Genomic DNA, 72,089 nt, shown 5'->3' on the forward strand with positions numbered 1-72,089 from the left:
CTCTTTAACCTGTGCTTAATGCTCCCTTCACTCACATTGTCTGTATCTTTAAGACCTGGTTGGCTGAAGAGATTCGCATTCTAATCAGTATTCTGTAACTTGATTTTGTGTCTCTGTATGCCCTGTTTGAGAGCAGATTTCCACTCCATCTGACGAAGGAGCAGCACTCCGAAAGCTAATGGCATTTGCTACCAAATAAACCTGTTGGACTTCAAACTGGTGTTGTTAAAACTCTCACTGTGTCTTCCTCTAAAAGGCATCGGTCACCTCGCTTACGCAGCGATGTCTCGCCAACTAGGAAATGCCACCCAGGTCCTTGGTTGGTCCCAGGAAAGACCCAGAGGCAAGGAAATTGAGCGCTGATGTCACCTTCAAAGCCACTGGCAGAAGGAGGAACTCTTCAACCCTACATGACATCAGGTCTTCACGAAGAATGTGGTCAATGTGATTTACGAGGTCTCTGGACAATCACAGCCGTGCTCAGCACTGCTTCTCACTCATCTTTACATCGGAGAGTCATTGAAGATAAACCCTCAGCGAGGTCGAGTCGCCTCCGCTGTCTGGGCCTCTCCTCCTCAGCCTCCTGTTAATATTCAGGCTCCCCCTGGCCATGTCTCCCAGGCGGCAACTCTGACTGGAGCTGCGCGCACGGCCTCCCTGCCTCCTTAAGGTCCTGCATTGAATGAGGAGCCAGAGAAACGCAACCCCCGGAGCCCTTGCCCCGACACTGCCCAGGCCATGCCCTGACACTGTTCACAGTACTGCCCCTGGCACTTCCCAGGCCCCGGGGTGGGGGACCTCCATGGTGGGGGTGGGGGAACAGAGTTCTGTGGGGTAAATGTGGAAGGGGGGAAGGTCCGTGGGTGGGAGGGTTGGGGCTTGAGTTCCGTGATGGGAGGGAGAAGGGGTAGGGAGAGTGGGGAGTTCTGTGGGGTGGAGGGTGCCTTTAAAAGCAGCATCCTGACCTTTTAGAAACCTAACCTGACTGGAGCTGCCCGCCAGCGTGACATTGTGGATTCCGCCCCTGACATTTACTTTGTCCATCAGTTTAAAAATACGGCAGGAAAACTACCAATGGTGCCAATGGGCTAGCGTTCACTTTCCCTGCCCAAGATGACATTTTGCACAGAATGGCAAAATTCCACCCCCTTGGCTTCAGCGGAGATGGTAATCAGTGTTCGGATGCTTTTGGAATTACCTTAGCTGGAAACACAGGGTGAGGGATCCCATTGTCCTTTAGCCAATCCTATCAGCGGCTAACTGCTCATTCTCAACAACTTTCAGTACTTGTGTCTATTTTAAAATATAAAACTCCGGTCTTTTTTAAAGTCCAATAATTCTGTGGGGTTTTTTTGTCCATCATCATAACAAAGCAAATAGGGAGCTGTCCTATAGCAGCAACTTTCCACAAGTGATCGGTTAAGTTGGCTGATGAAAGAATATTGCATGGTAGCATAGTGGTTAGCACTGCTGCCCCACAGCGCCAGGGACCTGTGTTTTATTCCCAGCTTGGGTCACTGTCTGTGTGGAGTCTGCACGTTCTCCCCGTGTCTGCATGGGTTTCCTCCGGGTGCTCCGGTTTCCCCCCACAGTCCAAAGATGTGCAGGTTAGGTGCATTGGTCATGCTGAATTCTCCCTCAGTGTACCGAAACAGGTGCCAGAATGTGGTGACTAGGGGATTTTCACAGTAAATTCATTGCAGTGTGAATAATTGTGACGAATAAATTAACTTTAAAAAAAGACGCCAAGATTTTCAGCACTGATCTGAATTTCCAGAACAGAAAGGTGGGACTTCGATTTAACATCTCTCACAAACTGATATTTTTTCTGACAAAGGTGGAGCTTTGTTTTAAATAGAAATCTAAGTTAATTTGTTTTTTATCACTGCCTTGACAGAGGGGTCAGACGCAAAAGGAAAATACTGCAAAGGCTGGAAATGGGAAATAAAATCAGGAAATGCTGGAAATACTCAGCAGGCCCGGTAGCATCTATGGAGAGAGAAACAGAGGCCAGGATGTTATGGCCCCCCCCCTCGGCCTGTCCGGTGGAATATTCCAGTACCGCAGCACTGAATGGAGGTTTAAATGGCTTGCTGCATCCATCGGGGTGGAGGGGGCCGGGCTGACGCAGCGGGACCGTGAAATCCTAGCCAGAGTTAATGTTTGAGGTTGTGATCTTTCATCAGAACTGGAGAAAGTTAGGAATGTGAGTAAATGAAAGGGGAGAGGGGAAGGAAGAAGAATAAAAGGAAAAGGGGTGGAATTTTCTTAAGAAATGACTGAGGGCGGAATTTAACGAAGAACAAAGAAAATTACAGCACAGGAACAGGCTCTTCGGGCACCAATCATGCTGCCCGATTGAAGTAAAACCGCTTACCTTTCCGGGGACCAAAAGAACAAAGAAAAAAGACAGAAAAAAAAAACAAAGGCAGTATGTGTTAAGATTTAATGAAAAGAATTCTATGGGGGTGATCTTACCGGCTCATCCCACCGGCCGATCAGTGAGGCGAGCCGGTAAGATCGTGCCAGAGATGAAAAATCAGGATTGCGCCCGGTTTTTCGCCTCTTGCCAGCACTGATTTGTCGGCGAAATCAGCTTCACTCCCTTTCTAGGCACAAAGCCAATTTCAATATGCATGACATAATTTAAGTGTCATTAGAGAGTCCCCCACACTACCGCCTGGACTCACTTGCATTTACCTCCTCACTTGGTCGAGGTCCTCACCAGCGAGGATCGGGTATGGTCCCCACTAACGGGGATCATATGTTATGGCCTCGGCAGTGGGACCGTAGGTCATTGAGGCCTTCTGAGTGGTTGGGGGCAGGGCCTAACCACTGTGCCCCCATGCCACCCTCTTATCTGAATGTAGTCCTTGATTATTTCATACTCACCAGCGAGCACATCGTAAGACTTTCACAATCCATGGAAAATAAACTAGCCAATAAAAAAATTATGACCTAACTAACTAACTTGTTTCTATGGTTTGTGTATTTTAAGGACTTCTTCCACAATAGGCTGGATGGTTTTCCTGAGCTTGTGAATTAGAAACAAGGAGGCATAATTTAAGGTTAAAACTCCAATTGACGGAGCCCATTTGGACAGTGTCAGCCTGGCAGTGCCTGCCTGTCACCCTGGCACTGCCCACCTGGCACACTGGCACTGCCCACCTGGCACAAGCCTGACACTTGAGTTTTCAACTCTTCTCCGTAGCGTTGAGACTGTCGGCAGCTGACATTGGTGAGGCTTAAATAATGATGACCAATCAGTTAGACAAGTAGGTCTCTCAGGGCTGTTAGAGGGCATAATTATTCTCTAAGGCAGAGACAAGGAACACTAACAGACACTGTTCACACACAGGCTTTGTCACCCCGTGATCTAATTGCTTTCATGCCTTTATACTCATGACTCCTGGGCAGCAATTACATTGGGCTGGATTCTCTGATCAGATACACACTGCCACGGCTGCCAGCAAGAAGGGAGAATTTGGCGCTCAGCCAAAACTCCATTCACTGCAGCGGAACCGGAGAATCCCAGCCACAGGTAAAGCTGGACACTGAATCCTGGTCTAACAGGTGATGCCCACATCCCATGAATGAATAACAAGGAAAAATCACAGATAACAACATTGAACTTGTGACTGTATTGGTGCCTCATTTCATGGCTAACAGTTGGATTATCAGAAACCTGAGGATTGGACTCATGTTGGTATTGGTACCAATGTGCTGATATTGAGCCTGTGATTAAGTGACCTGCTTCAAGTTTCAGAGGTAATGAAGTACATTGAAAAATTGATCTTAGCAAATTTCTCGCTATGATGCAGCATTCAAAAATATGGTGCCTTGAGAAGTCTGTACTGCAAGAAAATCATCTTCATCAGTTAAGATCCAGTAAGTGTGAACAAGCTTTTGATACAGCACACACATTGGTTCAAAATTAGGAAACTAGTGGGGGATGAAGGAATGTCAGGTGAAACAAAATAGATTTATGCAATAAATTACTGGGAAGGCCATTAGAGCATAGTGTACAAAGAGTTCAAAATCAAACTGCAGTAAGGACACATGCCTGGCACCCTGGCACTGCCCACCTGGCACCCTGGCACTGCCCACCTGACACGAGCCTGACACTTGAGGTTTGAACCCTTCTCCTTAGCTTCGAGACTGTAGGTAGCTGACATTGGTGAGGCTTAAATGACGATGGTCAATTAATTAGACAAGTAAGTCTCTCAGGGCTGTTACTCTCTGAGGCAGAGACAAGGAACACTAATAGGCAACGTTCACACTCAGGCTTTGTCAACCTGTGATCTAATTGCTTTCATGCCTTTATACTTATGCGGACGCATGAACAATATAGTGGGATTGGACTCAGTGAGAATGAGACAGGCTTATTAGACTTATATTTTTCCTGATTTAAAAATGAACATGTTCTTGCATTGTTATAGAGAGTAATATTGTATTGACACTGGGATCACAGGCCCTTTATTTGTGTCTGAACTGGAGTTGGTACCATTAGAACAGGACTCGCTCCAGTCTCACTGGCCCTGCTCAGGCATTTCAAGTTGGTGTTATGAATGGTAGACCTGGACCCAAATTAGAACTGGTAGATCGATACCAGTATTCGACCCATTCCAGCTACCTGCTATGGGTGCTGCATATTAGATAAGTTTGATCTTTATTCAATTCAATACTTCCATATCCTTCCCTTCAGGAAGGGTAACTTTGTAAAACAAGCAAACTGGGAATATTCAACTTTGCTGAGCTGAAAAGTCATGTAACAAATTACCAGTGGAGCTTCTTAGAAGTTCAGCATTGTGCCCAGAGCTGGTACAGAGCAATCGATCAGTTGGTAACAGTCTAGCCTTGGTTTAAGCCTCACTCCAGGGATATGAACACTTCATTGCTCCACTGAGACAGCACTGAATGAAATGGTGTCTTTCAGATTAACTTTCATATTTCAGGAAATTGCTCACCCAATCCCAGTGATACCCATTAAATCCACGTGTGTTCTGAGAGTTAAGAGATAAACAAAACAAACATTCAAGTTTTTAGGTGTCCAGATCACCTGCAATCTGTCCTGCTCCCTCCATGCCAACACTATAGTTAAGAAAGCCCACCAATGCCTCTACTTTCTCAGGAGGCTAAGGAAATTTGGGCATGTCCGCTACGACTCTCACCAACTTGTACAGATGCACCGGAGAAAGCATCCTTTCTGGTTCTATCACAGCATGGAATGGCTCCTGCTCTGTCCAAGACCACAAGAAACTACAAAGGGTCGTGAACAAAGCCCAGTCCATCACGCAAACCAGCCTCCCATCCATTGACTCTGTCTACACTTCCCGCTGCCTCGGAAAAGCAGCCAGCATAATCAAGGATCCCACGCACCCTGGACATTCTCTCTTCCACCTTCTTCTGTCGGGAAACAAGATACAAAAGTCTGAGCTCATGTACCAACCGACTCAAGAACAGCTTCTTCCCTGCTGCCATCAGATGTTTGAATGGACCTACCTCATATTAAGTTGATCTTTCTCTGCACCATAGCTATGATGTAACACTACACTCTGCACCCTCCCCTTTCCTTCTCTATGTACGGTATGCTTTGTCTGTGTAGTGCACAAGAAACAATACTTTTCACTCTATACTAATAAATCAAATCAGATCTTCCAAAGTAGTCATCAAAACACCATTTTATTGATATCAATACCACCAGAAAGCTGAGAAACATTAGTGCAACTTGTTCTATAAATGTATGAAACCTGCTTTTCAACCATCAGGAAACAATGTATAAATAACAACATAGAAAAAGCAGAAAGAACGCACATTAACCACAAACATGAAAAATGTCACTGCCCAAAAAGATCCAAAAGGATTTTCTCTTTGTTATATAAAGATGATAAATAACTTAAATACATTTTAAGATTTTTATTTACCTACAAGCTGTACACGTGAGGTAGAAAAATAATTTTATTTTCCCTTAGAGCATCAACAGATAAATTAATAAAGCCATGGGTTCTGCCCTGGAATTCTTAATGGCAATTTTGTTTTCATCTGTAAAATGTGGCAAACAGATCACGGTGCATGACGAGACTTATTTTCTGAGGACCCACAATCGCAAAGAGATAGACAAACAAGCTTTGACATGAAGTGCGTCGCATTTCATAACTCTTTGGTGTTGGCGTTCTAACAGCGAGTTAACCCCGATATCACACTGCCTGCCCTTGTGGTTCTAGGTCGTGTATTTTACTGCATGGAATCTCTCACTGTTACAATAGCATGCTTGGCATGACGCACTGCCAGTGATCCACTGCGACCTACCTTATTCCATTTACTGTTTATTTCAATGGGAAATAAATCAACTGTGTTTTAAGCATCGGGGGCCGACTTTCTTATCTGCACTGCATTAAGCAAACTGTGTTTGCATTAAATTCCCATCTGCACTATTGTAACAATAGTCCTAGGATATTTCAACATGGCAATAGTGCTACATAAGTGCATATTGTTGTTGTTGTAGTTGCATCCAATTTATTTCAGATATATAGTTCATTCTAAATAGGTTAAATACTTATTAAAGTAACGGACAGGAATTTTGCTCAAATTTATTAACCAGCAATCTAAAAATATCACAGAGAGGGGATTGTGTGGCTAATCATAAAGCCCTTTGCTCAGCTAAGTGTAGAAATCCCCCTGTGCCAGGTTCAAAGCTGGCCTGCTGTGTTACATCTCTCCTCTATTCTTGAGCATATCAGAAGCACTTTGAAAGATGCAAGTCTCATCATGGAGTACTTCACAACCGACTGCTGAGCCAAAGACTACACCTTGCCAGACCTGCTGAGTTCTGCAAGCATTTCAAAGTTTATTTATTTGTGTCACAAGTAGGCTTACATTAACACTGCAATGAAGTTACTGTGAAATTCCCCTAGTCGCCACACTCCAGCACCTGTTCGGGTACACTGAGAGAGAATTTAGCATGGCCAATGCACCTAACCAGCACATCATCTAGACTGTGGGAGGAAACCGGAGCACCCGGAGGAAACCCACGCAGATGCAGGGAGAATGTGCAGACTCTGCGTGGACAGTGACCCAAGCCGGGAATCGAACCCGGGTTTCTGGGCACTGTGAGGCAGCAGTGCTAACCACTGTGCCACTGTACCACCCAAGATGAGTTAGTCTTGAAAGCACAAGTCCCAATGTTCCAATGGTTCACAGTGTAGATGAGGATCAGACAATTTATCAGGTCAGACCTCTTTCTGCTTCTACCAGTTGGATGGATATTGTGCTGCCTTGTTCTTTACTGCTCTTGTTTCAGGCTTCCAGTATCCGCAGTATTTTGCTTTTATCATTTAAAGGAGGATTTGAGAGGTATTTGAAAAGAGGAAACATTAAAGGATATGGAGAATTAATTGGAATTTGACCTTGAGGAGCCAATGCCAGCACAGGCAATGATGGAACAAATGGCCTCCTTCTCATTGAATCACAAAATCCCGACAGTGCAGAAGGAGGCCATTTGACCCATCAATTCTGCACCAACCACAATCCTACCCAGGCCCTATTCCTGTAACCCCTCATATTTCCCTGCTAATCCCCCTGACACTAAGGGGCAATTTAGCATGGCCAATCAATCTAATCTGCACATCTTTGGACTCTGGGAGGAAACCGGAGCACCCGGAGGAAACACATGCAGACACGGGGATAATGTGCAAACTCCACACAGATAGCCACCCGAGGCTGGAATTGAACCCGGGTCCCTGGAGCTGTGAGGCAGCAGAGCTAACCACTGTGCTACCATGCCGCCCCAATGTTCAATGAATTTATGGCATTTTGTGGGAGACCTATTTGCCTTTTGGTTTCATCAATCGATCGGTCTGATGACCAAAATTGCTAGCATGTAGCAAACACAGATTATCTTTATAATTTCTCATTTACAGAATTGCTCACAATAAAAAGAAGAATGACGCTTATTTAAAACTGTGTTAGTCAAGGAGTGGCATAAATTCCTAAGACCCGGCACAGGTATAGGGGAGTCAATCAGCCCACCTTAGTTTGTCCATTCAGAATGAGAAATTTACATTTCTCCATCTCATTGTCTGATTAAAAAGCAACAAAAACAGAAAATGCTGGAAAATCTCAGCAGGTCTGACAGCATCTGTGGAGAGAGAATAGAGCCAACGTTTTGAGTCAGGATGTCAGAGTTGGTTCATTCCAGCATCCGTATTAATTGATTTTATCTTGCTGATTAAAAGACATTTAGTCAATGTTTTTTCTCTTTTACACTGTCCTTCCCGGAGACCAGCATTCCTCATCCTATTGTGAATAAGTTTTTCCCAGAATCTGCCCTAAATTGTCCTTTCATCATCTTTAACCTAGGCTCTTTGCTAATAAAGTGCTATTAAACCCGAATAAATGTTTCGCTCAGATAGTTCTCCGTGCTGAATGGTACTTATTCAGAACGGTGGGTTGAACAGTAATTGTTTCTGAACTGCATTTGTGTTCACCTGCAGTGGGTTCTACCTGACAGTGTCAATAGGCAAACAAATGGGTGAACAAGGTCTCCACAGGATTTTCATCTATTGCTAACCCATTGTACAGGTGAGAAATAGGTGGTGGAGCAGTTACTTGAGCAAGTTCTGCCTCCAATCTGGGAAAACTTCACGCCATCACTTGTGAATGATGTTAACACAATGACTGGGTCTCCCAAGCCCTTTCCTTCCCTAAATAAGGATCTAAGAACATAGGAATAGCAGGAGGTCATCCAGGCCTTCGGGCAGGTTCATCATTCAGTTGTATCTTAACTCCAATTACCTATCTTGGTTCTGTAATTTTTAATAACCTTACCAAAAAAAATACAATGGCCGGAATTCTCTGACGCTTTATGCCCCGCCGTCGCTACCAGCGAGAACGGAGAATTTGGCGCTCCATTCATAACAACAGGACCAGAGAATCTCGGCCACAGACGAGGTCGGAGAATCCCGGCCTGTGAGTTTCAGTTCCAAAACTGTGTTAGACGTCTCAACCGCATTTAGGAAAGGGAGTTCCAGATTCTCTCTGTGTAAAGAAATTAATTGGGACAATGGATTTTTGAAGGATTGAACTCACTGGTAAAATTACATCAGTGGAAATTTTGGGATCTATTGAAGAATATCCATTTATCGTAATCTATCTTCCTGAAATCTAAAATAAGACACTCCACTGTAACCATTATTTTCACCTGTCTCTCTCCTCTTTGTTGAACATTGTTGGGTCCAGGTCCATCTCTACATAACTGAAAATAGTATCCAAAACTCAGTTAGCAACTGAAGATGAAACTTGAATGCTCATCTGCAGAATCAAACAATCCAAATGTGCAGAGTGCAACTAATACTGCACATGTCACTGATGTATGAAGAAGTCCTCATGAAATATTTTTCACATTCTATGCATCTCCGCCGCATGCCAGAGATAAATTCAAATAAAAGCGCGCTTTGACGCAGATTTTTTTCAATGTTACCATTAGAATTCAGGGGCAAAGTTATTCACTAAACCTAGATGTGTTAGTAGAAATGCATCTATTCCAGTTTAGATTAAAAAATAAACTTTAAGCTTCTTACAATAGTCTGTAAAAACTTGTAAAATAAACATCAATATTTACATTATAGACATGCACCAATTACCATATTTTAAATAATATATCTTAATTTTCAAAAAGAGGCTGGTATCTCTCCATTCCAGTCACTAGCTTTGTCAGCTTGCCTCTATCTTTGATAACCGTGATTTACGAAGGCTCTCACCTCAGCCTCAAGGAAATCGCGCATGAATAAATTTTCCCACTTTTATTCCAAATATTATTTGCGACAAGAAAAGGTTCACCAAGTTAACCTCAGCTTCTTGGAAAAACAAGAAGTCCTACTTTTTTTTCCAAGATTAAGGAGAAAATCGATAAAGTTGACCTCAGCAAATTGCCCGTTGCGGTGATTGACTTGATTATCAGGAGACGCAGATTTAAAAATGTGCAAGCTTATAGGAAATTCAAGCAGAACATTTTCTCCCACATAATGTGGAATAAAAGACATTTCAATGCAATTCTTAGGAACAAGGGATTGACAAATAAGGTGTGAAGGTGGCTGCTATTGGGTTGATTGATCAAGAAAAGGGCAGCTTGTGTTTACCAGGTCATTTCTGGGTGTTTCAATGCTTGAGAAAATGGCCCAGATTTTGTGGTTTTAATGATGAGAAAACTACCAACTCTCTCTGTGATTAAACGTGAGACTGACAGCAACTTCTCTGGACATGCACAGTTAAATACAGAAATCCAGAAGTTGATGTCAGCGGTTCCTGTTGCATCTCAGGGTGCCCTATTGAACCCCAAAGATGTAAATCATTATAAATGATTTGAATTTACACAAACCTCCATTGTTTTACACTATAATCTCAACATAAAACCCCTTGAAGAAGTTACGTTTTGTTGAATGAGATGAAATTAGGTTTTTAACAGCATACTAAATCATAATTACTTCTGAACAACTTCTTTGGTTCTGAAAAATACATCCTACAGTTTAAATTTATCATTGCCCCAAGTAGGTTTACATCAACACTGCAATGAAGTTACTGTGAAAATCCCCTAGTCGCCACACTCCGGCACCTGTTCAGGTACATTAAGGCTGAATTCAGGCTAGGCCATTGCACCGAACCAGCACATCTTTTAAGATTGTGGGAAGAAACCCACACAGACATGGGGAGAACGTGCAGACTCCACACAGATAGTGACCCAAGCTGGGAATCGAACACAGGTCCCTGGTACTGTAAGGCAGCAGTGCTAACCATTGTGCCATCGTGTTCACCTTCCTGCTTTCATTAAAATTTTCCTTACAAATTTTTGATCCTTTATCTTTGGTTTGAATTATTATTGTCACATGTATTGGGATACAGCGAAAACTATTATTCCTTGCGCGCTATACGGACAAAACATACTGTTCATAGAGTACATAGGGGAGAAGGAGAGCCAATACGAGAATTTCCCTATTCTTCTTCAAGATAATGGCATGGGATATTTTAATTCTACATGAGAGGGCAGACGGTGGCACAGTGGTTAGCACTGCTGCCTCACAGCATCATGGGACCTGGGTTCGATTCCCGTGCTTGGGTCACTGTCTGTGTGGCTTCTTAGTTTGCTTGATGACATCCCTGATAGCTGGATCCAGAATCAAATAAATACAGGATGGGTGAAATTCATGCCTCGGAGATCGCTAGATCTTTTTTGGATAGCTTTGTTTAAGGTTAATACTCAGATATTCCCCTGCTGATTACAAAAACCTAGGCTCAATATCCCTCTTCTACAGGCAGAACAACTGCAGTACTGCCACAAGAACAAGATTTGGATCAAACAAGTTTTATAGGTAGATTTTGATTCTTGCGACAGTAAGATTTCTGGGGGGAGGGGAGGGGAGGGGAGGTGAGGGGGGGGGGGGCGGCGCTTTCCTCCAGAGGTTTTCTTATCTTGTTCTACGTTTTCTTACTTATGATTCTTTTTCTAAAGACTTGTGAGGATCTGTTACTGTGCAGTCATTTCATCCTCGTGAATTTCTGATTTTGCCCAGGAATCTGTGGTTCAGAAAACATTGGTCACGGTGCATGCATTTCATTCACAGAAAGCTGTGCAGGTGACTGAGTGGCAGAACAGGAGAAGAAGGACAGGGGCAAACCTAGATAAAGGTTAATGCTGTCCTGGGGGCATGTTGGGTCAAAACCTGCGCAGACGTTAAACAACAAACCTCCATCAATCTGATTGCAAGATGAAGGCTCCTTTGAACAATGATGGGCAGAGGAAGTTGCATAGTCCCTCTCACACCCTATACCATAGGAAGTTTTGTTTGCACTCCTTATGGGATTGCTCCAAAGATCACAAGCCGTTCCCCCGATCCCCAGCACTGTGCCCACACGTTCAAAGAGAACCTGCTCAATCATTCAGACTACCTTTGTGGGTCATTATTTATTTACTGGTCACTTTTTAACTGAACTGAAATGATCTTGTGTGGCTTCTTTCACTTTGGACACTTCTTGAAATCCCAGAGCCTGTTTCTGACTGCTCTAAAGCTTGGACAGATCTGGATTTCCCAAATAAAGTTACCTGTGTAAAAAATTCTGAACCAAGATTTTCTAAACTGAAAGCACACCCCATTTCAGCAATGGGATCAGCGGGATTTAGCACTGAGCTGCCCCATGTGTCTGTCCTGGGCTTACACAACTTTGTCTTCTAATTACAATGGACCACAAGCCACAGCTGAAGTTACGGATATATTTTCTTATTCTCTCCTTCGCTGTCGCATTTCTTACTGTTAGTGTTTGCAAGTGTAAATTTCTTCTCTTTGCGAACACTGCTGACACTCCACGTAGCAGCACCACTGCACTTGGCAGTGGCAGGGTCTGTGCACCAAGAGGCTCTGGGTGTTATAGCCCTGCCCACAGCACATACTTTCACAGTTTGTCTCCCTTGAGCAGACTCTGCCCGCAGTGCCAGGCGAGTATTTACTTGGTCGACAGAAATTCGGGGAGTCCTCTATGTAAACCAGGTCTGTAGTCCTTGGGATGTGATTCTTTAAGGTATAACTGTGCTTCTTGGGGCTGATGAGTTCGGTCTCGCCTGTGGCATCATTGGTGATGCTGTGGACTCTAACAGCAGTTTCATATTTGAGCTTGAGAAGCTTGCCTGTTTCGTGAAAAGATGAGAGTTGCTTCCAGCAGGTTCGAACGGCACAGGACCCAGATACACCATGACATTTACACGTGGTCTTCAAACCACTTTTCACAGCCTGAAAAAGAGACAACGACAGTGAGCAGACAAATATACAACACCATCTTGTATGCCAGCCATTAGTGCCCTATGCTATTGTGTGCTCCATATTTATTTGTATGAGGAGCTCCTGCCTCACAGTGCCAGGGACCCGGGTTCGATTCTGGCCTCAGGACACTGTCTGTGTGGAGTTTACATGTTCTCCCCATGTCTGCGTGGGTTTCCTCCGGGTGCTCCGGTTTCCTCACACATTCCAAAAATGTGCAGGTTATGTGGCTTGGCCATGCTAAATTGCCCCTTAGTGAAAGGGGATACTAGCAGGGTAAAGGGGATAGGACCTGGGTGGAATTGTAGTCGGTGCAGACTCGATGGGCCAAATGGCCTCCTTCTGTTCTGTAAGGATTCTATGAGACCTCATTGCAACTCCAGAATTAAGGGAACTGTAGTATTGAATTATGTTACTGCAATCTCAATCCAGAATCCTAAACTAATGATCCAGAGGCATCAGTTCAAGTCTCGACATGGCAGCTGGCAATTCAAATTCCACTAATAAATCAGAAGTTAGGATCAGTAATGGTGACACAATCGCAGCCACATTGCTGTTACATCTAATTCACCGACATCCCTTGGCTGAAAGAAATCAGTCTGGTGACTGTGGACTGACAGCACTGTGGTTACCTATTAATTGTCTTCCGAAATAGTTTAGCAAGCCACTGAGTTCGGGATGGGCAACAGGCCTTCCTATTGGCAAAGCATCGAGAAATGAATCAGGGTTCTTTTGAGAGTAGAATGCTCAAAACAACATGGCAACCTCGCTAATTAACTAACTTTATACAAATAGCCACCTTTGCAACTAGAAACATTTCTCATTGGCTCCTTTCATATATGCTTTTCCAATATGTTGGGACATGGAATCTGATCGGGGTGGGATTGGATTCTGTCAGGTAGCTAGCATGGAATATCACTGGGCCATCATTGGGGCCAGGGAAGAATCTCACCAAATTCCTGTTCTTGGAAGTGTTTTTGGAAATGTTCCCCTCCCACAGATTAAATTAACTGAGTTGAAGACAGTGTAGACTGTCCATGGCCTATATGAAGGGGTAAGCTCAGTCAGTCAGGTGGGCTTCCCTCATTCAATTCTTTCTTCTATCTACACGATATAACATTTAGGGCACACCCAGTACAATATCATGACAACAGGACAATTAACCATCTTGTAAAATGGCACTTCAGAAATGTACACATTTTGGAAGTTGTGTTGACTTGATGCAATAGTGCCGAACACATGACAGCAACTTGGCATCCTGTTTTACATTTCTCCCCTTTAATGGAAATAATAATCAGAATGTCACGATCATCCATTCTACATTATTATATAAAGTTAAAATTATCTCCTTGTCTGCACACTGCTATTCCAGATCATGGGGAGTTGGCTAGCTCAGTTGGCTGGGCATGTGGTTTATGATACAGAGAGACATCAACAGCGCAGGTTCAATTCCCATACCGGCTGAGGTTATTTATGAACGCCCTGAGGTTAAAATTACCACCAGTCAGCGCTCCCCCTCAAAGGGGAGAACAGCCTATGGCCATCTGGGACTATGGCGACTTGATCATGAATCTATACTCTGGATTTCTATAGAATAGTTATTGGAAAATATACATTTAATTAGATTTTGTATAGTTGATGAAATAAGGGTGTGTCTGTCAGCCAGAGGATTATTTGTTCCCCTAACCAATAATTGGAGAAGAACAAATAAAGACTGATAATGAAATGTGAGCACAATGTTGCGGCGTTAACACACAATGTGCGGGACTGAAATAGAGAAGGTGTGGTCTCCTCTTGTTTTTGAGACAGTTTTCTCTTTTTTTTCCAAGGGTCATAATTACAATACCAAACTTGGATACTGAAAAGAATTCCAATTCAGTCGAGCTAAACCCTGAAGCTATTTGCCTCGATTGATGCAGCCAAGTTAAACGTTCCTGTCCTATCACCCGGGGGCCTGTGTTTGAATCCAGCACACATGAAATTATTCTCGCTCTTGTCTGTAAGGGTCATCAACTAAATTGAATCAGGGCAATTCCAACCCTAGTTTAAGCCATCACACTTGTTTGAACCAACGCGCCTTCAATTGGGAATCAGATGTCCCCTGATGATAGGTCTGCAAAATGGAAAGGGTGTGGTGAAGCAGTGGGGAGATGCAGGGTTATGGTTATGGTGAAGGGTTATAGGGAGCACATGTAAAGTAGTTTACACAGTGTTGTACAGTACATCTGATCTCAAAGATCATGGCCTTGACAGTGTCTAGTCCAACATTAATATACTTCACCCTGATAAAAACACAATAGACACCCACAAAGAAACTAACATGGTAACATTGAAAATTCCATGCATCTGATAATTGAGCGTTTTTAATTTTAACATGTAAATGACTTATAACACGTTTCTGCACTACTGTAACAGAGACTTTAACTTGCTCTGATTAGAAGGCACAGAGCGATACTTTCGAGATTCTAGAAACATTGAAAATAGGAGCAGGAGAAGACCATTCGGCCCTTCAAGCCTGCTCCATCATTCATTATGATCATGGCTGATCATCCAACTCAATGGTCCTGCATTCCCCCCATAACCTTTGATCCCCTTCGCCCCAAGTTTAGAAGAATGAGGGGGCATCTCATAGAAACATATAAAATTCTAACAGGGTTAGACAGGGTAGATTCAGAAAGAATGTTCCCAATGGTGGAGGAGTCCAGAATTAGGGGTCACAGGTTTGAAGATGAGGGGTAAGCCTTTTAAGAGTGAGGTGAGGAGAAATTTCTTCACCCAGAGGGTGGTGAATGTGTGGAATTCACTACCACAGAAAGTAGTTGAGGCCAAAACGTTGTGTGATTTCAAGAAGAAATTAGATATAGTTCTTGGGATTAAAGGGATCAAGGGATTTGGGGGTGGAAAGGGGGATCAAGATATTGATTTTGATGATCAGCCAGGATCAAAATGAATGGCAGAGTAGGCTTGAAGGGCCGAATGGCCTCCTCCTGCTTCTAGCTTCAATGTTTCTATGTCTGTTTCTTGAAAACAATGTTTTGGCCTCAGCTCCTTTCTGTGCTAGCGAATTCCAAAGCTGACCACTCTCTGGGTGTATAAGTGTGAATCATTGACCTTTCTCCCCACTCTGAGATTAAATCCACATACAAATGTTCCTGCCTGGTTTCGAACTGGGGACCTTCCGCACGCAAAACCAAATGTGATAATCATTAGACTACAGCAGCCCTCATCCTAAGTTATAATTTACATGGGATTCCAAAAGGTTTACTCGTTTTTTATTTTAGCTGAGCCCACTTTGAACAGGTATAGCTTTGATAAGGCAGCGCGCAAAACCTATCCCAGTCAATGGTGGATTAGAGGGGCTTCAGATCTCAAAGTGACCATCTCCAGTTTCCTAAAAGCATTGTAATGCTTTACTCTCTTTGCATAAACATGCTTTATCCTGACTAATGCCTTATTTGCAGTCCTTTGCAATCAGTCAGTAAATACACTTCAGGCAATGTTCCTTATCAGACTGACAGCTAACCTGCTAACCTCTGCTCCCAGACTCCTACTATATTAATACTTGGTACCTGGTAGCTGCAATTAAATCACAAAGAACCAGGGCTGGAATGTACTATTAGCATACAAACTTTTAATATTTTCCGGTATGAAATTCCTGTTGCCAGTAATTTAACAGACAGATTCATCTCATGGGCATATTGTCCAAACTTCATACAGCATTATTTCACTCTGGGAGAAATTTGCTGGAATTGATAATCCTTTACAGTCAGAAGATCTCGGTGTTGGTCTTTTTTTAAAATTACTCCCCTTTATAAAACAAAACTGCCTGTACACAGTAGAGGTTTGAACTGGCCATGAGGCTGCATTGATTGACGAAACCGTAGCTTTCTCGTAAGGCAGTGCGCGTTAAGCACAAATAATTCAAGTTGCAGCAAATATCAAGCAAGGATCTGAGGAATTCTCTATGATTTACTGACAATTGTCTTCAGTGCTTTTGCTGTTTTACTTTTTAATGCTGCGCACTGTGAGTAAAACGGTGGCACATAGAATTAAAGAAGTCCGTGCAGGCTCGCACTTGTAATTCCCCACCAAGTGAATTCCTGATCTCAGCCTGGGGGTAACAGCAAGCTGAGCGCTAGCATCTCCTGCACACAGAGGCTTTGAAGGAAGGGCAGGAAAATCTTTTCCAAGCCATCATCTCTTCATACAGCAGCAGCTCCTCAATTTCAACAAGTTACATCGATCAGAAACCCTGTTTGTACGCTATATTATGTTTCACCCTTAAAGTACAGCCTGTCTGAAGTTTGAACGGAAGGTCTTATGAGTGCATACAGGTGGATTGGAGCTACAGATAGCAGCAACACAAATCAGGAATTCCATTCCAGAGGTCAACAGGCTCAACTCATTGCTCCATTCATTCATTTTAATGGAACAATGCGTTGTACGTTGCACCCTATACTTTTCTTTCTCCGCTTTGTACTCTATGAATGGTATGTTTTGTCTATATAGCGTGCAAGAAACAATACTTTTCACTGTATCCCAGTACATGTGACAATAATTAATCAAATCAAGTCAAGTGCCCAACTCCTCAATAATACCAATAGACTTGCAAAGCTCTTCATCACAAATTTATCAAAGCTACCCTACAAACAGCACAGCAGCTGTGGGATGGAAGGAGAGGATAAAAGGAACTTGTGCCTCAGAACCAGCGGAGTTCACATGATCACAAATAGTATAAATTAAACTTTGTGTTTTTGAATGTAAGTGGAAGAGTGGGGAAAGGGGCGGGTTCAGAATGGATAGGATTAATGACCTCACACTGAGACTGATGAATTTATTGCACAGACTGGTCAGAGTAAGTAACGTCCAGATTCAAATTCAGAAAGGACTTGATAGTTTCTTGTCAAATGGAATTGACTGGGGACCTCGGCAATACTTTAATTTTAATTCATTCATGGGATGTCGGCATCATTGGCTGGCCAACATTTATTGCTCATCCCTAGTTTGTCTTGGAGGGCAGTTGAGAGTCAACCACATTGCTGTGGCTCTGGAGTCACACATAGGCCAGACCAGGTAAGGACGGCAGATTTTCATCCCTAAAGGACTTTAGTGAACCAGATGGGTTTTTCCAACAATCAACAATGGTTTCATGGTCATCAGTAGATTCTTAATTCCAGATATTTTTATTGAATTCAAATTCCACCTTCTGTCGTGGCAGGATTCGAATCCGGTCCCCAGAACATTAGCTGAGTTTAACGATAATACTACCAGGCCATCGCCTCCCCTTGCAGCTTAATATAGGAGGAAATGGTAAGGTAATACATTGGGCCAGATGGATAACAGTGGTCATTGCCTTTTGGAACAGCCCTAAGCCCTGTTTTATACACTCTTGAAGACTCACATAACAAACTTAAGAGCATGAGAATCAGCACAGCAAGTGTAGTAAAATACTGCTGCAAACTGGTCCAGTTTGGGTTTAGGCAAGTGGTATGAAAGTGCTCACTGGGATGGCTCAAGGAAAGAGTAGAATAAACTTTATTACCCAGGTGCTTTCCCAACTGACAGCCAGGAATTTTATACAATTTATTTTTCACTATTATTAATAACTTGCTAAATTTAACTCTGCACGCAACTTCCCAGAAAGAGTTTTGTAAATATGTAAATACATTACCCAGCCCAATCTCCCTGATCAGAAAGAGAAACACTGTTGACATGATAGCTTCTAAGGGGGCAGCAGTCTCAAACTAGTTGTATTACAGTGCTTGCAGTCTCCACAGGAAAGAGGGAATGTCTCACCTTGATGCCCACATTGGTATTGTGCATATCGACCCTTGCTCTCAGGTCCTTGCTGGCTTTCCTCTGTCCCAGGAAGTGCTTGATAAATTTAATGCTGTATTTGAGGTTGTCCCCACAGCCACCCCACTGCCACGCTTCTTTGTTCTCCAGGTCTGGCGACTCATCACAGGTGCAGCGCTCCATGCGACCTGAGCTACAGGCCTTGGCCAGTGAATGCGTGAGTCCAGCTGAAGAGATAGCAAACAGGAATGCAGTCTCCTTAAACCCTGAAAGCCAAGGAACAAAATGTTTAAATGACGCAAAGGCATGGATAGGTTCATATATTTCAGCTCATGGTGTGACAGGTTCAATAGAAACTGCAGTCATCCAATTTGTTACAAATTCCACATCATTTACCGAGAGATTTTACTCTGCAAACCTGCTGGTCAAGAGGAAGCTTCGAAACAACCCATCATTCACTTATACTGGCTCCTGATCCAGCAATGCCTCAGCTATATTCTCATCCTCATATTCAGATCCCTCCATGGTCCCACTCTTCCCTATCTATTTAATCCCTTCCAGCCCTTCAACCCCTTCGAGAATTCTGCACTCATCTAATTCTAGAATCCCTACAGTGCAGAAGGAGGCCATTTGACCCATCAAACCTGCACCGACCACAATCCCACCCAGGCCCTATCCCCAAAACCCCACCTATTTACCCTGCTAATCCCCCTGACACTAAGGGCAGGATTTTATGGCCTTGTTTGTCCCGAAACCGTAAAATCCTGCCTGAAACCAATGGACCTTTCCATGGTCCGCCCCTCGCCTGCTCCGATTCCCGTGGTGGCGGGGCAGTAAAATTTCGGGCGAAGGGGCAATTTAGCAGGGCCAATCAACCTAACCCGCCCATCCTTGGACTGCGGGAGGAAACCGGAGCACCTGGAGGAAACCCACGCAGACACGGGGAGAACATGCAGACTCCACACAGCCAGTCACCTGAGGCCACAGAATTGAATCCGGGTCCCTGGTGCTGTGAGACAGCAGTGCTAACCACTGCACCACCATAGTCTGACCAGGATCTGGTCCGAACATTCCTGATTACCTTTGCTCCACCACTGGCAGCCTTGACTTCAAAAATCCAGTTCGTAAGTTCCAGAATTCCCTCCCGAACCCTCTCTAACTGTCTACCATTTTTCAAGATGCCTCTTTAAACCTACCACTTTGACCAACTTTTTGGTCACCTGTCAAGTTGTCTCTCAAATCGCATCTGTGCAATGCTTTGGGACATTTTATTATTTAAAAGCATTATATAAATTCACGTTGTTATTGCTGAGACCAATGCAGAGACACCAGAAATACCATTCCATAATCTCATCAATAATAGACTGCGGATCACACTGGCCATTCAAAATATTAGAGTGAACCTCCGTGGTGTCATTGAGTAGAAACATTTGCTGCTGGACTGCTCTTGGTAAACAGATATAAAGCAAATAAATACAGATGCAAAGGGTTGTTGAAAGAGATATTTACAGTTACACTCATATTTTGAAGATATTAGAAAGAGCAGGAAGAATGATGGGTGTTTGATACAATCTACCAAACAGGGAGCTTGAGCTGAACATGTCCTGCGCATTCAAAATTCGGTTCACAAAGATTGCACGGCTAAGTATAGAGGAGTGAGGCCATTCAGCCCAACTAACTGTGGGAAGCCAACTGTTTTATTTTTCCTTGATGCTTTTTGTAACATGTTCGACAGTGTATTTGCATTAACACTTTCTCATGGGATACATCATGCTGAGGTTTCACGTCTCACTTGCAGCTGGGGCATGTTACAAGGTTACAACATGCTGAGATGTATTGTGCACATTCCCAGCTCGTGATCTTGGCAGAGGCCACTATCTTGTGAACAGGGCATGATCAGAGGTCAGAACTAATTAGTATTAGCCACCTCTGCAGATGTGTTGAATTAACCAGTGAATGTGAATGGGTGTTTTCTATGATGATGTCTAGGAAAACTTGTTAGAGAGAGAACAATAGTGAACATCTTGTAAGAAACACAGAGGAAGAACTCTTAATAAACGCATATGCTTGTACCAAAGATTTACCACGAGGTGTCGACGAATTCTTGAATCTAACATGCCTCATCTACCCATAGAAACCTACAATCTCCCCATTACAAAATCCAGCTGCCTTGTGCTTTATCCAAAAAAAACCTCATTCAGAACACCATTCTACCTACAATCACTCTTTACACAAAGAAATACTTCCTGAAATTAGTCCTAAGCCTGGCTTTTGTGTTTTTTTTTCCCTTTGCAGTTGCAATGATGACTGCACAGTTGTGGCTTAATTATCAAGATTTCTCTAAATTAATCTTTACTATTTGACTTCTTGGCCTTCATTCTTTTCCTTAAGGACATGACATGATCTGAGCCCTGGGTCAAACACAGGCCAAATCAGATTTGGTGACAAGTTAAAAGCAAATTATTGCGGATGCTGGAATCTGAAACCAAAAGAGAAAATGCTGGAAAATCTCAGCAGGTCTGGCAGCATCTGTAAGGAGAGGAAAGAGCTGATGTTTCGAGTCCAGACGACCCTTTGTCAAAGCTGCTGAGGTTTTCCAGCATTTTCTCTTTTGGTTTCAGATTCCAGCATTTGCAATAATTTGCTTTTAGACTGTCACCAAATCTGATTTGGCCTGTGTTTGACCCAGATGCCTTTCCCTGAAGAACATTCATGAACCAGTTGGATTTTTACAATAATCCAACAGTTTTTATGGTCACTTTCAGCGTTGGCCTAAAAATTACCAAATATATCAGATTCAATTTCCCAGCCTGTCTCAGTGGCATCTGAATTCACAACCCCTCAGTTGATAACTTAGTATTAAACTCAATACGAAACCATACCCATATATAAAATGTACTAATTGTACTGTTACTTATTGATTGTATTACCACGTGGAAGCATGCTCCTTTTAAGGGGTGAGTTCTCATAGGGTCATGTGACCCATTTAGCCAATTGGGGCTGAGTGCATGAATCCTGGGGCTGAATGTGGGTTTTTCTTCTGCTGGGAATCTGGAGTTGGGAATCTGGAGTTGTGGAGTACAGAAATCTTTATATCACTCTCTGTAAATAGTTATTTTCCTCTGATAAACCATTTATTCATTAATCTACTTGGTGGTCACCTATCTTTGAAGATACTACACCATTAAGTATCACTCAATAATCTTGCAACACTAACACTCCAATAATTAAAGTTGCAAGCTCACAAAAAAAAATGCAAACACAATTCATTTAAAATTCGCCTACCACTATGATCTTGTATAACAAATTCACCCTTCACCTTTTCAAACCTTCAGTCTTTTCTGACAAAAGCTCACCAACTTTAAACATCATCTCTTGTTTCTCTCTCAGGTGTGGCTTGTATTTTCAGCATGTTCTGCTTTGATTAAATATTAGGATCGTTTACTATGCAGGTGTTTAGTGACCGTTGACCGCATGGTAATAAGACCCAGCCCTCTGAATGGACAAGGTACTACCAGATAGCCAGAGGGAACACTCTGCCAAGCACTGCTGAACAGTCCAAACTACACAGAGACCCCACGGTCTGGTAGTTTGTCACTGGATTTATGCTACCAAGGGGCAGCACAGTGGTTAGCACTGCTGCCTCACAGTGCAATGAACCCGAGTTCAATTCCAGCCTTGGGTGGCTGTCTGTACGGAGTCTGCACGTTCTCTGTGTCTGCATGGGTTTCCTCTGGATGCTCCGGTTTCCTCCCCCAGTCCAAAGATGTGCAGGTTAGAAGGATTGACCATACTAAATTGCCCCTTAAGTGTCCCAAATGTGTAGATTAGATGGATTATCCAGGATAAATGTGTGGGGTTACAGGGATAAGGCAGGGGAGAGGGCCTGGGTAAGGGGCTCTTTCAGAGAGTCAATACAGACTCGAAGGGCTGTAGGAATTCTATGATACATTATTTCAATCTCATCCTACCACCATAACTTTCTATTCCTTTCTCCCTCTTTACTTTTCCAGCTTTCCCTTACAGGGATCTATGCCATAAAAACAGCAAGTGCTGAAAATACACAGCAGGTCTGACAGTATCCGTGAAGAGGGAAACAGAGTTAATGTTTCAAGTCAAATGTGACTCTTCTTCAGAACTGAAGGAACATAGGAATTAGGAGCAGAAGTAGGCAATTCAGCCCTTCGAGCCTGCTCCGCCATTCAACCAGATCATGGCTGATCTCTCCCTGGCCTCGGAGGCAGAAGTCCCTTCACCAAAATCCCTTTATTTAACAAGTCTGACAACAGCATACACAGTGCTTTCAGTTAGCAGCCTACACTCGGAGTCCCAGAGGAACTGACAGGCCTGGTTAAGTACAAAGCAAGAGGCTCCCTGATTGGTCCATCAATTTTGCCCTTAATCAGGGAGTTCATATTCTAACAGGCCCAGCTCAATTGCCTGATTAAAGCCATTACACAACCGTACTCCATATCTCTCTAACCCGTTTGTTATCAGAAATATATCTATCTCCTTCTTGAAACCATTGAGTGATTCAAACTCCACCGCGCGATGGGGCAGCGAGTTCCACAAATTCACCACCCTCTGCGAGAAGTAGCTCCTCCTCATCTCAGTTTTAAATCTACCGCCTCTCAACCTATCCTGTGACCTCTTGTTCTAGATTGCCCCACAAGGAGAAACATTTTGTTACATTTACTTTATCAATCCCTTCGAGTATTTTATATACCTCGATCAGATCCCCTCTCATAAGAACATAAGAAATAGGAGCAGGAGTATGTTCTTATGAATAGGCCATCTAGCCCCTCGAGCCTGCCCCGCCATTCAATAAGATCATGGCTGATCTGATAGTGGTTTAGTTCCACTTACCCACCCGCTCCCCATAACCCTTAATTTCCAGGGGTGGTGGTCTCGGAGGAGGGGATGCACAGATTGATCTACCTGTGACTTAAACATATTTAACAAGGTAGCCTCCACCGCTTCAGTGGGCAGAGAATTCCAGAGATTCACTACCCTCTGAGAGAAGAAGTTCCTCCTCAACCCTGTTCTAAATTGACTCCCCCTTATTTTGAGGCTATGTCCTCTAGTTCTAGTTTCCTTTCTAAGTGGAAAGAATCTCTCTGCCTCTACCCTGCCTAGCCCCTTCATTATCTTATATGTCTCTATAAGATCTCCCCTCATCCTTCTAAAGGTCAAAATGTGCTAGATTTTCAGCCATTGAATTAAAAAGGGAATTTCTGGGTTAGGATAGAAGGCTGGAGAGATTAAACGACAAAGGTGCCATGGAACAAAAGGCAGAGGAAGCGGTAATGGTTGTGGTGAAGAAACAAAGGCCTGGATTTTCCACTCCCACTCGCCTTGGGCAGCTTCAGTGATGAGAGTGGAAAATATCGCGAGAAATGCACAGTCGCGTTTTACTTCAGCGTGAACGCGTGACACGATTGTCCACTTCCCCAACAGTGATAGGGTGTGTTTAAATACATTACCAGGTCCATATACCAGAATCAAACCCACCCCCATCAAAAAATTCCATCCATGGCGGCATGATGGCAGAACGGCGTGAAGCTTGAAGAGTTTCCGAAGGAATGAACCTGACGAGCAAACCACCCAGGAGTGCTCAGGTGAGCACAGAGCTCTGGGAGCAGAGGCTCATGTCACAGGTACTGCCTGGGTAGATACTGGAAACTACCCTAGCACCTTCAGGCACTGTCCAGGCGCTACTCTAGTACTGCCCTGGCATTTCCCCGGTATCGCCCAGGCAGTGTCCAGACAGGTGCCGGGGGTGGTGGTCTTGGAGGAGGGGATGCACAGATTGCTCTCTGTGCACTAGGGCAGCCTTTCAAAATGGCGCCCTGGACGATTGACAATTGACTGTGCCTCAGGAGTCGGTGCTGGGCCCACTGTAATTTGTCATTCATATTAATGATTTGGATGAGAATTTAAGAGGCATGGTTAGTAAGTTTGCAGATGACACCAAGATTTGTGTCTTAGTGGACAGTGAAGAAGGTTATCTCGGATTGCAACAGGATCTTGATCAATTGGGCCAGTGGGCCAATGAATGGCAGATGGAGTTTAATTTAGATAAATGCAAGATGATGCATTTTGGTAGATCAAGCCAGTGCAGGACTTACTCAGTTAATGGTAGAGCATTGAGGGGAGTTATAGAACAAAGAGATCTATGGGTACAGGTTCATAGCTCCTTGAAAGTGGAGCCACAGGTGGACAGAGTGGTGAAGAAAGCATTCAGCATGCTTGGTTTCATTGGTCAGAACATTGAATACAGGAGTTGGGACATCTTGTTGAAGTTGTACAAGACATTGGGAAGTCCACATTTGGAATACTGTGTACAGTTCTGGTCACCCTATTATAGAAAGGATATTCTTGAACTAGAAAGAGTGCAGAAAAGATTTACTAGGATGCTACCGGGACTTGATGGTTTGAGTTATAAGGAGAGGCTGGATAGACTGGGACTTTTTTCCCTGGAGCATAGGAGACTTGGGGGTGATCTTATAGCAGTCTATAAAATAAAGAGGGGCATAGATTAGGTAGATGGTCAACATCTTTTCCCAACAGTAAGGGAGACTCAAACTAGAGGGCGTGGGTTTAAGGTGACAGGGAAGAGATACAAAAGGGTCCAGAGGTGCAATCTTTTCACACAGAGGCTGGTGAGTGTCTGGAACAAGCTACCAGAGGTAGTAATAGACATTTTAAAAAGCATTTAGACAGTTACATGGATAAGATTGGTATAGAGAGCCTGTTTCCATGCTGTAAATCTCTATGACTCTATTGAGTTTCTAAGCTGCAGGCGAGACGGGCAAATCAAATGCCCCCCCCCCCCCCCCACGCCCCCCACCCCCAGCGATTCATCGTGGGACCAGTCACTTGAAGTTTTTATCTCAATGTCCTGCCATTGTGGGCAGCACCCCTTTTCCCACCCGACATCGGCCTTCGCTGATATCCAGGAAAATCCCAGCCAAAGCATTTGTCCAGAGTGAGCACCAATTGCGGAATAATGACCAGCTGTCTACATAAGCAAAAACATGAAAAATAAGATTCAGGTCGGCGCGTGGCAAAAATAAACCATAATGTGGGACAGAGTTCATGGAGATTGTTAAATTGAATGTCAAGTTCAGAAGGCTTTACACCTCATTAGTAAATGAGGTGCTGTTTATCGAGCTTGTGTTGAGCTTCACCGGAACATTGCAGCAGGCCAAGGACAGAAATGTGAGTGTGAGGGCAAAGTGGAGGATTAAAATGGGAAGTGACGGGAAGTTCAGGTCAAACTTGCGGACTGAGCGCAAAACGGTCACCCAATCTGCATTTGGGTCCCCCCAGCCACCATCCTCCACGCGCCCCCCCTTCCCCCCCCCCTCCCCGCCCAACCCCGCCAAGGAATCGTCAGTGTTCAATACAGTCGAGTAAATTGAAATATGTACAAGTAAATCGCTATTTTACATGGAGGCCATGTCTGGGGCCATGATCAGTGAGAGCAGAGGAGGTAAAAATGGCAGGCGTTAGTTACACCTCCTGCGATTGCATAGGAAGGTGCCGCAGGAAAGGGACAATGTTCTATGGGTGTCTGAGGAGTGGACCAGCATATCATAGAGGGAATAGTTCCTTCAGAAGGGGAGGGGTGTTTGGTGGTGGCATCATGCTGGACTTGGCAGGAATGGCAGAGGCCGATCCTTTGAATCGAAAAGCTGGTGGGGTGGAAAGTGAGGGCAAAGGGTTCTGGGAGGGAGGGGATGGGGTGAGTACAGAGCAGAATTTTGGGAAATGAACTAGATATGGTTGAGGACCCTGTCAACCACACTGAGGAGGTGGCTCTCAGTTGAGGTAAAAGGAAGTCACGGTGGTTAGCACTGCTGCCTCACAGTGCCGCTGACCCAGGTTCAATTTCAGCCTTGGGTCACTGTCTGTGCGGAGTTTGCACATTCTCCCCATGTCTGCGTGGGTTTCCTCCGGGTGCTCCGGTGTCCTCCCACAGTCTGAAAGACGTGCCAATTAGGTTGATTGGCCATGCTAAATTCTCCCTCAGTGTACCCGAACAGGTGCTAGAGTGTGGAGACTAGGGGATTTTCACTGTAACTTCATTGCAGTGTTAGTGCAAACCTACTTGTGACACTAATAAATAAACTTTTAAAAAACCTGAACTAGTTGATTGGATAATACTGAAAAAAACAAGCAGTCAGTTGCTGATCGACCATCAACTCATTCTCAATATCATCCTTTTGCGTAATATTTGTGTAGATGAACACATATTTGCTTAAATCTTTACTGCAATATTACCTCAAGGAGATTTGTGACAAAAATATGATGCAATTTAAATGATCCCCACAGGGCAGCAGGGTGACACAGTGGTTAGCTCTGCTGCCTCACAGCGCCAGGGACCCAGGTTCAATTCCGGCCTCACGCAATTGTGTGGAGTTTACACATTCTCCCCGTGTCTGCATGGGTTTCCTCCCATAGTCTAACGATGTGCAGGTTAGGCTGATCGGCCATGGTAAATTGTCCTTGAGTGTCAAGGGGATTGGCAGGTAAATACATGGGGTTATGGGGATGGGGCCTGGGTACGGTTGTTGGTGGTGCAGGCTCGATGGGCCGAATGGCCTCCTTCTGCACTGTAGGGATTCTATGATGCTATGATTCTGAAATAATCATCTGATTAACATCAGTGTATTGAAAGTGTACACACAGAACACCAGTCACAAAACACAAAAGCAAGACTTAGAAGCACAGAAAGAGGCCACTCAGCCAGCCAAAAAATCCTATCTCATCTTCCAGCATCCAGGCCTTTGCCTTGCAGGTTACAGCATTTTAGATGCAGGTCCAGGTACCTTTTAAATGAATTGAGGGTTTCTGCTTCCACTTCTAAACCAGGCAGTGACTTCTAAACACCTGCCACCCCTTGGGTGAAGAGGTTTCTCTTTGTGTCTGCTCTAATCCTTCTACCAATCACCTTGAATCTGTGCCCCCTGGGAATTGACCTCTCCACTTGGGGAAACAGAGCATCCCTGTCTACTCTATCTAAGCCCCTCATAAACTAATGCAGTTCAACTGGGGAGATGATGGCCTTGTGGTATTTCACTCGAGTATTAATCCAGAAACTCAGCTACTGTTCTGGGATCCCGGGTCTGAATCCCGCCACGGCAGGTGGTGGAATTTGAATTCAATAAAAAAAATATCTCGAATAAAGAATCTACTGATGACCATGAAGTATTTGTCAATTGTCGGAAAAACCCATCCAGTTCATTAATGTCCTTTAGGGAAGGAAATCTGCCGTCCTCACCTGGTCTGGCCTACACGTGACTCCAGAGCCACAGAAACATGGTTGACTCCCAGCTGCTTTCTGAACTGGCCTAGCAAACCATTCAGTTTCAAGGGCAACTACAGATGGGCAATAAATGCTGGACAGCCAGTGACGCACATGTCCCCGAATGAATAAAAAAAAGTCAGATCACCCCCTCAGCCTCCTCAGTTCCAAGAAAAACAACCCCAGAATATCCAATCTTTCCTCACAGCTGCAGTTTTCATTTATATCGCACCTTTAATGAGGCTTGGACGTCGCAAAGTGTTTTACAGCCAATGAAGTATCTGTACGATCGAAGTGTAGTCAATTTGTTACAGCAAATTCCCACAAACAATAATTTGATAGTGATCAGATTTTCGTTTGTTGATTCATTCATGGGATATAGGTGGCACTGGAAAGGCCAGCATTTGTTGCCCATCCCTAATTGCCCTTAAACTGAGTGGATTGCTAGCTGGGCCATTTCAGAAAGCATTGAGTCAACCACATTGCTGTGGCTCTGGAGTCACATGTAGGCCAGACCAGGTAAGGACAGCAGATTTCCTTCCCTAAAGGACATTAGTGAACCAGATGGGTTGTGACAACAATCGATGATAGATTTATGGTCACCGTGACTGAGATTTTAAATTCCAGATTTTATTAACCGAGTTTAAATTCCATCAGCTGCCACAGTGAGATTTGAACCCTTGCCCTTAAAGGATTAGCCTGGGCCTCTAGAATACTAGTCTGGTAACATCACCAGGATTCCACTGTATCTGTTTTTGTGATGTTAATTAAGTATAATGATTCACTAGGACACAAGGGATAACTCCCCTGACCTTCTTAAAAACAGTGCCACGGGGCCATTGACAACCATCGGAAAGGGCAGACGGAGCTTTGGTCAAAGATCTCATCCAAAAGATGACCCCCTCCTCAGCAATGCTGTATTGACGCTTGTGCTTAAGTGGGACTTGAACCCAAAACCTTCTGACTCAGACGCACGAGTGCTGCTAACTGAGCCACAGTGGACACACAAACATTCAACTCATTTATGTAATTGGAAATATCGGAATTACTGGGGCGAATTTTCCCATTTCGCCCGCCACAGAAATCAGAGCGGGCGAGGGGCGGACCATGGAAAGGCCCATTGACCTCAGGTGGGATTTTCCAGTTTCGGGGCGAGTGCGGCTGGAGAATCCCGCCCTCTGTTCAATTTCACTTTCTTATATTTGAAAATGGCACTGTATTCACGAAAAATCATTCAGCAAATTCTAATTTAGTGATAACCATGTCAAATCTTTTTAACTTATCACTGATGCAAAAAATCAACATGAGAGGAAGGCAAATTGTTACTGGAAACAATGTCCCTTTAAGGTTTTCAATCTTCTATTTAACTGTGCCCAAAAATCTGGAGACGGTGGACCAGTCTTTGACCATTAGTCCTGAACTCCTTCTCCAAACCTGGAAATTTAAATGTTTTTTTATTATAATGACTTGTGTTTACTGGAGCTTTGTAAGTGCATGTTGGGGGTCTTGTTGAATACTCCTGTACGTGCATTGACTGTTGCAGCGCTGGGGTATCCTCCAGCCTAGAGAAGTTCCACATTGCATTCTTAGTTGTAGCTGATCTCGGCCAGGTGTGTGGGAATGTACCAGTTGACCTCAGCACCCCCAGGCTATGCAGTGGGCAATAAAACACACAGGGTTCCTGAACCTGATCACTATCCAGTGACCCCCCCCCCCCCCGCCCCTGATGGAAAGCACACCTGTGTAAGGATTTTCAGAATGGCCAATGGTCACATGTCCAAATAAGCTGCAGAAATTCTTCCCTGGGGATTGTTGAGGGTCTGCTCTGCTGTCACTGATGGAACCCCACCTAAGGCCAGAGACCCTGTCCCACATCCCAGAGTGGATTGATTTCCATAATCAGACCGGTCTGTCAAGGACATACCAGCTGTAGTCATTCCTGTCCAAAACTGCTTACCCTTTTAAGTCGCTGAGGCTTATAATGGCCAAAGTATTATTTTCCCCAGACACTTCCGTCTCTACAGGAGCCAATCCCGACTAGAGCATTCAGGATCCAATCATATTCTGCGCACCACTCACCAAAAAGAATTTCCTAAAACTAATTTTCAAACAAAATCAGAATCATGTTTTGGAATCGTTCCAAATTAGCAACTTGAGCCTCAACAACACAAGGAGCAGGGTTTCAACACTGCGTGTTTTGCGGCAGCAAAGGGGGGCAGTCATTGGTTGGCAGTGGAATATTCTGCTCCTTTCACCTTCAACAGTGTTCCCCATTCCCGCCAGCAAGAAACCCATGGCAGGGGATCTTCCAGTCCCGCCGATATGAACAGCTGTAAAGTTCCAGCCAGAAATAGGAGCAAGAGTAGATCATATAACCCACCAAGCCTGCTCCACCATTCAGTATGATTGTGGCTGCTGTTGGGCTTCAACTCCACTTTTCCGCCCACTCCTCATATTCCTTGACTCCTTCTGGGATCAAATATTGATCCATCTCAGCCTTAAATCTGAGGCGGCAAGGTGGCTCACGGGGATAGCGCGGTGGCACAGTGATTAGCACAGCTGCCTCAAAGTTCCAGGGGCCCGGGTTCGATTCCCAGCTTGGGTCACTGTCTGTGCGGAGTCTGCACATTCTCCCCGTGTCTGTATGGGTTCCCTCCGGGTGCTCCGGTTTCCTCCCGCACTCTGAAAGATGTACTGGTTAGGTGCATTGGCCATGCTAAATTCTCCCTCATTGTACCCGAACAGACACCAGGGGATTTTCACAGTAACTTCATTGCAGTGTTCATGTAAGCCTACTTGTGACACTAATAAATAAACTTTAAACTTAAATCTATTCAATGAAGGAGTTTTCACAATGCTCTGGAGTAGAGGATTCCAAAGATTCACAACCCTTTGACTGAAGTAGTTTCTCCTCATCTCAGTCCTAAATCTCTTATCCTGAGACAGTGCACCTGTGTTTTAGATTCCCGGATCAGTGGAAACAACCTATCAGCATCCATGTTGTCAAGCCCCTTTAGAATCTTGTATATTTTAAGGAAATTTCCTCATTCTTTTAAATTCCACAGAATCCACAAAACCGACACATCCCTGAACTTTGGGAAGAAACCAGAGTTGATGGATGATTGATTTTTGCACAAAATATTTATTTATTTTTGTTTGCTAAGAGATTAGGAGATATAGCTTCATCCCTGACATTGGAACACATTCAGCAATAGGGGATCATCTGCAGGTTGTACGCAGTGACTGGTATTTAATCCATTGGCTATCAGGCACTGGGTATAATGAGTGATCGATCACATACTGTCTGTTCTGTGCCACTATCCAAAATGAATCTCTATTTTATTCACACAATCAAACAATCATAAGATGTAGGAGCAGGAATAGGCCACTTGACCCATCAACTCTGCTCCGCCACTTGATAATGTACAAGGACACCCAGATCCCTCTGTACTGCAGCATTCTGCAGTCTCTCTCCACTTAAATAATAATCTTCTTTTCTATTCTTTCTGCCAAAGAGAACAACTTCACATGTTTCCACATTATACTCCATTGGCCATTTTTATATCCACTTACGAAACCTCTCTATATTCCTTTACAGACTCTTTGCATCCTCCGCACATCTAACTTTCTACCTATCTCTGTATCATCAGCAGATTTGACTACAATACAGTCTGTCCTCCACCCAAGTCATTAATATAGATCATAAACAGCTGAGGCCCCAGCACGGAACCCTATAGCGCCATTCATTACAGTTTGCCAGCCTGAAAACAACTGATTTATCCCAACTCTGTCTCCTGTTCATTATTGAATCCTCTATCCATGCTAATAAATCAACCCGAACACCATGAGCTCTTATCTTGTGTCGTACCCTTTGGAGTGGCCTTTTGGAAATCCAAATGCACAATAGGCATGGTGGCACAGTGGTTAGCACTGCTGTCTCACAATGCCAGGGACCCAGGTTCAATTCCCAACTTGGGTCACTGTCTGTGTGTGGTCACTGCACATTCTCCCAGTGCCTGCAAGGGTTTCCTCCGGGTGCTCCGGTTTCCTCCCACAGTCCAAAAGATATGCTGGTTAGGTGCATTGGCCATACCAAATTCTCCCTCAGTGTACCCGAACAGGCGCCGGAGCGTGGCAACTATGGGATTTTCACACTTGTTGCAGTGTTATTGTTAGCCTACTTGTGACACAAATAAATAAACATCTAGTGATTCTCCTTTTTCTACCCTGCTTGATACATCTCCAAAGAACTCCAATAAATTTGTTAAAGAAGATTTTCCTTTCATAAAACCATGCCGACTCTGTTTGAATGTGTTGTGAGTTTCTAAGTGTTCTGCGCTACTTCCATAATAATGGATTCTAGCATTTCCCAATGACACATAATTGGCCTACAGCTTCCTGCTCTGATGCCCTCTCCTTTCTTTATATTTATATTATATTTGCGGTTTTCCAATCTGCTAGGACCTTTCCAGAATCTCACAAATTTTGGAAGATTACAATCAATGCATCCACTCGTCACTTCCTTTAAGACCCTTGGATGCAGGCTATCTGGTCCAGGGGACTTGTCAGACATTAGCTCTCCCAATAGTTTTTCTCTGGTGATCATAAAGTTTGAAGTTTAAAAGATTATTTATTAGTGATATTTAAAGATATTTAAATCTTCACAGGTCACAGGTGAAGGCCAAATGACTGGAGGATAGCTGATGTGGTACTTTCATTGATGAAGGGCAGCAGGGATAAGCCAGGTAATTACAGGCCAGTTAGTCTAACGTAAGTGGTAGGGAAATTATTGGAAAACATTCTGAGGGAAAGGATGCATCAAAACTGGAAAACCAGGAATTTATCAGGGATAGTTGGCATGGATTTGTTGATGGGAGATACTGTCTAAACTAATTTAATTGAGTTTTTTGAAGTGGTAACTAAATATATTGATGAGGGTAGTGCAGTTGATGTAGTTCCCATGTGGAAGATCCAAAAGGTTTGAGCCCATGGAATCCAAGGCAAGTTGGCAAATTGGTTCCAAGTTTGGCTGGTTAATAGGAGGCAAAAGATGAGGTAGTGGGCTGCTTTTTTGCGATTGGAAGCCTGTGTGCAGCAGTGAATGTAGAAGTTATAATTAGTAAGTTTGTACATGGCACAAAATTGGTGGTGTTGTTGATAGTGAGGAGGATAGTCTCAGGCTGCAGACTGATATTGATCAGCTGGTAAATTGGGCAAAGCAATGGCAATTGGAATTTAATCCTGATAAGTGTGAGGTGATGCATCTTGGGAGGTACTTCTTTTCAGGTTAAAATGGCGGCAAACTCCCCGTCGGGGAATTGAACCCTGGTCTCCCGCGTGATAGGCGGGGATATACTCAATGAACAGTAGGTCCCGTGGGAGTATTGAGAAACAAAGGAACCTTTGTGTGCAAATCCATGGATCCCTGAGGATGGCAGGACAGATAGTTAGGGTGGTGAAGAAGGCATATGGAATGCTTTCCCTCATTAGCTGGGGCATAGAATATAGGAGCAGGGAGGTCTTGGTACAACTTTATAAAACTTTGGTTTGGCCACAGATGCAGTACTGTGTGCAGTTCTGGTCACCACATTATCAGAAGGACGTGATTGCACTGGAGAGGGTGCAGAGGAGATTCACCAGGATGTTTGCCTGGGCTGGAGCATTTCAGCAATGAGGAGAGAGTGGATAGGCTAGGTTTGTTTTCCCTGGGGCAGAGGAGGTGGGGGGAATCTGAGAGAGGTATACAAAATTATGAGAGGCATTGATAGGGTAGATCATAAGAATGTTTTCCTCATGGCAGAGGTGTCTAAGACCAGAGGGCATGGGGGCAATTCTCCCATCCCGCTGCGCTACTCTTGTAGTCATGATGTGGAGATGCCGGCGTTGGCCTACTCTTGTAGCACAGCGGGCCGGGAGGCTCGGGCAGAGGCTGTTTTGCTTGCTTCCCGCTGGGCGCAATGGCCTCCACGCGTCTCTGGTCGCCATATTTCCGGCGCCGTCAGCTCGGTGCCAATTTCTGGAACGGAGCTGCATAATTTATGCAAATGCACATCTCAATCTATTTTAAATAGCATTAGCGGGCCTGGGACTGAAATCTCAGGGCCCGCAAGCCTCTCCCCCTCCACCAGGCGTGGTTCACATTTTTTAAATCCACATTGAGTGGTTCCGCTACAGGACAATCTAAGCTCTTTAAGCAGAAGATGAAATAACTGGAAATGGGAAAAAATATATTATGAAATTAGCATCTGACATTGCCTTACAAATATTTAACAGCTCGTATACCAATTATTTTTCATTATTTTAAATGGCTAATGCCTCTTGTCATATATTACTATGGCACTAAGTACTAACCAGACTTGCATTTAGCAGTTTGGAATCTTGTCCTTCTATTCAAAACTGTGATTTTGATGTTACCTGAATTTACTCTAATGTTACACACAAAACATGTTCATGTCCAGGAAGGTTATTTGGCTGAGACTGGAAAGCTATGATGGCTTATCTGACCTGAATGCATGGATGGAAGAGTTTCAGGGAGATAAAACTACTCTGCAGATTAGAACCATTTTGCTTCAAGATAACTTGAATACCAAAGAGTTTAACACCGATGCTCAGAGATGGATCATTAAATATCTCCTCTTCCTTATTCTGTGATGTTCTTCATTGCCTTCAGCATGTCTCTAAGCTGTGGCGACTGGGCCTTATTGACTTACTTTGGCCTGCCCTGTTTTTCTCTAAGATTAAAGAATAGAGATCTGTATTGGTCTGGATATAAATGTTACCATGTTGGAATAACTGATCTGTAGGAACTTGTCAAGTCCTGAATTGTTGTCTTTGCTGAATATTGCATTTTTGTGCCTGTGTCCTTTTGCTGTTTAATCGTGTTTCGTAACTGATTTCTTACGTCAACACTCTCAAGCTTCAAAACTAGCTTTCTCTCCTTGCTTATATGTCAGCCCAACATGTTATAATTAAATATAATAACAACTTAGATGAAATATGTACCTTTCGACCAACCACAACAGCTCATCCAGTGCCCAGTCACCAATTCAATTGCCTGTGATACACTGATGTGAATTGAATGGCATGGATCAAATGATCACAATCTGAAATGAAAAGATTCTTGACAATGGGCTACACAATGAGCAGAAATTAGCAACACCATGTTTGAAAGTGTAGCAATACTGCTTTAGGATACAAGCAATATGTGGGACCGTGAATAAAATCTACTTAAGAATGATCGCAATGTCTACTGTTAGATTCTTTCATATGTTGATTTATTTCTTAACAAAGGAGGCATTTTAAACATTGGAACTGAATTTGCTGAGGCTGGGAACTCCATAAGATATCATCCTCAAAACAAAACATTTTGACCCTGGAAGTTGCTGGATGATTTATACATTAATCATGGTGAGCACCACAAAACTCATTGTATTTGAAAACACATTCTGAGTCACAATCTGAACTGATCTACATGTTAGTCCATATGTTTGATATCAGCACTTCTTTAGCTGCTGGTTTCCTTCTACAGAGAATTTCTGGTTCAGCTGACCATAATTATTTTTTATTCCTTTACGAGACATGGGTGTCGCTGGCTTGGCCAGCCTTTTTGATGCCCATCTATAATTGCCCTGGAGAGGTTGGTGGTGGTGAGCTATCTTCTTGAACCATTGCAGTCCATGCAATGGCACGGTAGCACAGTGGTTAGCACTGCTGCTTCACAGCTCCAGGGACCTGGGTTCGATTCCCGGCTTGGGTCACTGTCTGTGTGGCATTTGCACATTCTCCTCATGTCTGCGTGGGTTTCCTCCGGGTGCTCCGGTTTCCTCCCACAGTCCAAAGATCTGCGGGTTAGGTTGATTGACCATGCTAAAAAATTGCCCCTTAGTATCCTGAGATGCGTGGGTTAGAGGGATTAGTGGGTAAAATATGTAGGATATGGGGGTAGGGCTTGGGTGGGATTGTGGTCGGTGCAGACTCGATGGGCCGAAAGGCCTCTTTCTGTACTGTAGGGTTCTATGATTCTATGATTTCTATGATTCTATGTATGTACACACAGAGTGCTGTCAGGGAGGGAGTTCCAAGATCTTGACCCAGCCACAGAGAAGAAAAGCTGATATATTTCCAAGTCAGGATGGTGTGTGGCATGGAGGGGAACATACAGGTGATGGTGTCCCCATGCGTCTGCTGCCCTTGTCCTTCTTGGTGGTTAAGGTCATGGCTTTCAAAGATGTTGTCAAAGGAGCCACGGTGAGTTGCTAATCAGTATCTTCTAGATTATACACATTGCTGCCACTGTGCATCAGTGTTGGAGAGAGTGGAGGTTGGAGATGGTGAATGGAGTGCCATTCCTGCTTTGCTCCGGATGATGTTGAGCTTATTGTTCGAGTTGCACTCATCCAGATAAGTGGTAAACATTCCATCACTATCCTGACTTGAGCCCTTGTAGATGGTGGTCAGGCTTTGGGTAGTCAGGAGGTGAGTTACTTGGTGCAAAATTCCTAACCTCTGCCCTGCTCTTGTAGCCATAGTATTATATGGCTAGTCCAGTTCAGTTTCTGATGAATGGTAACCCCTCAGATATTGATGGGGGAGGATTTAACAATAGCAATGCCAATAAATGTCTCAGGTAGATGGTTGTGTGGTGTGAATGGTACTTGCCAATTATCAGCCCAAGCCTGAATGTTGTCTAGGTCTGCATCACAGACTGTGACAGTATATGTGGAGTCACGATTGGTGCTGAACATTGTGCAGTTGTTAGCAAACATTCCCATGTTTGACCTTATGATGGAAGGAAGGTCATTAATGAAGCAGCTGAAGATAGCTGAACCCAGGACATTACCCTGAGGAACCCCTACAGTGATGTCCTGGGACTGAGATGGTTGACATCCAACAGCCACAACCCTCTTCCTTTGACTCCAACCAGTGGGGGGGTTTTCTCCTGATTCCCATTATCTCCAGCTTAGCTAGAGTTCCTTGATGCCACAGGTCAAATGCTGCTTTGATGTCACAGGAAGTCACTCTCAACTCACCTCTTTAGTTCAGCTCTTTTATCCATGTTTGGACTAAGGCTATCATGAGGTCAGAAGCAGAGTGACCCTGGCAGAGCCCAAACTGAACATCGGTGAGCAGGTCATTTCTGAGCAAGTGCTGCTTGATAGCATTTTGATTTGATTTGATTTATTATTGTCACATGTATTAATATCCAATGAAAAGTATTGTTTCCTGCACGCTATACAGACAAAGCATACCGTACATAGGGAAGGGAAGGAGAGAGTGCAGAATGTAGTGTTACAGTCATGCTTAGGGTATAGAGAAAGATCAACTTAATGCGAGGTAGGTCTATTCAAAAGTCTGATGGCAGCAGGGAAGGAGCTGTTTTTGAGTCAGTTGGTACGTGATCTCAGACTTTATCTAACTGTCCACAACTTTGGGTTTGAGGTTACAGATTGTGGCTGTAGACAATTCTGCTGCTGCCGGTGGCCCACAGCACCTCATAGATGCTCAGTTTTCAGTTGCCTGATCTATTCAAAATCTATCCCATTGAGCACGGTGGTATTAATGTGAAGGCTGGACTTTGTCTCCACAAGGACTGTGCAGTGGTCACTCCCACCCATACTGTCATGGACAGATGCATCTGCAACAGGTAGATGGCTGACAATGAGGTCCAGGAGGTTTTTCCCTCTTGATGAATCCCTCACCACCTGCCAAAGTCCCAGTCTTCAGAACTTGGCCACTCAGTCAGTAGTTGTGTTACTGAGCCACTGCTAATGATGGATATTGAAGCTCCCACCCAGAATGCATTCTGCACTCTTGCCACCTTCAATGTTTCTTCCAAATAGTGTTCAATGTGGAGGAGTACTGATTCATCAGCTGAGGAGAGTGTGGTACATGGTAATCAGCAGGAGGCTTCCTTACCCATGTTTGACCTAGTGCCATGAGACTTCATGCGGTCCAGAGTCAATGTTGAGGACTCCCAGGACAACTCCCTCTCAACTGTATACCACTGTGCCGTCAGCCACCTTTTGTGGGTCTGTCCTGCTGGTGGGACAGGACATACCCAGGGATGGTGATGGTGGCGTCTGGGACATGTTCTGTAAGGTATAATTCCATGAGTGTGACAGCTCTCCCAACATTGGCACATCTCCCTTAATAAGGTGGGCTGTGTAGGATTGACAAGGCTGGGATTTCTGTTTTTGATTCTGGTGCCTAGGTTAAAAGCAAAATACTGGAATGCTGGAATCAGGAAAAAAAACAGAAAATGCTGGAAAATCTCAGCAAGTCTGACAGCATCTGACAAAGGGTCACCAGACTCGAAACGTTGGCTCTATTCTCTCTCCACGGATGCTGTCAGATCTGCTGAGATTTTCCATTCTTGTTTCTGGTGCCGAGGTTGATGGGTCCTTATGACAATCATTTCATGATCACTATTACTGAGACTGGCTTTTTTTTAAAATCCAGATTTTAAATTTCATCAGCTGCTGTGGTGGGATTTGAACCTGGGTCCCCAGAGCACCAGCCTCGGCCCCTGGATTACTAGTCTGGTGATATTACCGCTGCTTCACCGCCTTCCCACGGCAATCTGGGAACGTTGGGATCCCAACGTTGTCCTCAATTGACCTGAGCCAAACACGTGGTCCAAACATGAATGTCCAAACTCTGGTGGGTTTGCTGAGTTAACTGCTCTGCCTCTGTGCAATGGTAGGAGCATTACAATGTGTGAATGCTGGCCTTAGCAATGATGCTCTTGTGGTTGAATAGCATAAACTCAGACGTGAGGAATGGGTCACACAGTACCGCCAACCTGCTTCTCGCGGAATGGGGCGGGGTGGGCTCTTCAGAGGGGAGCGAGCTGGAGGGAAAATGAAATGCAAAACCACTTTCCACTCCTGCCCATAATAGACATTGATATTAATCATTATAGCTGTTAGCTGAATACTTTTGCCAAGTTCAGAGGCTTTATCTTAATTGCTGCCAAGATGACATGCATGTAAGGGCATGCATGGTTACTTTCTATAGCTGTTACATTAAGAGTTGCTGTTTCGATAATCTGCTAAACCACAGCCAAGGTTTAGCGTGAAGCCCTTTACAGTCTCACTGTAACCGCCCACTATAACGATACAGATACTAAAATATTATTAATAATAATAATATAATTCCTCATATAATAGGAATTAGTGCCGCGACTAATTCCTAATATCATTACCCTCGGAATTTTGGATGAGAAAATATAATTCCGGGCTGGTGGGCGAGCGGGGGGTGGAGTGATATGTTTAAGAAACAACTACTTGTTTAAACTAAATCACATGCAGAAATTACATCATTTGGGATGATTTAGAAAGCTGTCAGAGGTATTTTTAATCTGGATTTTGTTTATTCCATGTGCTGCTGCTGTCGTTGATTGAAAACACAAATATTGGTTTCTATTGTGGTTTCTCTGTGTGTTTGTGATTTCTGGGAATGATATGCCTGGATATTGAGCTGAGGTCAAAGACATTCAGCGTTCCAGCGGTGATTACGGGGTGTACTCTTTGCTTTGTGCGGATTCATAACATACAATTAGATTTGAATGCAACCCAAGGTTCAACCTGGGTATCACTCGATCCCGTGTGCATAGCTCTCCCTGCGATACTTTAGTGCAGAGGAAAACACAAGGCATTAAAGACAGAGTCAAACCGAGAGAGAGGAGTGGGAGGAATAAACCAGGGGACGAGATAGGAATCAACTTGGGGAAAGGGGGTAATTCCAACCGAGGCAAACAGCGGGTAAACTGCAGAACTGGAAAACGAATGTAAAAACATCCACTCCCCTAACTGCTCGAAGGGCTTTATTTTGTGTGTTTGGGTGGTGGGGGAGGGGGCGTGGGGCGGAGGATGACCCATTTAAAATGAACCGGTTACCAACTGCCTGAAAGCAGGGTACGCGGCAGCAGAGTGCAAGTTTCAACATCCTGTCCATCATTGTGCACACTGGCCACTGAAGAAATAGAGGCGGAGCTTGTCTGCGCGAATGTGTGTGGAGGGGAGAGGGAGTGAAGATTGGGACTGGGGAAATGGAGCGGGAACTTGTTTGGGTGAGTGGAGCAGGAATGAGGAATGGGGAAATGGAGTGAGGATTGGGAATGGGAGAATTTGGTGGGAATTGGGATGGGGGAGTGGGGTGGGATTAGGACTGGGGGGATGGAGGGGGAATTGGGACTGGGGGAATGGAGTGGGAATTGGAACTGGGGGGATGGAGTGGGAATTGGGACTGGGGAAATGGAGTGAGATTGGGACTGGGGGGATGGAGTGAGATTGGGACTGGGGGAATGGAGTGAGATTGGGACTGGGGGAATGGAGTGAGATTGGGACTGGGGGGAATGAAGTGGGAATTGGGACTGGGGGAATGGTCAGGAAATGGGATGGGGAAACGGAGTGGGAATTGGGGGAATGAAAGAGGAATCCTATTCCAATCATGTGAAGATTATTGGGGTCAGCCAGATCCATTCTGACCAACCCCTGTTTCATATTTCGACAACACAAAATACTTCGACAAGGGGAAAGAATCTAGAACATATAATTGTCGTCAACAGTTTGTAAGATGTTGTAATACAAGTAATGTCAATGGAAAAAGCTAAGGAAATGGAGCTTCAATGTCCCCTCCAGTTGCAGTACTGCGTTCCAGACAATTGTCATTTTCAGTATATCACTTTAACTATTACTCAAATCCTCCCTGACTCTCAGAAACTGGGGTAACTGAGCAAGTGATAGCTCCCAAATACCTGGCCTGAAAGTCTTTAGGTTGGCGAAGTGGTTAAGGCATTGGATTGATTATCAGTTAAATAGAATCCTCAACCAGTGACTGGGTATTTGCCAAGTAGAAATGCACACAATGTAAATGAAAAAAACCTTTGGTTAAAATAAAGAAAATATAAACATGAACTAGAATATGCAGTGAGCAGTTTCTAACAAAAGCAATAGTTAGTAAGAGTAAATCGGACCTTGAAGTCACATATTTGGTTGTGTTAGTTCTGATGGAAGGCTAACTCTCTCTTTCCACAGAGACTGTCTGACCTGCTGTTTCATAGAAACCCTACAGTACAGAAAGAGGCCATTCGGCCCATCGAGTCTGCACCGACCACAATCCCACCCAGGCCCTACCCTCATATCCCTACAGATTTACCCACTAATCCCTCTAACCTACGCATCTCAGGCCACTAAGGGCAATTTTTTTTTTAGCATGGCCAATCAACCTAACCCACACACCTTTGGACTGTGGGAGGAAACTGGAGCACCCGGAGGAAACACACACAGACACGAGGAGAATGTGCAAACTCCACACAGACAGTGATCCAAGCTGGGAATCGAACCCAGGTCCCTGGAGCTGTGAAGCAGCAGTGCTAACCACCGTGCTACCAATATTTTCCAATTTTTTTGAATTTATTTCAGGTAAGGAAAGGTAGATGAGTACATGAGGAAAAGAGGAATGCGTGGATAGATTACGCTTCCTAGACCCTAAATGTGGGTGGCACAATGTCACAGTGGTTAGCGCTGCTGCCTCACAGTACCAGGGACCCAGGTTCGATTCCCACCTTGGATCACTGTCTGTGTGGAGTTTGCACGTTCTCCCCGGTGTCTGCGTGGGTTTCTTCCGGGTGCTCCAGTTTCCTCCCACTGTCCAAAAGACGTACAGATTAGGCACATTGGCCATGCTAAATTCTCCCTCAGGGTACCCGAACAGGCGCCAGAGTGTGGCGACTAGGGGATTTTCACCGTAACTTCATTGCAGTGTTAATGTAAGCCTACTTGTGACACTAATAAATAAACTTAAACTTTGGAACACCCTCTCTGGACCTGTTTAACTAACTCTTCTCCTTAAAATCTACATCACCTCTTTCACTAAGCTTTAGGTCACCTGTCCTAACCTCCCTTTACCTGATCAAGTGTCAAATGTTGTTTGTTAAAGGGCACTGAGCTTTAGAGACGCCACATAAATGCATGTTGGTGCTGATAGGTTGAAATGAAGCATGTGGAATGGGAGGAGGCCCAAATAGGAAATAAACACCAGTATAGACGATTGAACAAAGAACAAAGAAAGAACAAAGATCAAAGAAAATTACAGCACAGGAACAGCCCCTTTGGCCCTCCAAGCCTGCATCGACCATACTGCCTGACTTAACTAAAAACCCCTACCCTTCAAAGAAAGGAGGCAGAGCTTCCTTGGGCGCAATGGATTGTTTCTGTGTTGTAAACTCTAATTAATTCTATGTAAGATCTGTTACTAATGTCCATTAACGGGCACACCAAACACCAAAGGTTCAAGTTGTTCAACTGCTTTTTCGATATATTGTGGAAAAAAGAGACATGTTGTCAAAGCTTTTCATATTCCCCCCCCCCCCCCCCCATCAGGACTGATTCTCAGGAATATCAAAGGGAAAAACAACTTATACTGCCTGAGAAGCAAGTGGCAAGTTGAATCAATCCGTACACTCTTCTTGTACAGTATAAATTGTCGTTCCCTTTGAGATTTGGTATTCTTGAGAATCTGTCATGATAAGTGCTAGATGCAAAGCTTTGACAGCATGTTTCTTTTTTCAGCAATACCCAAGGTCTGTACTCATAAGCAACTAATTTGATATATATTAATGACCTAGACTAGGATGTACTTGGCAGATCCAAATTTCCAGTTGACACAAACTTGTAAGTACTCTGAACGATTAGGAAGTTTGTGATAAATTTCAAAAGGATTTAGAAAGTTTGGTGGAATGGGCAGACATGCAGCAGATTAAATTTAATGGAGAGAATTGTGAAGTAATTAATTGTGGTGAATGAGGAACGGCAACATAAGATAAAGGGAATAATCCTGAAGGGAATTCAGTGACCAGAGGGTAGATGTACACAGATCATTGAAGACAGCAGGGCAGATTGAGAAGGTAGTTAAAAATTGCAATTAGAATCCTGGACTTTTGAAAAAGAGGCATGCGTTAAAGTAAGGACGTTGTGATGAACCTCAATAAAACTCTAGTTCAGTCTCAACTGGAGTATTGTGTCCTGTCCCAGACACTGACTGCACTTTAGAAAATGTGTGAAGGGTGGCATGGTGGCACAATGGTTAGCATTGCTGCCTCACAACACAAGGTTTAATTCTGGCCTTGGATGACTGTCTGTGTGGAGTTTGCACATTCTCCCCATGTCTGTGGGGGTTTCCTCCAGGTGTTCCAGTTTCTTCCCATAGTCCAAAGATGTGCAGGTTAGGTGGATTGACCATGGTAAATGCACAGGGTTCTGGGAAGGCCTGAGTGGGCTGCTTTTTCTGAGAGTCAGTGCAGATTTGATGGGCCAAATGGCCTAATTCTGCACTGTAGGAAATCTATGGTGTTAGAGAGGATGTAGAAAAGATTGATGAGATCAGTTCCAGGGATAAATTACTGGATGGATTGGAGAAGCTGGGATTGTTCTCCTTGGAAAGAGAAGGTTGAGATGAGATTGATAGAGGTATTCAAAGTTATGAGGGGTCTGGATAAAGTATATAGGTGGAAACTGTTCCTATTGGTGGAAGGTGCGAGAATCAGAGGACACAGATTTAAAGTGATTGGCCCAAGAAGCAACAGGGAAATGGGGGTGATAGTCTGGGTTGTAGTGTCTGGAAGTGTGGTGGAAGAAGATTCAATCGGAGCTTTCATCGGGGGATAGTAAAAGTGCCTAGAATCCCTACAGTGCAGAAGGAGGCCATTTGGTCCATCGAGTCTGCACCACTAACAATCCCATCTAGGCCATATCCCCGCAACCCCACATATTTACCCTGCTAATCCCTCTAACCTACACATCCCGGGACACTAAGGGGCAATTTATCATGGCCAATGCACCTAACCCGCACATCTTTGGACTGTGGGAGGAAACCGGAGCACCCGGAGGAAACCCATGCAGACACGGAGAGAACGTGCGAACTCCACACAGACAATGACCCAAGCTGGGAATCGAACCCGGGTCCCTGGTGCTGTGAGGCAGCAGTGCTTGCCACCGTGCTGGCTGAAGAGAAAGTATTTGCAACACTAAGTGTGGAGAGTGGGATTAGGTTAATTTTCTGGCAGAGAACAGGAATGGACACAACGGGCCGAATAGCCTCCTGTGCGATACCAGGCGATACAGCTATGAAATTAGTATTTAGCCTATTAGTGCAAAGATGAGTTATACTCGGGATTTTCAATAGTTCAGAATCAATGGGCTAGAAGAAAAGTTTAATGATGTTGATTTGTAATGTTTTTATTGACTCGGTGCCAGCAGGCATCAGGAGGTAAAGGATTCTCATCAGACTCCCTGATGCTTAGACTCCAGGTTTCACCTCTGTCCGGGTTGTGTCTGAGTGTTTGAGGCTGCAATCTCAAGCTGAGTGTGAGTCTGCAAAGCAGCTGAAGGAAATTACAAACTGAAAGTCGGTGATTAAATCCTGCTTTACAACCGACATCACAACCCATCCCAGTCAGTTTATTTTGACTGTGAAATTTCGCCCAAGATTAAAGGAGGTCGTTGCGTGCCGGCGCTCACATCCGAACGCCCTTTTCCTCTGGGAACCGAAAGTTTTTTTTTGCTGATCTAAAAATACTCCAGTAATTAGAGAGATTCCCAGAAGTCGGGCCAAGGATGAGTGGACAAGGGAGAGAGAGAGAGTCACAATGGAGCAGATGCCGAGTGGATTCTGCCACCGTCACTCTGTCCTGTCCCCAAGCAGTCCTGCTGGAGCTGATGGCGTTATGTGCGCCTGTCTTGGGCTTTCCAGTTCCGTGCGCACCTTCCCACTAAACACAACCAGTAAAGCAAAATGACTAAACAATAGCGACTTAAATAAACAGAGCCGGTTAGTTTGCAGCTGAAGATTCTGACACGGCAATTTCTCTGGACTGGCCAGACGTGTATCTGCCTTTAACCGGGTAAAACTTGCAGAAATCAGCGCCTAAATGTCAGTCACAGATAGTCAAGTGTGAAATCAGCCCCCAAACAGCCATCACACCGCCCCCCCCCCCCCACCCATCAGTATTCCCAAATGTTAGAAGAATGAGTCAGCGAATTGCCCCCCTCTCCCTGAACAGAAGTTTCTATTCAAAAAGCCTGCTCTCCAGGAGTGTCAGCAAGGTGCCGAGCGCTTTCCACACAGCACCCTGCTCTCTGAAGCTCCGCTATCTGCTACTCACTGAAGTGAAATCGTCTGCATCCATTCCGCTTGCAAACATTTACTGATGAAGTTTAATAGATAACACATTATATAATGGCCCAATCTGTTGACTTTTATTAATTATTAATAGTGTAAATCAATAGTAAATTGGATAGGGAGAGAATTACTTTCTTTACAGTACAGTATGTGTGAGAGAATCTGTGAGGAAATGTGTGAGAGAATGTGTGTGTGTGAGAAACAATGTGTGTGTGAGAGAGAGAGAATGTTTGTGTGTGTGAGAAAATGTATGTGTGAGAGAGAGAATGTGTGTGAGAGAGAGAATGTGTGTGAGAGAATCTGTGAGTAAATGTGAGAAAATGTATGTGTGTGAGAGAGAGAATGTATGTGTGAGAGAGAGAGAATGTATGTGTGTGAGAGAGAATGTATGTGTGTGTGAGAGAGAATGTATGTGTGTGTGAGAGAGAATGTATGTGTGTGTGAGAGAGAATGTATGTGTGTGTGAGAGAATGTATGTGTGTGTGAGAGAGAATGTATGTGTGTGTGAGAGAATGTATGTGTGTGAGAGAGAGAATGTATGTGTGTGAGAGAGAGAATGTATGTGTGTGAGAGAGAGAATGTATGTGTGTGTGAGAGAGAATGTATGTGTGTGAGAGAGAATGTATGTGTGTGTGTGAGAGAATGTATGTGTGTGAGAGAGAATGTATGTGTGTGTGTGAGAGAATGTATGTGTGTGTGAGAGAATGCATGTGTGTGAGAGAGAGAATGCATGTGTGTGAGAGAGAGAATGTATGTGTGTGAGAGAGAGAGAATGTATGTGTGTGTGAGAGAATGTATGTGTGTGTGAGAGAATGCATGTGTGTGAGAGAGAGAATGTATGTGTGTGTGAGAGAATGTATGTGTGTGTGAGAGAATGCATGTGTGTGAGAGAGAGAATGTATGTGTGTGTGAGAGAGAATGTATGTGTGTGTGTGAGAGAATGTATGTGTGTGAGAGAGAATGCATGTGTGTGAGAGAGAGAATGTATGTGTGTGAGAGAGAGAGAATGTATGTGTGTGAGAGAGAGAGAATGTATGTGTGTGAGAGAGAGAATGTATGTGTGTGAGAGAGAGAATGTATGTGTGTGAGAGAGAGAGAATGTATGTGTGTGAGAGAGAGAATGTATGTGTGTGAGAGAGAGAATGCATGTGTGTGACAGAGAGAATGTATGTGTGTGTGAGAGAGAATGTATGTGTGTGAGAGAATGTATGTGTGAGAGAGAGAGAATGTATGTGTGTGAGAGAATGTATGTGTGAGAGAGAGAATGCATGTGTGTGAGAGAGAGAATGTATGTGTGTGAGAGAATGTATGTGTGAGAGAGAGAGAATGTATGTGTGTGAGAGAATGTATGTGTGAGAGAGAGAGAATGCATGTGTGTGAGAGAGAGAATGTATGTGTGTGAGAGAGAGAATGCATGTGTGTGAGAGAGAGAATGTATGTGTGTGAGAGAGAGAGAATGTATGTGTGTGAGAGAGAGAATGCATGTGTGTGAGAGAGAGAATGTATGTGTGTGAGAGAGAGAATGTATGTGTGTCAGAGAATGTATGTGTGTGAGAGAGAGAATGTATGTGTGTGAGAGAGAGAATGTATGTGTGTGAGAGAGAGAATGTATGTGTGTGAGAGAGAGAGAATGTATGTGTGTGAGAGAATGTATGTGTGTGTGAGAGAGAATGTATGTGTGTGAGAGAATGTATGTGTGTGTGAGAGAATGTCTGTGTGTGTGAGAGAGAATGTATGTGTGTGACAGAGAGAATGTATGTGTGTGAGAGAGAGAATGTATGTGTGTGAGAGAGAATGTATGTGTGTGTGAGAGAATGTATGTGTGTGAGAGAGAGAATGTATGTGTGTGAGAGAGAGAATGTATGTGTGTGTGTGAGAGAGAATGTATGTGTGTGTGAGAGAATGTATGTGTGTGAGAGAGAGAATGTATGTGTGTGAGAGAGAGAATGCATGTGTGTGAGAGAGAGAATGTATGTGTGTGTGAGAGAGAATGTATGTGTGTGTGTGAGAGAGAATGCATGTGTGTGACAGAGAGAATGTATGTGTGTGTGAGAGAGAATGTATGTGTGTGAGAGAGAATGTATGTGTGTGAGAGAGAGAATGTATGTGTGTGAGAGAGAGAATGTATGTGTGTGTGAGAGAATGTATGTGTGTGTGAGAGAGAATGTGTGTGAGAGAATGTATGTGTGTGAGAGAGAGAATGTACGTGTGTGAGAGAGAGAATGCATGTGTGTGACAGAGAGAATGTATGTGTGTGTGAGAGAGAATGTATGTGTGTGACAGAGAGAATGTATGTGTGTGTGAGAGAGAATGTATGTGTGTGTGAGAGAATGTATGTGTGTGTGAGAGAATGTATGTGTGTGAGAGAGAGAATGTATGTGTGTGAGAGAGAGAATGTATGTGTGTGACAGAGAGAATGTATGTGTGTGTGAGAGAATGTATGTGTGTGAGAGAGAGAATGTATGTGTGTGAGAGAGAGAATGTATGTGTGTGAGAGAGAGAATGTATGTGTGTGTGAGAGAGAATGTATGTGTGTGTGTGAGAGAGAATGCATGTGTGTGACAGAGAGAATGTATGTGTGTGTGAGAGAGAATGTATGTGTGTGAGAGAATGTATGTGTGTGTGAGAGAGAATGTGTGTGAGAGAATGTATGTGTGTGAGAGAGAGAATGTACGTGTGTGAGAGAGAGAATGCATGTGTGTGACAGAGAGAATGTATGTGTGTGTGAGAGAGAATGTATGTGTGTGAGAGAGAGAATGCATGTGTGTGAGAGAGAGAATGCATGTGTGTGAGAGAGAGAATGTATGTGTGTGAGAGAGAGAGAATGTATGTGTGTGTGAGAGAGAATGTATGTGTGTGACAGAGAGAATGTATGTGTATGTGAGTGAGAATGTATGTGTGTGTGAGAGAGAATGTATGTGTGTGACAGAGAGAATGTATGTGTGTGTGAGAGAGAATGTATGTGTGTGTGAGAGAGAATGTATGTGTGTGACAGAGAGAATGTATGTGTATGTGAGAGAGAATGTATGTGTGTGTGAGAGAGAATGTCTGTGTGTGACAGAGAGAATGTATGTGTGTGTGAGAGAGAATGTATGTGTGTGACAGAGAGAATGTATGTATGTGAGAGAGAATGTATGTGTGTGAGAGAGAGAATGTATGTGTGTGAGAGAGCGAATGCATGTGTGTGTGTGAGAGAATGTACGTGTGTGAGAGAGAGAATGCATGTGTGTGTGAGAGAGAATGTACGTGTGTGAGAGAGAGAATGCATGTGTGTGTGAGAGAGAATGTACGTGTGTGAGAGAGAGAATGTATGTGTGTGAGAGAGAGAATGTATGTGTGTGAGAGAGAGAATGTATGTGTGTGTGAGAGAATGTATGTGTGTGAGAGAGGGAATGTATGTGTGTGAGAGAGAATGTATGTGTGTGAGAGAGAGAATGTATGTGTGTGAGAGAGAGAATGTATGTGTGTGTGAGAGAGAATGTACGTGTGTGAGAGAGAGAATGTATGTGTGTGTGAGAGAGAATGTACGTGTGTGAGAGAGAGAATGTATGTGTGTGAGAGAGAGAATGTATGTGTGTGTGAGAGAGAATGTACGTGTGTGAGAGAGAGAATGCATGTGTGTGACAGAGAGAATGTATGTGTGTGAGAGAGAGAATGTATGTGTGTGAGAGAGAGAATGTACGTGTGTGAGAGAGAGAATGTATGTGTGTGTGAGAGAGAATGTACGTGTGTGAGAGAGAGAATGTATGTGTGTGAGAGAGAGAATGTATGTGTGTGTGAGAGAGAATGTATGTGTGTGAGAGAGAGAATGTATGTGTGAGAGAGAGAATGTATGTGTGTGTGAGAGAGAATGTACGTGTGTGAGAGAGAGAATGTATGTGTGTGTGAGAGAGAATGCATGTGTGTGAGAGAGAGAATGCATGTGTGTGACAGAGAGAATGTATGTGTGTGTGAGAGAGAATGTATGTGTGTGAGAGAGAGAATGTATGTGTGTGAGAGAGAGAATGTATGTGTGTGTGAGAGAGAATGTACGTATGTGAGAGAGAGAATGCATGTGTGTGACAGAGAGAATGTATGTGTGTGTGAGAGAGAATGTATGTGTGTGAGAGAGAATGTATGTGTGTGTGAGAGAGAATGTATGTGTGTGAGAGAGAGAATGTATGTGTGTGTGAGAGAGAATGCATGTGTGTGACAGAGAGAATGTATGTGTGTGTGAGAGAGAATGTATGTGTGTGAGAGAGAGAATGTATGTGTGTGTGAGAGAGAATGCATGTGTGTGAGAGAGAGAATGCATGTGTGTGACAGAGAGAATGTATGTGTGTGTGAGAGAGAATGTATGTGTGTGAGAGAGAGAATGTATGTGTGTGAGAGAGAGAATGTATGTGTGTGTGAGAGAGAATGTACGTGTGTGAGAGAGAGAATGCATGTGTGTGACAGAGAGAATGTATGTGTGTGTGAGAGAGAATGTATGTGTGTGAGAGAGAGAATGTATGTGTGTGACAGAGAGAATGCATGTGTGTGAGAGAGAGAATTCTTGTGTGTGACAGAGAGAATGTATGTGTGTGAGAGAGAGAATGTATGTGTGTGTGAGTGCGAATGTACGTGTGTGAGAGAGAGAATGCATGTGTGTGACAGAGAGAATGTATGTGTGTGAGAGAGAGAATGCATGTGTGTGACAGAGAGAATGTATGTGTGTGAGAGAGAGAATGTACGTGTGTGAGAGAATGTATGTGTGTGAGAGAGAATGCATGTGTGTGAGAGAGAGAATGTATGTGTGAGAGAGAGAATGCATGTGTGTGAGAGAGAGAATGTATGTGTGTGACTGAGAGAATGTATGTGTGTGAGAGAGAGAATGTCTGTGTGTGTGAGAGAGAGAGAATGTATGTGTGTGTGAGAGAATGTATGTGTGTGTGAGAGAATGTATGTGTGTGTGAGAGAATGTATGTGTGTGTGAGAGAATGTATGTGTGTGTGAGAGAGAATGTATGTGTGTGACAGAGAGAATGTATGTGTGTGAGAGAATGTATGTGTGTGAGAGAGAGAATGTATGTGTGTGTGAGAGAGAATGTATGTGTGAGAGAGAATGCATGTGTGTGAGAGAGAGAATGTATGTGTGTGTGAGAGAGAATGTATGTGTGTGTGAGAGAGAATGTATGTGTGAGAGAGAATGCATGTGTGTGAGAGAGAGAATGTATGTGTGAGAGAGAGAATGCATGTGTGTGAGAGAGAGAATGTATGTGTGTGACAGAGAGAATGTATGTGTGTGTGAGAGAGAATGTATGTGTGAGAGAGAGAATGTATGTGTGTGTGAGAGAGAATGTCTGTGTGTGTGAGAGAGAATGTCTGTGTGTGTGTGAGAGAATGTATGTGTGTGAGAGAGAGAATGTATGTGTGTGAGAGAGAGAATGTATGTGTGTGTGGGAGAGAATGTATGTGTGTGAGGGAGAGAATGCATGTGTGTGAGAGAGAGAATGTATGTGTGTGTGAGAGAGAATGCATGTGTGTGAGAGAGAGAATGTATGTGTGAGAGAGAGAATGCATGTGTGTGAGAGAGAGAATGTATGTGTGTGACAGAGAGAATGTATGTGTGTGTGAGAGAGAATGTATGTGTGAGAGAGAGAATATATGTGTGTGTGAGAGAGAATGTCTGTGTGTGTGAGAGAGAATGTCTGTGTGTGTGTGAGAGAATGTATGTGTGTGTGAGAGAGAATGTATGTGTGTGTGTGAGAGAGAGAATGTATGTGTGTGTGAGAGAGAATATCTGTGTGTGTGTGAGAGAGAGAATGCATGTGTGTGTGTGAGAATGCCTGTGTGTGTGAGAGAATGTATGTATGTGTGTGAGAGAGAGAATGTCTGTGTGTGTGAGAGAATGTATGTGTGTGTGTGAGAATGTCTGTGTGTGTGGGAGAGAGAGAATGTATGTGTGTGTGTGAGAGAGAGAATGCATGTGTGTGTGTGAGAATGTCTGTGTGTGTGAGAGAATGTATGTGTGTGTGAGAGAGAGAATGCATGTGTGTGACAGAGAGAATGTATGTGTGTGAGAGAGAGAATGTATGTGTGTGTGTGAGAGAATGTATGTGTGTGTGAGACACACGACAGCGCAGAGTCACTGAGCAGAAACTGATAGCCAAGTTTCGCACACATGAGGACGGTCTAAACCGGGATGTTGGATTTATGTCACATTATCAGTAACTCCCACAGCTTGACTCCTGGACTTGCACAATTTCACAGGCTGTACTGTCTGGAGACAATACACATCTCTTTAACCTGTGTTGAATGCTCCCTCCACCCACATTGTATGTGCATTTAAGACCTGGCTGGCTGTAGAGATTTGCATTCTAATCAGTATTCTGTAATTTGATTTCTGTGTCTGTGCCCTGTTTGAGAACAGAGACCACTCCATCTGACGAAGGAGCATTGCTCCGAAAGCTTATGGTATTTGCTACCAAATAAACCTGTTGGACTTTAACCTGGTGTTGTGAGACTTCTTACTGTGTGAGAGAATGCATGTGTGTGACAGAGAGAATGTATGTGTGTGAGAGAGAGAATGTCTGTGTGTGTGAGAGAATGCATGTGTGTGACAGAGAGAATGTATGTGTGTGAGAGAGAGAATGTCTGCGTGTGTGAGAGAATGTCTGTGTGTGTGAGAGAACACAGTAAGAAGTTTAACAACACCAGGTTAAAGTCCAACAGGTTTATTTGGTAGCAAAAGCCACACAAGCTTTCGAGGCTCTAAGCCCCTTCTTCAGGTGAGTGGGAATTCTGTTCACAAACAGAACTTATAAAGACACAGACTCAATTTACATGAATAATGGTTGGAATGCGAATACTTACAACTAATCCAGTCTTTAAGAAACAAAACAATGGGAGTGGAGAGAGCATCAAGACAGGCTAAAAAGATATGTATTGTCTCCAGACAATAATGCATGTGTGTGACAGAGAGAATGTATGTGTGTGAGAGAGAGAATGTATGTGTGTGAGAGAGAGAATGTATGTGTGCGTGAGAGAATGTATGTGTGTGAGAGAGAGAATGTATGTGTGTGAGAGAGAGAATGTGTGTGTGAGAGAATGTATGTGTGTGAGAGAGAGAATGTATGTGTGTGTGAGAGAGAATGTATGTGTGTGTGAGAGAGAGAATGTATGTGTGTGAGAGAGAGAATGTATGTGTGTGAGAGAGAGAATGTATGTGTGCGTGAGAGAATGTATGTGTGTGTGAGAGAATGTATGTGTGTGAGAGAATGTATGTGTGTGAGAGAGAGAATGTATGTGTGTGAGAGAGAGAATGTGTGTGAGAGAATGTATGTGTGTGTGTGAGAATGTATGTGTGTGAGAGAGAGAATGTATGTGTGTGAGAGAATGTATGTGTGTGAGAGAGAGAATGTATGCGTGTGAGAGAGAGAATGTATGTGTGTGAGAGAATGTATGTGTGTGAGAGAATGTATGTGTGTGAGAGAGAATGTGTGTGTGAGAGAGAGAGAATGTATGTGTGTGAGAGTGTGTGTGCGAGAGAGAATGTATGTGTGTGAGAGAGAGAATGTATGTGTGTGAGAGAGAGAATGTATGTGTGTGAGAGAGAGAATGTATGTGTGTGAGAGAGAGAATGTATGTGTGTGAGAGAGAATGTATGTGTGTGAGAGAATGTATGTGTGTGAGAGAGAGAATGTGTGTGCGAGATAGAATGTTTGTGCGTGTGAGAGAATGTATGTGTGTGAGAGAGAGAATGTGTGTGCGAGAGAGAATGTTTGTGCGTGTGAGAGAATGTATGTGTGTGTGAGAGAGAGAATGTGTGTGCGAGAGAGAATGTTTGTGCGTGTGAGAGAATGTATGTGTGAGAATGTGTATGAAAATATGTGTGTGAGAGAGTACTTGTGAGTATATGTGTGTGGTTATATATGTGTGAGAGAGAATGTATATGAGTATGTTTGAGTGTGAGAGTGTGTGTATGTGCGTGCGAGTATATGTGTGTGTGAGAGAGTATGTGTGTGTGAGAGTTTGTGTATGTGTGTGAGAGAAATATGTATGTGCGAGTTTATGTGTGTGAGAGGGTATGTGTGTGAGTATGCGTTTCTGAGAATATGTTTGAGTGTGAGTCTGTGTGAGTATATGCGTGTGAGAGATATGTGTGTGTGAGCATCAGTGAGAGGGCGTGAGAGAATGTCTGTGGTGGGGAGGGGGGTGGCGTTAGTGAGAAGGGATGGGTTGTGAAATTAAGCGTTGACTCAGATTGTAGTCACATCCACAGCTCTCAAGGTCTCTGGATGAAAATTTTGTACACATTGTATCTCTAATGTATAATTTTGTCCGCACATTTTGCTTCCCGGATACATTACTGTACTCGATAACAGATTCTTACACCGAGTGACACATAGACATTCATAAAATCGCTTAATCCGTTAACACCCAAAATCCGAAAAGGAAAATCACACACACACACATATTGTAAAACCACTGGGAGTAAAGGCAGGATGGCAACGGGCATTACTATCCTCTGGAGAATTGCAAGGGCGGTAGCTTCCACCCCAGGGACGGAGTGAGTCATCACACTGATTCACTGGAGAGACGCGGGACAAGGCTGGAGGTAAAGGGACACCTCAATGTGAAGCATTCGGTCCAGTCGGGAGAGGCTACAGAGAGCGGCTGCTCCCTCCACCGCAGCGAGGAATTGACAAGGCGAACCTTCGTCATAGGCAGAAACTCCGGCAACACAGAGCCGGCCAGACTGCCAGGGAAAACACGACACCAGTTTCAGCTGGGCACTCAGGTGCAAAAACCGCAGTTGTCATTTCTCCCTGGGCCCTGAATCATGGTTGGGGGGTGGGGGGAAGGGGGGAAGGGGGGGCGGGGGGGGGGGGGCAGCTAGGGCTACCCGGCAGCATCTTCGGCAGGAACACACCTGAGCGGAATGATGAGGAAGGCGCTCATGGCTTGTGATCTCCCCCGCCTTCACTCGGTGTGGTCAATTTCTCCCACAGAAAGGCGCCTTTCTCCAGACAGCAAACTGTCCCATGATCCGGTCCGGGAGTTACTTACAGCGAGCTATACTCATGTCCCGTTCAACATGTTACATTCAGATTGATTGCAAATAGCGATCCATTCTGTGGTCATGCCGGAATAATCTCCAATCTCGTGTTGCATTCTACAATATAATGTATTTCTGTATGCCACACTGTAACACCATTATTATATAAAATCTAATCACGTGAGAAAATAACTCTGGCATCCAGCTGTGTTCTGTGTACTCCAAAATAACATGACATTGTGCCCGAATGTTCTCCCATTTTACCTGTAATATTACCTGATATTCTGTAATCCGCTGTAATCTAAAATATTTTTTGATCTCCTTAAATACACCAATGTATACCCAATAATTCCTGATATGTTGATATTGGATTACCATAGAGTGCACTATAATCTATAATATGCTGTGACATCTGATAGTCAGTGTCGCACAATATACCGCAATATTCGTTAATATCTTGCGATAGTGTTAATCCATCTCCTGTAATTCACCAAGATCCCGTAGTGCATTATTATATCATGTAACACACAATGTAACATTATCCCATATCCTGGAATATATTAGTATCCTATAATGCAAATTATTAGATACTATTACAGGGTGTTACACGATATTACTCTGCAATCAGGGAAATGTATTGCATCGTATTAGTTTCCAACTGCCATGTGAAATGAAGCCGGAAAGTTACCTGTTACTATCACAAACTGCTTACTGATGTCTGAACTCTGTTGAACTTAATCCACGAGCTCCTTCCGCCACCCTCCGCTACGCTCAGATCTTTAGTGTCTGTAACGGACGCGGTGTCGCAGCCTCCATCTCTCAAACTCCGCCGTCTCCGTCACGTAGTTGTGCAGAGTTCTTGGCGGGTTTGTTGAACGAGATCGCAACACTTGGCATCGAGTATCGACTCTTTAGCCTGCTCGTTTGAGGGATGTTTGTGAATTTAATTAGACCCATTAGGAATTGTCCACCATGTGTGGAGGGGCAGCGGGGAGGGGGCAGAGAGTGAGGTCGGCGAGGGAGGAACGAACATATCTAAATCTGGAAATTAAATTGCTCCGTTCTGAGATTGAGAAAGAAAAGAAAATATACACAGAGACAAACAAGTGCACACACTGATGCAGACAAATCTACACAGAGATAGATACATAGATACACACAGATAGATAGATACATAGATAGATAGATAGAGACAAATATACACAGAGATAGTTAGATAGATAGAGACAAATATACACAGATAGATACATAGATACACACAGATAGATAGATAGATAGATAGATACAAATATACACAAACATATCCACAGAAACAGACACGCAAAAACACATGCACACACATAAACTTAACTAGATACACACAGATATAGACACACAAGGATACTCACGCACACATAAATATAAACACACAGAGATACACATACACATAGATATGCACACAGATATGGAAGGGACAGGGAGAGGGACTGATACACACAGATATATACACAGAGACACACGGATACACAGATAAAATGAGCACAGTCGCTTCTGCCGGCAGAACACACACAGATATGGACACAGATATACAGGTAGAGATACTCAGATATAGACACACACAGAAAAAAGACACATGCACACAGAGATATAGACACATACAGGCACAGATATAGACACACATAGACACATACAGCCACACAGATATACACACATAGGTATACATAGCTTTGCACATTCCTGGAACAATCTCCCTGGGGAACCTCCTACACATTGCCACTCATGTGAAAATGAGCAGAGCTGCATCTTTCTGGAACTGTAGCCGATTATCCGCCTGATTGAGTCTCTGTCCCGGCAATGCGATAGAGGGATCATTAATGATAGTGTTTAAAGTTTGGATAGCGGACCAGTTCCAGCTAATGTCCCACCCCAGCGCCAAACTTTCCAATGCTAATGTTAGGTTTTTTTTTCGTCACAGGTGTCAATAGGAGCGTTTTCTTTTCCGATTCCCACTTTCACTTACCCCGCTTGATGAGGCTCCCTCTGCCCTCCAAGCTGCAGTTCCAGCGCTCCGCCCGAAACTGGTAGCGGCACTCGAGGGCGCTCAGGCGGATCGCGTCGCGCAGACCCTCCGCCAAGCCGGGCTCCCTCCGGCACAGCCGCTTCTGGCGGCGGAACAGCTTCAAGCTGTCGCACTGCTTGAGGTGCACCTTCCCGGGGCCGGAATCCTCCAGGGGAGGAGTGGAGAACACCAGAGGCTCCTTCCCAGTTAATCTGCTTAAAGAGGAATGGGGGGGGGGGGGGGGGGTGGTGGAGAGAAAACAGGGAAAGAAATTAAACCGGGGAGAAAATACAAGTGGAAAAGACACCTGCCAGGCACCACACCACTCAGCTGTGAGTTAACGGATGGGATGAGTAACCGGTAAATCCCAATAAATCCACAATATATACAGCACATATCCACAATAAATCCACAAGTCCATTTGTGAATTCATTACCTGTTACATTCTATAATGTGAATTTATTTCTAATCAAATAATTCCCTGCTTATTGATGTCTGGCAATATTGGTGCAGAGATTTAAACATTATTTCCTCCTCACTCAGAACCACTTCTCCACCATTCGCTTTGACATTGAATATTGTCAGGGACCCACCCGAAGTAAGGCGAGCCGGGAGTGAAGATGCTCGCTGCGGTGAGCAGGCTGATCAGAAAGCCGGTGCTCGGATCCCGGCACCGCATTTTGTCCGCTCTCTGGCGCTCCTCATCTCGTTTGGCGATGCCTGTGTGAGCCACGCCAGGGCCGCCCCGCTGCACTAAAGCTCAGCTCCGGCATGGCACAGCCCAGCCACCGTCCACAGGCCTGCTCCTATTGGACTGTCCCCTGCCCACCCAGCCTTCCCATTGGCTGGATCGTGTGTTGTGGGGGGAATAGAGGCGGGGTTTGGAGCTCAGGTGGGTGTCATTCTGGAACACCTGGAGAGGGGCTCATCCGGATGGGGCAATGGCAACATAGGCAGCCCCACTCGCCCTAATATTGCTCAGCCTTGTAACATTCGCTTCCCAAAGGTCCTGGGAGTGTCCCCCGCGATGCTGAGGGTGCTGTATGCCCGGGGAGGGGGTGGGGGTCACCATGTGGATGGAACATCAAAACCCATCCCCCGTGTTTGTTCCTCTTTGATTCAGTTTGATTCAGAGTGGGAGAGTTTACCGCGTGGTTCGGCCAGTGTTATCAAGGCAAGACAAGATGTCGAATGTGTCTCTGTTGCTGGTGCAGACTGGATGACAGATTTGTCCCCAGAATAATCACTGCACCCTCAAAACTCACCCAGTGGGCGAGAGATTGGGAAGGCATTTAAAACTGGCATTGTCGTTGGAAATGAAAACATTGCGGTTTGCTCTCAGTATTCTCAATATTCAGCGATTGGATACCGCGTTGTTGCAGAAACCGGTATGAACGGTGTTTATGTTGCATTTATACCGTAGCTCCCGGTCTAGTGTGGGGTCTCCACCAGTAAGAATTAAATTCACCTGTCCAGGACTGAGCCCAGTCGACCTCTGTAAGGACACACGAGTACACCCTCCCCTTCTGTTAGAAATGTCTAAACACTTCAAATCTGCTTTATAAAAAGACTCTAAAGCGCTTCGCATTTATTTTTGCAGTGCAGTTACAATTGGGATGTAGCAAACGCGGTCAATGTCCACTAACTCACTAACAGCAATGGATTTAATGGAACAGATCGCAGGTTTTAACGACCCCAAACATTCCTGTTACTTGCCATCTTAACCCAGCACCTTGCTCCCATGCCCATGTATCTGTCCTTGGCCTGCTGCGATGCTCCAGTGAAACCCAACCCAAGCTGGAGAAGCAGCATCTCATCTTCCGGCTGGGCATGTTGCAGCCCTCAGGACTGAGTTCAACAAATTTACACTGTGACCTTTCTCCTTCAGCTTAACCCCTTTTAAAAATATCCCCCATACTTTTTTGTCTCCATCAAACCCACCCCATCTGTCTCTGGTTCGTAAGATTGCTACATTTTTGTTGAAATCTCTCCCAGCTACAGTTTAACATCCAACACATTCTCCCTCTCTTTAGTTCGGAAGAATGAAACGGACTCCACACCATCCCTACAGTATACAAGGAGACCATTCTGCCCATCGAGTATGCACTGACTCTCTGAAAGAGCTCCTAATCCAGGCTCACCCCGCCGCCTTATCCCCATAACCCCATGCATTTATCAGGGACAATCCATCCAACCTGCACATCTTTGGACAGTATGGGACAATTTAGCATGGCCAACCCACCTAACCTACACACCTTTAGACTCTAAAGGACAATTTAGCATGGCCAATCCGTCTAACCTACACATCATTTGGACACTAAGGGGGCAATTTAACATGGCCAATCCGTCTAACCTGCCCATCTTTTGGACACTAAGCGGCAATTTAGCATGGCCAATACATCTAACCTACGTATCTTTTGGACACGAAGGACAATTTAGCGTGGCCATTCGTTAACTCTGTTTCTCTCTCCCTACCGATGCTGACCGACCTGCTGTTTCTTTTTCCAGCAATCTCTGTTGTGTGGCAGGTTTTAATGGGTTTGGTTGTGATTTGAACATTCACCAGAACATCAGGGGAAGGCTCCCCCAGAATGCCGTGGACCCTTTAGAGTCACCCGAGTTGGCCAACAGGCTTTGAGGCCGAAGCAAGAACGAGTGCCTGTCTCAACGGCAGAGCAGCACCCCCTCGGCAGGGGCTCTCCTGTGGCCAACCGAGATCACCTCAAAACGGGGTTAGAATCCGCCACCTCTGATGCTCAAGGGTTGGGTGTATTCAGGGGAGGCGCGGTGGACACACCTCGGGCACTTTTGCAATAGATCGAGATATTGCGGGGAAATTGCAGCCCCCAGGGGGAAACTGAACCACACGAGTGAGTTGCGTCTCCTCCAACCTGTATTTGTACAAGGCCATTACCACGATACAGTTTGCGCTGTATAGATATTCACCCACAAGACTCAACTGAAATACAACTGAACATTGTGCCAGCTTTTCTAAATCAACCTATTTGAATCACATTCCCCGGATCAAAAAATAGTGGAACGCCCCGAGCTAAGGATATAAACTGATCGCTTTCCGACTGCAATCTAAATTTAAATCATTCTAATTTCAGCCTTTCTGAGACAGACGAGGTAATTTCCTGGGATCCAACTTGGTTCAGAGTTCTACCGAACAGAGGGATCTGCGAGGGTGGATCCGCCGAATCCGAGGGGGAAACCCCAGTCGCTTTTCGGTCGCGGAGAATATTTTGTTTCAGGTAAGGCTAACCGAACAGAACGAAATAACCAGATTCGGAACGGGAATCTCTTCAGAGATTCGTTTCCAATTCCAATAACTAATGTCGGAGGGGGATAATTGGCGTTGATACTCCGAAAATAAATGTGTGTGTGTGTGTGAAAGATTTAAAATTTCAGCTGTAAAACAATTACATTCTGAATTTTGCAAATATAAACAGGAATATCGGCAATCCTTTAGTTTATTAATTAAACGCAAAAATATTGCGGATGCTGGAATCTGAAACAAAAACAGAAAAAAAAACGAAGGGTCATCTCGACTCGAAACGGTTACTCTCTCCCCGCAGATGCTGTCAAACCTGCTGAGATTTTTCAGCATTTTTTGTTTATTTTGTTAGTGTCAGTAAGCGTACATTAACACCGCAATGAAGTTACTGTAAAAATCCCCTCGTTTGTCCCCATTAATAGGAGATGAGATGAATGAGAAATGATTCTCAGCATGTGTTGAAGATTATTCTATGATGGTGAACATGGTCTTTGCAAGGAACCGACTAAATGTGGAGGAATTCGAAGTCATTTATCGTTAAGCGGCGGACGGGTGTTAAAGAGGACAAGAAGCTCGACTCAGAAAGTGGAAGGGGGGAGGTAGGGGGTGGGTTACAACGTGGGGACCAAATAAAATCCTCCCCCCATGCGGGGTAGAGATATCTCCTTGCAAACACCTCCTCTGCCGGTGACATTGCTCAGACCCAGAGGGACCAATTCGTTCACAAGGCGATTTCTATTCCTGTCCAGGGAAGCAACGTGCTCGATAAAACATTCACGAAACCAAAAAAGAGGTACCCGATGGGAATTTGAGAGGGGCACCAAACTTGGGAGTTGGCAAAATGGGATTCTTGTGGAATTTGTACTCGATTTTGGGTTAGTTCAAGAATCGCTATTTGGGTAAATATTTCCTTTTTTTTTCTGTGTTATTAGGAGGTGGCGGTAGCTGACATTTTAAAACAGTTTTAGTAAGAAAGATTGTGAGAGGGTTTATCAGACCCTCATTCAGTGATATATTCAGTGATATAAATATTAATCTGCCTTTCAAATATCTCTCCACGGTTTCTAACCTTCCAATCCATACAACAGAAGCAATGTCACGCGGTTGTAATCGGAGACAGAGATATTACATTTCACCATTCCTTAGTGTTTTGAGTTCTCGGGGTAAGTTTTAAGTAGATTTTGTTTTCTACACCCAGTTTTCCTCGCTCCCGGGATTCTCACAAATCCTTGCAGCGTTTTGCTTTTGAAATTTTGTGGGTTGTAAGTTAGTCAAATTGCTTCGAAAAGTCACCTTTCTGTTCCGAGATGTTAGTCTGAAGTTTCAAGTTCTTTTCCATTTGGTGAGGGAAAGTTAGGCTTTCTGTGGAAGTGTGTGAGAGTGTGCGGGAGGGGCGTCTAATTAATTAGTTCGCCAGGGAGTTTAAAGCTCTAACGGATGTTTATTTATAAACGATTGGTAAAACTTAGGACATTTAGGGAGCAGGTAGGAAAGGATGATTGGAACTTCGGCGGTTCCTCTGCAGAAGAACGAGGAGCATTAGGGAGACAGAGATCTACAGCCCTAACGCTTTTAATGTTTTTTAGCCCAGAGGAGGACAATGGCTCTGGGATTTTCTGCATTGAAATCGTAAAGATTGTTTCAATCCATACACAATATCGCGACGTGTAATCCCACTCCATCTGCTTCCGTGTATTTATGGAAATTTAACTCACAAAGAGATTTCACGAAACGCCCTCAAGAAATGTCAAACGAACCCTCACAATTCACTGCTAACAATCCCTTAAAATGTGCCGCATTCTCTCAGCAGATTCTGAGTCGATTAGAATGTAACGGGAACGAATCGCTGGCTTCTCAAATGTCCGTCCTGTTGATGTGATAAGTTATCAACACATTTTACATTGTCTGCCTTTAAACCTGAAGAAGGGGCTCAGAGCCTCGAAAGCTTGTGTGGCTTTTGCTACCAAATAAACCTGTTGGACTTTAACCTGGTGTTGTTAAACTTCTTACTGTTTAAACCCCAGCACAGGGACCTGAAGGAATGTCACAGGCGAGAGCGAGTGAGGCAAGGCGGGCTGTGTACCCTATGTGGGCAGACTACAGCGGAAGATACACCGGATGCATGGGAGAGGACTTGAACTGACGGGAAATTGTGCTATTTGCCTGGGGGACGGGAATATATTTATAAGTCAGAAAGTGACGGTGGCTGGCGATCCGAGATGTTCAATAACCTATTGTACCACTTTTTGCAAAACTCTTTCTCTCTGTTAACTCTCCAAGTAAATATCTTTTTCGGTGCCGGTGTATTCACACCTTCCATTTGATCCCATTCCTGCAGTTCCTATACATGATGTGGAAATGCCGGCGTTGGACTGGGGTAAACACAGTAAGGAGTCTAACAACACCAGGTTAAAGTCCAACAGGTTTATTTGGTAGCAAACGCCACTAGCTTTCGGAGCGCTGCTCCTTCGTCAGATGGAGTGGAAATCTAGAATGCGAAATCTAAATTAGAATGCGAATCTCTACAGCCAACCAGGTCTTAAAGATACAGACAATGTGAGTGGAGGGAGCATTAAGCACAGGTTAAAGAGATGTGTATTGTCTCCAGACAGGACAGTCAGTGAGATTCTGCAAGTCCAACCAGTAACTTGATTTTGTGTTTCTGTGCCCTGTTTGAGAGTAGATTTCCACTCCATCTGACGAAGGAGCAGCGCTCCAAAAGCGAATGGCATTTGCTACCAAATAAACCTGTTGGACTTTAACCTGGTGTTGTTAAAACTCTTACTGTGTTCCTATACAGCACAGTCTGTGAACTGTAGTCAAGAGCTAAAGGGATGACATTTCACACAGTGTTCTCAAAGTGCTGAGCTGGGGATTGCACATTCCGGGTAACCTCTGCTATTCCCAAGGAGACAGCTACCGGTTATAGTCAAAATATTCCTATCATTATACTCTTTGAATACACCTATTCCACTAAATTTACAACACGTGCTTGTGTTAAGGTTACTTGCCACTTTTCAACCCAAGCCTGAATGAATGCCTTTGTTGCACATGAATGGTGGTGGATACTTCCACTTGTTGTCGTCCAAAAATTCATAGATTCTGGAAAGTCATAGCAGATTGGCAAACAGCAACTGTAGCACCATATTCCAGAAATGAGGGAGTCAGGAAGCCGAAAACTGTAGGCCAGTTAGTCCAACGTCTGTCATTGGAAAAATGGTGGAATCCATTATTAAGAAGGTAGTAGTAGGGCACTGAGAAAATCATAAGAGAAGCAGACAGAATCGACATGGTTTGGTGAAAGGGAAATCATGTTTGACAAATTCATTAGAGTTCTTTCAGGATGTAACACTCTGGGTAAATAAAGGGGAACCAGTAGTCTTTGAATTTCCAAAAGGTGCCACATAAAAGCTGCTTCACAACACAAGATCTCATGTGCAGAGGTGATATATTTGCATGGATAGAGGATTAGCTAATGAACAGGAAACAGAGTAAGAAGAAATGAATCATTTTCAGGTTGGCTGGGGCTGCAACAATATATACAATCTATATTAGACCATAGAACAGTACAGCACAGAACAGGCCCTTCGGCCCACGATGTTGTGCCGAGCTTTATCTGAAACCAAGATCAAGCTATCCCACTCCCTATATTATTGACTTGGCTGAAGGGACAGACTGTATTTTAGGAAAATTTGTTGATGATACAAAGATAGGTAGGAAATAAATTGTGGGGAGGATACAAAGAGTCTGCAAAAGGATATAGGTAGGTTAAGCGAGTGGGAAAAACAATTGTAGCTGAAGTATAATGTGGGGAAATGTGAGGGTTAACCATGTTGGCAGGAAGAATAGAAAAACAGAATATCTTTCAAATGGAGAGTGCAGAATGCTGCACTTCAGACAGATCTGAATATCCTTGTACATGAATCACAAAAGGTTACAATGCAGATGCAGCAAGCAATTAGGGAGGCAAATGGAATGTTGGCCTTTATTTCAAGGGGGATAAAAGTAGAGAAGTCTTGTTACAACTGGAACATTGTTGAAACCGTATTTGCATTGGAAACAATTCAGAAAAGGTTCACAACTAGACTGTTTTCTGGAATGGTGCCTTATGAGGTAAAGTTTGGACAGGTTGAGTCTATACTCATTGGATTTTGGAAGAATAAAAGGTAATCTAATTGAAACATATAAGATTCTGAAGGATTAGAAATAGATCCCATTGATTCAAGATCAATGAAAAAGTAGAGAAAAAGGCTCCAAGTTAAAGAATGATCTTTGGGGAAGAGGACTCAAGAGAATCCCATAAGAATCGAGAGGGCAGCCAAACCTTTGTGACTTAGTGCTCTGGATCATAAAGGCAGAAGTCTCCTTCTGGAGTGGTAGTGTTCTGTTTGGTATGACTGAAGATCAGAAAGTGTGCTTAGAAGATGAAGTGTGAGTGTATTCAGAGATCCAGAGGAAAGGAATCTCAGACTGCAAGATTGAAATCCTGGAGGTGGATCCTTGTTGATGCTGTCGGAATGAGAGCAGCTTTTGGAGTGAATTCTAGGTGAGTTGTTCAAAGGTGGATAGAAGCAAATTACTGCAGATGCTGCAATGTGAAACAAGAACAGAAAATGCTGGTAAATCTCAGCAGGTGTGACAGCATCTGTGGAGAGAGAATAAAGCTAACATTTTGCAGGCAATTCTCCCCAATTCTGAGACATCAGCAGAGGCCATTTTGCGGGCTTCCCACTGGCTGCCATGGCCTCCACAAATCTCCGTGGCGAGGATTTCCAGAGCAATTGGTATTTCCATTTTATTAGCGAGTCCGGGACTAAAGTCTCCTGACCTGCTAGTGTCTCCCACCACCTCCCCCCCCCCCCCCCCCCCCCCCGCCGCCACCTGCCAGGAGTGGTTCTCTCCAGCAGGGTTTTCAACTGCTCCCCACTAATGGGGAACAGGGGCCCAACCATGCTGGAGGGAACATGGGCCATTGAGGCCTCCTGGAAGGTTGAGGGCAAAGGGGATGCCCCTTGGGCAGTGTTAGCCTGGCACTGTCCAAAGTACAAACTGGCAATGCCCAAGAGGCACATTGGGACTGCCCACAGGGTATCTGGTAGTGTCGAGGGGGTGGGGCCAGAGGGGGCTTGGCCTTCTGGAGGGAGGGGCCAATTGGGTCACAATCTGTGGGGGAGGTGGGGCCCTGCTGCCACCCTGCGCAGGGATTGCAGGCAGAGGGAGGGAGGATGTCGATTGGGGCTGGCCATCCAGGTGGAGGGGTCTCGGGGCTGCCGGGGGTGTTGGGACTGCCAGGAGGGGTCAGGGCGTGATCTAGAACAGTTTTCCCACCAATTCAGCACATTTGGGAAAATCGCCCCCGTTATTTGAGTGCAGCTTCAGACCTGAATTTCCACATTCTGTACAGTGCACAGGTCACAATCGGGAATCTCATTAAAAACCCGGGGAGGCGGTGGAGCCTATTCGCACCAGAGTCTGACAGTTCTGGAACTCTGTGCATGCGCAGTGGCTCTGATCTGTCAGTCTCCCCATTTGCTGGCCAGCTCAATTGCTGGCCAGCCCGGGTCCCCTGCAGTGCTGCCCCTCCATCCCCCCCCCCCCCCCCCCCAGAATTATTGCGGCCCGCACAACAATTCTCGGGCCAGTCCTGACCCCGCTCCCCCATCTCGGAGCGCCCAGATGTCCAGCCCACCCCCACAGCAGAGGTGATCCTCCCACCTCCCTCACCCCAGCAGACCCCCCCTGCTGACCCCGCCTGGGGTCAGACCGCCCCCCCCCCCCCTCCAGCAGACCCCCCACCCCAGCCCGCCCCAATCACTGCCCTCCCTCCAGCCCAGACCAAGACTGATCCCAATGCAGAGTGGCAGCAGGAGCCCCCAACCCCACCAATCACCCTAGGCCCCACCCACAATAAGCCCCACCCATTTGGCAATTTCCGATGCCCAGTGGGCAGTGCCAAGGTGCCCCCTGGGCGTGGGCACTTTGCCCCTTGGACAGTGCCAGGGGGCACAGGGTGGCACTGCCAGGGTGCCCATGCCCAGAGGGCACCACACCCCACTGCCTGACCCCATGGGGGGGCCCCAATTGCCCCCCCCTTCATTCCAACAGTGTCTCCCGCTACTTCCCCAAACGTGGGGAGCTACTCCAAATCCCGTCGGAATGAAGTACTCCTGGCGGGGTGGGAGATTCTACCGGGACCACCAAGTTCCCAATAATGACATGCAAAACACATTTAAACTACATTAAAAATGATTCAAATGACTTACCTGTCTTCCCGCCGGTTTCCAGCACGGTCTCAACGGCGACTGTTCTCCGGCTCTGGGAGACGCACATGCGTTCCCGGCACATGTGCAAATCCTGGAAAAGGGCCGACGACACGATTCTCCCAACCAGACCCGCCAGAAAAGTTGTGCAGCCCGGTGGGAGAATCGGGCTCATTATTCCTGATTTCCAACATTTACCGCATTTTGTTTTTGATTAAATTTATGAGTTTAACTTGTTAGTTTCTTGTTCTATTGTCCAATTGCCACTGTGGACAGCAGCCAACGATTTAGCCACATGCAATAGTGCCTCAATAATCAAATTTTAGTGCTGCAGCCACGAGTATAAATTTACTTATCTATCTAGCTACCAGCTAGACCTGCAACATTACTTTTGAGTTAATCTGGTTATCAGAAGAGACAGATTACTAGCCGTGACTTCATTTTGTTTAAACATATTCATTTAGTTTAAGCACTACTTATTTATATATGTTGCAAAGCAATATATACCATAAATTGAGCTACATATGTCCCAAGGTGTTTCATAAGCATGTTTTCAAGCCACATTTGACACTGAGCCACAGAAGATAATATTACAACACACAGACAAATGTTTGGCCAAAGAGATAGGCTTTAAGGAGCATCTTAAATGAGTAAAGAGAGGAATATCTTTCAGGAGGGAGTTCGAGGTTAAGATCTAGACAACTGAATGTGTGACCATCAATGGTGGCGAAAGGAAAATCAGGTGTGTGCAGAAGTGTAGAAATGGAGGAGTGAGGAGATCTCAGAGGGTTGCAGGTTTCAAGTCAAGGTTTTAAAAAGCTGCAGAGAAACTAGGATCAAAATATACAGGGAGAGAGATAGAAGCAGAGAAATACATATAGACTGAAATAGCAAATAGGAAAGGTAACAAAAACAGAAACACAGAAAAATATAGAGAGACAGAATTAGAGAGGGAAATAGAAAGAATGAAACATGGACAAAGAGAAGCAAATGATTTAGGGAGAAAACACAGAGAAAATAATGGAAAGAAACATAAGGATACAGAGCGAGAGAGTTCATAGTCACAGGATTGTTGCAGCTCTGAATGAGGCCATTCAGCCCTGTAAAGAGCCAGGTCAGAAACTCCAAGATGTTTTAGGAAGGTGACCTAGATCTTAAGTTTTTACATTTAAATTTGGCACGGGTGAGCACAAGGTGTTTCACTCCACGTATGATTCAAGTAACCCACTAGAAAGCTTGTATCAAACACAGTTTGTTTAATAACCCAGTTAAAATATATTGAAAAGATTTAGCATAACTTTTACCAATTACAAGACTCAAACATGTTATAGTATAAACCTTAACAGCTAGCTATCTATGATGTTCCAAGTCAAACAACACCCACAAACTTACACCCCTTCCTAGACTTGGCACAAAAAGCAAGTATGCTCACGCGATGCTGGATTTGGCAGCTTTTTAACACCTGCTGTGAATTGATTCTTTGAATGTTGGATTAAAATTTGAGGCCTCCCAGTCCTGGAACTTTGCAAAAAGCCTCTGGAAAGAAAGAGACCGAGACACTGTCTGCCTCCACCGGCTTCTAACAGCAACTCACAGACAGCAGAATTACCAATTCCAGAGAAGGTGGAAAACAAGAGACACTGCTTTCTGTCTCAAGTCCAAACAGCATCTGAGAAAAATGAAACTAAAACCTTGGACTTTTCTGTGGAAAAATCTGTCCCCAGGCATCACCTGAATTGTCAATCATGCTCCACGCAGCAATTCCAAAGGGATCAGAAAACCCCAGAACGTTGCATTAATCCAGATTAAAAATAAACATAATGTCAATTATATTGCTTCAGTAGCAATTAAAGACACCGGCTGCAGACAAAACAGTGCCAAAAATAAAATACTAGGAGCTGCTTGAAAAACCTGCAAAGAAACATGATTGAAATACATATCTTGAAGGCACAGCACCATCACAAGCCCATCATGTATACTCCAGCTTTCTGAATGAATGGTTCATTTTGTTCCACTCTCCCACCTTCCCCCCACCACATTATTCTTCTTTAAGTAACTATCTAATTCCTCTTTGAACATTTCATTTGAAATTGCCTCCACCACACTCTCAAGGCGATCTTAACCACTCGCTGCGTGAAGTTTTTTCTCATAAATCCTTTGCTTCTTTTGCCAATTAAAAGTTAAAGTTAAATTATTTGTCACAAGTAAGGCTTACATTAACACTGCAATGAAGTGAAATTCCCCTAGTCGCCACACTATGGCACCTGTTCGGGTCAATGCACCCTAACCAGCACGTCTTTCAGACACTGGGAAGAAACCGGAGCACCCGGAGGAAACTCACGCAGACACGGGGAGAATGTGCAAACTCCACACAGACAATGACCCATGCTGGGAATCGAACCTGGCTCACTGGCATTGTGTGGCACTCCAAATCTGTGCCCTCGCATTCTCGACCCTGTCATGAGTTGGGGATGGGTGAGGGCATGGACTGTTTTAAAAACAAAGAGAATTTTAAAATCGTGATGGTGCCAGGCTGGGAGCCAAGATAAGTCAATCAGCATGGGGTAAGGTGTGAACCAGACTTAGTGTGCTTTAGCAGGCAAGCATCAAAAACTTTGGGATGAGATCAGATCTTTTGAAGGTGCAAATTGTCATAAGTGGCAGTATTAAACTAGGTTAACTAGGTCGCAATTAACACTGACTTAGAGATAACTGGTACGTAAAATGAAGTCTGTTGGCACATTGTGACAATAGGGAATGTTTTCAGTTTGACATTCATGTGAGGAGAATTGGCTCCAGTCACTGTTTGTGTGGAGTTTGCACATTCTCCTCGTGTCTGCGTGGGTTTCCTCCGGGTGCTCCGGTTTCCTCCCACAGTCCAAAGATGTGCGGGTTAGGTTGATTGGCCAGGTTAAAAAAAAAATTGCCCCTTAGAGTCCTGAGATGCGTAGGTTAAAGGGATTAGCGGGTAAATATTTGGGGGTAGGGCCTGGGTGGGATTGTGGTCGGTGCAGACTCGATGGGCCGAATGGCCTCCTTCTGCACTGTAGGGTTTCTATGATTCTATGATTCTCCCCGTGTCTGCTTGGTTTCCTCTGGGCGCTCTGGTTTCCTCCCACAGTCCAAAGATGTGCGGGTCAGGTTGATTGGCCATGCTAAATTGTCACTTAGTGTCAGGGGGAGTAAGGGTAAATACATGGGGCTAGGGGATAGGGGCTGGGTGGGATTATGGTCGGTGCAGACTCAATGGGTCAAATGGCCTCCTTTGCACTGTAGGGATTCTATGAGAGAGACCCTTGATAGGGATCAGCCTGGACCCTGCCCTAGGAGGGCAATAGGTTGGACTGTATTCTCTCAGATACCTTTTCTACAGCAGAGTTGCTCAGGTGTAATTGAGCCAGTCCAGGATGTCCACTGTCTTCCTGGAGTACATGATCTCAGTGAGGGCAAGAGACAATTGATCACAGCGTCAATATACGTTCGGGACCTGGGTCTTAATCACTATATCCAGTCGTATTTGGTGGTGAGCCCTATTTTTTTGCCGAAAACCCACTCTTGTGACCCCTCAGATGGGGCGAGCTGACATCCTTGTGACAAGGGGGAAGCCAGTGAGAGCCACTTTCAAATAGGAAATTGGAGGATAAGGAGTCCGTGGAAAACGCCGATTTAACCAGCAACCCACAAGTGGGAATGTGGTTAGAATGCGAAATGGGTTAGCCAACAGGCTGTGAACTGGTTAGCTGCCCCATGTGCCCCAGTGTCTGGCAGCCAGCACTGACCTGGCTGCTGAAACAATCCCCTTCAAACCAGAGTGTAAATATCCGCCCCCTCCCCGATTTCTGCTCTTGAGGGAAGTCTCTGTGATGCTGCTACATCCGGATATCCGATTAGCTAGAAGGACATGGCTGTACCCTCACTGAAAAGACCTCCGCCCGAGAGTGACACGGAATTTATTTTTCAATTTTCATAATGCAATTTATTGGGGGTGAAATCAATCTCAATATTGTTGTGATATCAGATCATGTCTTCATTTATGTTCGGGGTCACACTGAAATAAACTTTTATCCCATGGACAACTTGCTCAAACTCCATCACTTTATGTAAAGTCAGCGTTGCTGCAGAGGACAAACAAAAAAACACCTTACAATTAACCTCCAAAATAAAACTTAATACCTTTGTGTCCTAGGCTGTCTGTGCAAATAGATATCAGCATCAAATTACATAGTTTGTTAACCAAAACTTCATTTGACCAGAGAAATAGATTAAACACATCATAATCCCGCCCAGATTCAGGTAAAAAAAATACCGACCGGGGAAGGGAATACATCTGATTGAAGGTTGTCCAGTGCGGTTGAGACTTTCTGCACCCAAGTGCTAAAATCAAATAGAAACAAGACAAATAAAGACCTCATTTGGCCGGTTGAGGTTGTACAGGAGAGCACGTCAAGGGTGCAATGGAAGGTTCAAATCCCACGAAATCCTGACGCACAGGAAAGTGGACAAGTCACATTTCTAGATGAGAATGATTGCATTGATATAAATAGGGGGTTGGGTCAGAATGATTGAACCATAACAGGAACCTTCCCCCATTATCTTCACTTTATCTGATCCCAGTTCATGTTTTTAGGCTGAATGGCGGCAACTGTTGAACTGAAGGCGGCTGATGTCAGGTGAGGTAAGCTATCCTGTACCTTACTCCATTCCCCCTTGCCTTTCGGGTTCCAATGGTTAGGTGACGACGCGACTGCAAAGTAACTGACAAATGGTCGCACTGAAATAGACACAGGTGTATTTCAGAACCTGGCATGTGGAGATCAAAGGGAAGGAGGTGGGCAGCGACCCTTATGTCCAGAGTTTGTACGTGTTATAAAATGAATTTAGCATTTAGCCTGAATGTGGACCGCCCAGTAACAGGGATGCCATGTGTAGGTGGGAACCTCTCAGCAGTCCCTGTTCACTATTAGGATGGGTCTATGTATCCTAATGACACTGGGCAGTTATAACATAAAGCAGTGATGGGCAACCTAGGCTAGTGCGTGGGCCACATGAGTGGCCGTTCTTCACCTGAATGGGCCACAAGATTAATATCAGGCTTGTTCACTAATCTGGTCTATCATCCTTGGAACCATTCTCATCAATCTTTTCTGTTGTATTTTCATACTTCTTGAAGTGTGGTATCTAGACCTTGATGCAATACTGCTTTTGAAGATAAACCAGTGTTGTATTAAAGTTCACTGTAGCTTCTTCATTTTTGTACTCTATGCCTCTGTTTATAAAGTCCAGGATTCTATATGTCTTATTAATTGCTTTCTCAATCTGTCCTGCTACCTTCAATGATTTGTGTAATGTACACCCAGGTCCCTTTGAGCCTGCATCCTCTTTAGAATTGTTCCCTTTATTTTATATTGCTACTTCTCAGTCATCTGAGTAAAATGTACCAACTCACACTTCTCTGCATTAAATTTAATTTGTCACATATTCGCTCATTAACCGGCTGGTCTATGTTTTCTTGAAATCTATCACTCTACTCCTCACGTTTTGTGTCATTAACAAGTTTTGAAATTGTGCCCTGCACACTCAAATCTAGATCATTAATACTGATCAATCCTAATACTGACCACTGTAAAACCCCGTTACTTACATTGCTCCAGTCTAAAGAACAACCATTCACCACCACTCTGTTTTCTGTTGCTCAACCAACTTCACAGCCATGCTGCCATTGTTTCAGTTATCCCATGGACTTTACCTTTGCTGAAAAGTCTGTTACTTAATTCTTTATTAAACGCTTTTTGAAAGTCCATGTACAGCACATCAACTGCATTATCCGCTTAAACACTCTGTTCTACTTCTCTTCTCGCACCCAGTGATGCACTAAGACAGTCTTACACCCATTTCTATAGATAGTTATTCCTGGAACAGGTCACTAGTCTGTCGCTGGGGCTTATAACTTGAGAGGCACCACTCCACATCAAGCGTGGCTGACCAAGTGTCTTCCCCGCTCTTACACCAATCATTGCCGTTTTTGGAAGGATTTGCAGGTTGACACACTCAACATTTTATTGCTAATGCACCTTTCTTGGCCATCAAGTCCTGGAGTGGGGATTCAAACCCGAAGTTTCTGGCTCAGAGGCAGGGACACTACCCACTGTGCCACAAGATCTCAATGCTCTCTATTAGCTCATCAAAAATTCATTCAAGTTAGTTATACTTGATTCCCCTTTAGCGAATCTGTGCTGGCTCTGTCTAACTATCCTATGGTTAGACCTGCAGAAAGTCCTCCCAGAATCCTGACATGCATTCCTAACTCCAAAAACAATAACTAACCTGAATAACTATTCATTTACCCTCGTGCTGTATCTAGAACATTACTGATACAGAATGGCTGCTGCATTTGCTTCTGTAACTG

General features: G+C 44.3%; 1 protein-coding gene across 1 annotated transcript; it reads right to left on the reverse strand.

Moving 5' to 3' along the window:
- Window positions 1-11,944: 11,944 nt before the first annotated feature.
- Window positions 11,945-56,871, reverse strand: wnt9b (wingless-type MMTV integration site family, member 9B). The gene is made up of 4 exons (XM_078224430.1): window positions 56,740-56,871; window positions 56,108-56,358; window positions 18,600-18,865; window positions 11,945-12,776 (listed from the first exon to the last, which is right to left on the reverse strand). The coding sequence occupies exons 1-4, from the start codon at window positions 56,823-56,825 to the stop codon at window positions 12,303-12,305; spliced, it is 1,077 nt and encodes a 358-aa protein (XP_078080556.1). The 5' UTR covers window positions 56,826-56,871; the 3' UTR covers window positions 11,945-12,302.
- Window positions 56,872-72,089: the final 15,218 nt, after the last annotated feature.

Source organism: Mustelus asterias, chromosome 11 (assembly GCF_964213995.1).
Source record: "Mustelus asterias chromosome 11, sMusAst1.hap1.1, whole genome shotgun sequence".
NCBI lineage: Eukaryota > Metazoa > Chordata > Chondrichthyes > Carcharhiniformes > Triakidae > Mustelus > Mustelus asterias.

Coding starts and splice junctions, on each gene's coding strand:
- wnt9b (XM_078224430.1), bottom strand. CDS start 56,825: ATGCGGTGCCGGGATCCGAGCACCGGCTTTCTGATCAGCCTGCTCACC. Junction 18,866..56,107: donor AGGGAGCCTCATCAAGCGGG/GTAAGTGAAAGT, acceptor CTTGGCTTTCAG/GGTTTAAGGAGACTGCATTC. Junction 12,777..18,599: donor ATACCAATGTGGGCATCAAG/GTGAGACATTCC, acceptor TCTCTTTTTCAG/GCTGTGAAAAGTGGTTTGAA.